Source organism: Pinus tabuliformis, chromosome 5_1 (assembly GCF_031772625.1).
Source record: "Pinus tabuliformis cultivar Carrire ecotype Pingquan chromosome 5_1, CPIR1, whole genome shotgun sequence".
Classification (NCBI taxonomy): Eukaryota; Viridiplantae; Streptophyta; class Pinopsida; order Pinales; family Pinaceae; genus Pinus; species Pinus tabuliformis.
The window spans coordinates 427,336,953-427,409,041 of NC_142305.1; positions in this window are offsets into that span (position 1 = coordinate 427,336,953).

Below are 72,089 nucleotides of genomic sequence, written 5' to 3' on the forward strand. Positions count from 1 at the left end.
AATGCTTCTTGGTATCCCAAAGTACACCCATACCTATCCAAAGAACAAGTTTGTTGCTTCTTTCCCATTGATGGTCTTTTTACAGGGCATTAGGACACTCATCTTGCTAAACTTGTCGACTACCATGAAAAAGTAGTAATGTCCCTTCCAGGTTGTCAGTAATCTTCCCAAACATTCCATGGAAATGTTTTCCCAAGGACGAGTGGATAGAGGAAAGGGACAATATAGGCCCTATTTCTTGTTAGTAGGTTTGGCGGTACAACGAACCATGCATCATCTTATGAACCTAGATACCTCTTATTGCATCATGATCTAGTACACATACCTCTGTAGGTTGGTCATTGTCTTCCCTACACCAAAATTCCTTGCAACCTTGGATGTGTGAGCCTCTCTTATCAACTACAATCACTCACCTTTAGGAACACATGACTTATCTAAGTTGGACAATAACCAATCCTTGAGATGGTAGTTAATTGTGTTATCACCATCATGCACATTATTTTGGTTTTACAACAGACGAAACACCTAAGTCCTTCAAGAACTCATTCTCAATGTATGCACCTTTGCATGTAGGTGAAAGTCTCCATGTGCATAAGACTAGGTGAAGGTGGGTGGCCTTGAAACCATGCTGGCCAACCTATTTATGTTGCCCTTCTTGTACTTGATCACTAAATGAAACTATTGTAGAAGCCTTATCCACTTGTATTACATGGTCTATTGTAGCTAACAGTAGGCTTGTAGGTAATGTAATGCCTGGTGAGTTGTGTGGATTACTATCTCCTTTCCCATTAGATAATGTTTCCACTTCCTCACAACTTGCACCAATGAATAGATCTCCTTTTCTCGGGTAGGGTAGTTGAGAATTGCCTCATAAACAATCAAGAATGGTAGTATATAGGCCTTCCTCCTTGCATCAAGTCTACTCCCATGGCATCCACTCACATCTATCTCCATTTCGATCCGTCTCCATTTCGAAGGGATCCTACAAGTTTGGTAATGTCAAAACTAATGTTTGACTGATATTCTTCTTTACCTCATCATTAGACGTCTGTTGACCTTTTCCCCATTATAAATCCTTGCCATTCATTATTATGGTGTAGTGTGGTGCTACTATTACTGAAAACAAGGCTATGAATTTCCTCAGGTACTATTCTACCCCAATGAAACTCCTAATCTAAAAAACATTAGTAGGAACTGGTCACTTCATCATGGCCTCCATCTTGGCAAGATATATTTTCAACTTCTCCCCACCTATCTCATATCTCAAATACACCAAAGATTACTATGCAAACTCACACTTCTTGAGATTTTCTAGAAATTAGTGCTTCTTTAATGTCTCTAGAACCTTCATCAAATGTGATATGTGCTCCTCCCATGTAGCACTATGTACCAGTATATCACCCAAATAAACAATAGAAAATGAATCTATAAAAGAGCACAATATATCATTTATAAACCTTGTGAATGTTGTTGCTGCATTGGGTAGGCCAAAAAACATAACCAACAACTCATACAAACCTTATATGGTTTGAAGTAAATTTTCTAGGTATCTTATTCCTTGACTCAAACTTGGTGATACCCTCAATTTAAATCCAACTTGTTGAAGTATTTATCTTGCTGCAACTAATGTAGTAGATCATCTATCCTAGGTGAGGGGGGACATATTCTTGAACATAGTTTTATTTAACACCTTGTAAACTATATGCATGTGCCAAGTCACATCCTTCCTTGGAACAATAATAATAGGTGACCAACATGGTGAGTTACTTGGTCGAATGATACCTTATTCTAGTATTTTCCACAATTTCTTCTTCGCCTCATTTGCTACTATAATGGATTATCTATATTGCCCAATATTTGGCAATGGAGAGTTCAACAACAATTGGATCTCATGTTGCACTTCCCTCTTGGGTGGTATCCCTTTAGGATCATGGAAAACACCCATGTCCACCTATAAAAACTCCTCCAATGTTGTTTTTTTCCTTAGTACACCCATCTAAAGATGACTTAGCTTTCATGGACTCTTATAAAATCTAATTTTCTCCTAAAATAACAAAACATATTTCTTGCTATAATTAATCAACTTTTTGGCCTAGTTGGCAGTTGCCGACAAGATCTTCAATATGCCTTGGTGCATGTTGATGATGAAGGATTTAACATCCTTGATGAAGTAGTGGTTGGTTGTCCACGTTAAGATTGCAGCTCACATATACATAGAGTGACTTGCAAGCACAACATCACATACATCTAGTGAAACTATATCCAATTCTACCTGATCAATACAATCAACGTTGGTGGCAAATTTGATTCTACATTATCCGGTTATCTTTATCTCTTCCTCCTTGTTGAAAATCCTAATAGATATGGGCTAGGATGGTCACGAGTGTCAAATATGAGTTTCTCAAGTAGATTTGATACTATGAGATTCGCTTATTGAATAGAGCATCAATTTTCATCTTCTTGACTTGTACCTTTATAGGGAAGAGTCTGGTCATTTTGTTCTCTTCCTATTTCTAAAGACTACTCAGATTCACCCACCCCCACCCCCTCTACACTGGCGTATATAATTTTTCATCCACATTTTAGCTTCTTTCCATTTTATTACTCGAATCTATAGCCATCAGATTTTTCTTCTTATCATCTTTCTTTCAGTTCTTCGAGTTGAGGTTTGATACAACATTTAACACTTGTCCTTTGTATGACCATCAATGTTATATTGGTTGTTGGTATCTTTGCATTGGTGTGTTATGGCTATTTTATATTTTCCTTTTCCCCCTTTCCACTTCTTCTTCCCCTCTTTGAAAACTTCCCAATGCTCCTTTTACTTTGTCCCACTTGATTTCTCTTTTTCCGGCTTCTGTTCTCTAAGTACTATGCATGTACAGAAGCCTCATCCACTATTCTAGGTTTGAATAACATCACTTGCTTCCATAGATGCTCATGTAGGCCCCCTAGATATTTTAGGAGTATGTTTGGGTTCTTTGGAGAGATACCCAACATTATGGCTATCTTTCGAAATTTGGCAGTGTACTCTCGTACACTCTACCCCTTTCTCTGGTTGAAGTAATGTTGTTGGATCCATTGTTCCTCTACATACCTGATAGGGTAGAACTATGACATTATGATAGTTTTGAATCCGTCCCACTTAATCATTGGAGTATCTCCCTCCAACCTTCGAGTCTTTGTGAAAAATAATTGAAATGCACAACTGGAATTAATTATCCTAACTGATTATTTAGTTTATTAATTTTCTAATTAATATTGAATTAATCACAGTGTAATTTCTTCACAAATTAAAATAAACAATGTTGAAATAAAAATGTTGGAAATTAAGAAATGCTAGCACACACACAAAATTGTGACACCATTATTTTTGGACAAATGTCCCTGGGAAAACCTAATGTGGGAAAATCAATGCAGTAGCGAGGGTTTTAATTATTATGCAACAATAGAAATTATGAGTACAATAAAATATCTCCAAACTTGTGATTCTATCTAAGAGAAATACTGACAAAAATATATAAGGGAATTTTACCCTCACTCCAAGCAATCCCGGCTCAGTTTGACCTCTGGAAAGATAGTTGTCTAAACCCTTTGCACAAGCACTGTATCACCTTTGCGTAGATCCTCTCATTTTCAATCTGGAACTACTAACAATCAAGTCATCATTCCTACTACTGATTGGGAAAATGTCTCTCCAACACTCTAGAAAATATTCCAGGCCTCTAGAACTGAAAATGACCTTCCCTTTAGCCAAATTTAACTTCCTATATTGAGGCTCTACATAGCCCCTGCTCAACCTCTTAGAGAATAATTTTGGCCTCCTCTTTCTGACTCTCTGGAACTCAAAACTCATCCAGAATACTACTATGCTACCCCTCTTCCACCTGCTACTCACCCACTAGCTCGATCTCCACTGTCGAATCACTCTTGATACTAGGAATTTGAATTTCTTAGGAATTGAGTATTTGCAGTGGTGTGTTCTCCATCTACCCATCGACCTCATCTTATAATCAGCAGTTGGGACTCCAAAGGCCAAGATAAAAACTTAATTAGTGGATGATATAATCTCCAAGTCAATCCGTGTGAGTTTCTAGAGGATTCTCACCTTTCTCAATTAATTACTATTATTTAACCAATTTTCCTAAGTTAGACATACGAAATTTTTAATTATGGTCAATTAATTTAATTGAGTTGTTTCTAGGTGGAATTTCCAGAAATGATTTTTGGGTTTTGGAGAACTCCTATGTTTTATCCTCTCCGTAAAGTCTCGATACTAGAACACCATCTGATGCTATAAAACTAACACTCCCTCATAGCAAGGAAGGTGTTCTCTCTCTCTCGTGATGCACAATATGCCACAACACCCTGTATCTGCAACATCCTCCATACATGTTGCTGATGTCTGACAACTGTAGTTTCCTGCCACCATCCACCAACCACTATGCTAACTCTGATTCATCTACCACTGACTATAGTTGAACCATGTTGCATATGTGATACTACTGACACTGCACTATACAACCTGTACTCTTTCCAACTCTACATCTCTACTACAACCCAACTAATACTCCCTCTCAAGTTGTTGTTTTTTTTGTTGTTGCAACAACTACTGCAACTAATAAGAATCCAAAATATTGAATAAATTATGTCTGTGTATTGCAACTGCCTCCTGAGTCACTGACTGATACTAGCCTCTGCTCTGTCACTGGGAACTCTACACTGCTATTGAATCTATAATGTGCCTCCTGCATTACTATCAAAACTGACATGCGCTCCTTAGCATATGATTGTAACTAGTCTGCAACTGTCACTCTGGAACTGAGCGCATCAACTGACACTGATCATCCTGCTACTAAGTTTATGGGCCCTTGGAGCAAGGGTAATGAGTCATGTGGAAACACCATTTGATGCTTGCCTCAATGAATCTTGCCAAAATATTCACAAAAATTTGTGACTAAAGCTCCATATCGCCCCACCTCACTCTTGAAGGTATAGCTGCAAACATGGCTAAATATTCCTCCAACCTGGAGGATAAATTGTCTATATTTGTGAATTTTGTCACATGATCCTGCTTCTCTTGATTGTCCTTCTTCCTTTGAGGACATTGAGTATTGTAGTGGACAAACTCGCCACACTTGAAGCACTTGATCTTAGATAGATCCTTCTTCTTCTTCTCTCTCTACGAGCCTTATCCCTGACTGGGACCTTTTTCTTTCTCCTTTGATGCAAGGGCCACATTGTCTTCCTCCTTCATACCTTTTGATCCCTTGTTGTTGTTTCTGTTGATGGAGATCTTTACTAGAATCGCCTCATATGTTCCTGCTACAGCTCTGACCACATCCTGTCCCACCCTAGTAATGTATCTCATCCCAAAATTCCTTCTACGAATATTTCCCATTCTTCTGAGACACTGTTCAGGGCCAAACACACAAGATTTATAGTTTGAGGTGCTTCTCCAATGATAAAAAGTTGATCCCAGATATCATGAATTATGGTGAGAAAGGGATCAATGCCTTCACCCTTCTGCATCCTTGTGTTCCTCATATTTTCTTTCAAGAACATCTTTCGTTGCTCGGAAGGATTCTGATATAGCCCTAAGAGAGCATCCCACATCTCTTTGGCAATGTTCTTTCCAAATATATTTGAGACTATATGGTCCCAAACTCCATCCAAGATCATCCACTTTTCCTTGGCCATTTATTTATTGTACTCTTTTAGTTGATCTACATCAGTAAGTACTATGACAACATTCTCGCATATGTTTACAGTCCATGCTCATCTAATAGGAAGAACATTCTAGCCTTCCATATGATATAGTTGGAGGCTCCCTCCAACCTATCCTGATCTCTAACCTTGGCTGCGGCCATTTCCGCAAAAACTCAAATTGGGATGGAAATCTCCCTCTTTAACTTTCTTGGCTTCTAGGTCTGCTATTCATACCCCCTTCTAGAGCGATAAAAATTTCCTGTTGCTACTAGCTGCTGCTACTACTTGCTGCAATTGGAAATATTAAATTTTTGAACTATAATCCCTCTGAGAGAAATCTTCCTTTGTGTGCACTTTTTCTTCCACCTGGTGTTGATTATACTCTAACAACTGCTACAAAACCCTTCTATGCCTAGGCAATGAATATGATCAACGAAAATACTGGATTTCTGCTTCCTTTTCCTACTGTAATCACTTTTATGGACAAATCAAATTTTCTGCCACCTTGCAACTGAAAAGCAAACCCATATATAGAAATTCGCACTACCTAGCTAAGCACTACGCAACCCTTGAAAATGTTGTCCTGTTAATCCCTCTAAACAATGAAAATTTCTCTCTTCTGCTTCTGAGCTTCTTTTTTGTCAAATATGCTCTGATACCATGTGAAAAAGCATTGAAATGAAACAACCAGAATTAATTCTCCTAATTGACTATTCACATTATTCATTTTCTTATTAATATCAAATTATTCACACTACAATTTCTTCACAAATTAAAATAAATGACGTGGAAATAAAAATGTTGTAAACTGAGAAATGCTAGCACAGACACAAATGTCTCTAGAAAAAACTAATGCGGGAAAACTCGTGCAACAATGAGGGATTTTATTATTATTATGCAGTAGAAATTCTGGGTACAATAAAATATCGCCAAACTGGCGATTTTATCTAAGATAAATATTCGAAAAAACATCTGAGGGAATTTTACCCTCTCTCCAAACAATCCTTGCTTAGGTTAACCTTTGGAAATCTAGTCATCCAAACTCTTTGTGCAGGCCCTGCATCACCTTTGCACAGACCCTCTTACACTCAACCCAAAACTATTGCCAATCAAGCCGTCATGCCTACTGCTAATTGGGAAAATGTCTCTTCGACAATTTGGAAAATATTCCCAACCTCTGGACTGAAAACATCCTTCCCTTCAACCAAATCTAACTACCTATCTTGAGGCTTTTTGCAAGCCTTATGTAACCTCTTGGAGAATAATTTTTGCCTCCTCTTTCTGACTCACCGGGACTGGAAATTCCTTCAAAATACTACTATGTTACCCCTGTGCCACCTGCTACTCACCCACTAGCTCAATCACCACTGTCGAATCACTCCTGCTATTGGGAATTTGAACTACATAGGCAATTGAACATTTGCATTGGTGTGTTCTCCATCTACCCATCAACCTCTTGTTATAATATCTAGTTGGGACCCCAACAACCAAGATTAAAACTTAATCAATGGCTGAGATCATCACCAAGTCGATCTATCTGAGTTTCTAGAGGATTCTCACCTTTCTCAATTAATTACTATTAATTAACCATTTTTCCTAAGTTAGGAAATTTTTAATTATGGTAAATTAATTTAATTGAGTTTTTTCTCGATGGAATTTCTAGAAATGATTTATGGGTTTTGGAGAACTCTTGTGTTTTATCCTCTCCACTAAGTCTCGAGACTAGAACACCATTCGGTTCTACAAAAGTTAACATTCTTTGTGTGGCTTTCCCACTAGATAATGGGATGACCCTCTAATTTCATACATGCAAATGAAATACTTTGTTCTTCCTATATGTGGTGAACATTAAAATAAACTTCTAGATACTCAAACCAATTGTTTAACTTTAAAGCATCAATATCACATTGATATGGTTTGATGTTGACCTTCACTTCCATATTGAATAGGGGTTCACATCACTTGTACTGGGTTGACCCTTTTCAGTTTCTTTCTCAGACTCCCTCTCTGGTTCTTTCCAAACCCTTGATCTCCCCTTTGATTTGAACTCTATGTTCAAACCTCCATCTTCTCAAAATATCCCAAGCTTATTGGTCAAGGCTACCATGAGGAGTCTCATATCGTGTTTTATATTGATGAATTGTGTTTCTAGATACACAAAACTCTCCTTTACAAGATCTTGATGGTTATTCACACATTCGTCAGCTATGGCTAGGGTTTTATGAATTTCAGGTTCACCAATCTAGATCCCTTGCAAATTCCCAAAATATACCCAAATAAACATTCTTTGATACCAATATGATATGTAAATTGTCATGGATATTCTACTAGATAGTTTGTCATAATATATATTATAATGTTATACTTAAATCCAAAATCTATGCTATGAAGGTTAATGTTTCCTTGGATTTTTGGAATTATTAGGTTATTGTTAATTGTGTATGCATGAAAAATATAAATACTCAGAAAATAGAGAACAAATAAAAAAATCACTCATAAACCACAATAATACAAGATATGACATGTGAAACCCTTTTGGAAGAAAATCCAACTAGAAGGTGAGTTAGCTCTGCTCTCTTTTTATCTAGATGTACATAGATGTAAGTGCAAAGGAGTGAGACCTAGGGCCCATGGGCTACTACAATACAAAAACCCTCTTTGTTTGTGCTCTCTCTATGCATTCACAAATAGTTTCTTCATCTATGGAACAAAATGCACTCGAATATAATGAAACCCCTTTTCCTCCTGGAGGCATGATTATAACACAACTCAATAGCCTACTAGTGGTTAGGTTTAATTCCTCCAACTCTTAACTAGTGTTACAATATTGACTCTTCTAGAATCTTCTTCATCATGATCAGGTCGCTGAACCATTTTCCATGAATAATGTGGGTTGATGTAGTATCCCGTTGAATCATGGTGGTCAAAATAGGAAGGTTAGCTTTTGAGTGGCATAAGTTTTTCATATGGACTCCTATTGAGGCTATTCTTGTGTTGTTAGGAAGGTATATATGTGTAAAATAGCTCTAGGGGGTGTCGCACTTTTGGGAAAAATTATACCCCCAAAAAATGTCATTTGATGCCTCAAACTTCTTCCAGAAGGTTTCAGACCCCAATTCACCTAACTGGGACTTGTTGATAAAAGTGGTCCTGAGAACATATTCCTCAACTTTGTCCACTTTCAAAGCATAAATATGCATGAAAACAATATCATTTTCCAATATGGATTAGTTCAACAAATTTCCGAGATATCTCAAATATCCAAGGGAAAAACACCAAGCTTGAAATCACTAATATAAAATATCCATGAGGAAAGCTATCTTAATTACGCATATCTATCACAAACCATATCTCATGCTATAATCCAACTTGGACCATCCAAGTGATAAACATACACCATGTACCCTGAATCTCATGAATCTCCCCCAATCATAGTGTAAATACATTCAGAGTAACATGAAAATCTAACAACTCTAGTAATCCACTTGCTTAGTTATGATTCTTGACAAGGATATTCATAAAACTTGAATATTTTAGACCTATTTAACCTTATAATGTTATGTTTGATATTATTACAAATATCATTGCTAAAATACTCAAGCTAGTGTTATCCCCTACTATCTTAATTGAGTAATCTGGATTTTTATATGGTAGGTGTTACATAAAACAACCTCCTGCATGACTTTAAGAAGATGGGGGTTCATAATTTTTTCTCCTTTTGCTCACTCAAACCTCATAATAATAATAACAATAATAATAATAATAATAATAATCTATTTTTAAGGTTATGGCCAAGAAAGACACCAAATTGATATATGAGACTCCCTTCTTCATGGGAGAAGGGACCTACATTCACCCAATGTTTGACTTCTAAAGTCTACAAAACTATACATACTCTATCCCCCTTTGGTTTATGAGGATACCATCATTTTTTTCTCATCAAGAACTTCCCAATAATATAAACTTTATATTTATTCTAGAAAACTAAATATAGCCTCCTCAAAATCTCACCTTTTTTAATTTCTTGACCTTTCATACGAAATCCATGTAACAAGTGGTGTGATTCCTAACATAACAGTGACGAGTGATGATAGCACAAGGGCTCAAATTGAACCTTCTCTTTATCCTTTTATTTCAACCCATATTCATTTTGGTACAACTATATACATAATTTATTTTATGTTATTCAATTAATAATATGTATTATATATATGTATATATTTGGAGCCTGAGTTGGCCTATGCTTATTGTGAAATCCATTCATCACACAACTTGGGATTCACACATCCATGTGAGTGGGGAGAGTTGCTCATTTTCCAAGGGTTTGAGTACCACAAACCACCATTGGAACACATGGTGTCTCCTCATTCGTCTCGAGTGAATTGAAACACTTGTGAATAACATTTAGCCAAGGCTCGAAAACCACATATTAACCCTTCCTCTCCACCCATCACATTCCTACATCAACCCACCGACCATGTTTCCAATATCTATCTGACGTGGTGTCCATATAAGATGGTAGAACAAATCTGTGCTTTCCCTCCCATTACCAAGTGAGGTCAAGGGTTTTGATTTTGGTTTATGGTGGCATACTATGACAAAGGCATGGGTATGACTCTAGTTCCCACATCCCTCCATTTCCTTGGTGTTTAAGTGTGATCCAATTAAAATATCATCAAGGCCACTTGTTCGACACCCCATGCACTATGGGTAGAGGGTAGTCACATTTTTAGAGGCTGTAAAGCCCATACTCATTGTGTCCATTATTTGGCTACACTCGTTGGAATGAAGAGTTGGGTCAATGCACACTCAGGTGTATACCCAATAGTCGATGAGATAGGGGCATACATCATCATATATTCATAAATGGTTGCATATCCTCAAGTTTTAGTTCAAATGGTCTTGATGTTATATGTGCATAATTTCCCTTTAAGTTAGGGAGGTCACAAATTTGACTTTATTGTTCCTTGGGGTTAGGCCTATATTATAAGGGCTAAGAGTTTATCTCACTTACCATCCATGGATCATAAAGAAGTATTCGATGGATTTACCGTGAAGTTTTCATTGAAAAAAAATACATTGATGTTACATGCATGTAATGCACCATGGCACAAACCCTAGCCCATGCAATGTTGTATGGCCTAACACCCACACATTCCTTGGCGCGCATGTGTGTGTGCGTGTATCTAACTATTTTCAATGCAACTACTTTGCAATTTAACTTTAAGGATGCACCCACACACAAGGCCATTTGGGCCTTTACAATGTTAGGCCAATGGTTGAATTTGGGGACTGTTTCGCCCGCCCTCCTTGATGGAATATGAAAATTACATGGTTTAAGGTTCTCTCCATGTAATAATTAATTCCATATTCATGAAGTATAGTTTGATATAGGGAATTTATGGCCTTGCCAAAATTTTGATGTCCAATTTAATAATATAGAAATGACCAATTCTATTAAATTATTGTAAGCCATTAACTACTAACAATTCCTAAGCCTGCAATCTAAAGAATTTCCAATTACACTTAGAGGCATCTTCGGAAAATTTTCAAGGGCCCTCTCCCTAATGGAGTTCCATATACATTTGAAAATTAAACCTACACAAAATTATTTTCATTATTTAAACTTCCATTCATATAAAAAGGTAATTTTAAAGTGAAGTTGATAGAACATACAAGGTAAACAATTGGAATAGAGCTTCTAGAATTTTGATTTAATTATCAACCGACCTTATCCATCTTAACTTCAAATGTACCAAGCACCGAGAGGGATCAAATCTCTTTTCACTCTAAAAGAGGATGTTTTTCATATCAAGAGATTTGATCCCTCTCATCTTTGGTAGATCCAGAGTTAATATGGATCTATGATAGTTTAATTTCCCCCTTTAAATAGGCTACATTCCACATGAATTCAATGGGTCAATACCTTGGGTTTTGACCCATGAAAACCCATTAAGGGCTACTCATTAGGCCGATATATCATGCCTTTAGGCTAACTTGTTTATGTGATAGAGCCTATATATATATATATATATATATATATATATATATATATATATATATATATATATATATATATATATATATATATATATATTGGCTCTTTTATCTTTGCTTGGAGGAGATTTTTTTATTAGCCATTTGTTCTTAAACTTGGAGGAGTTTGTCCACATGATTCTGCCCTTGATCTTGGAGTCACAAGTTATACATTTACAAGTGTAAATAAATACATCAATGACACAAAACTATCACCTAGCCTAGAGCTTGTAATGAGAGCTACTAAAACAAATTTTGAGCATGTAACCCATGACTCAAATTTACAAAATATTTTGCTAGATATAATTTACATCATTTACATTGGAATGTGTAATTATGAAGACCAAACCTAGTTACATTTTATTCAAAACCTTTATTTCATCTGCCTAATAGTAATTTAGCATTTAATTAATCAGATGAAACAAATATCTGGGGGCATGTACCTCTCCATGGGTACATTGTAATTATGTTTTGTGTGTAATAATTTTTTAGCATCTTTTTACAATTTTATGCTACTTCTCCTACTTATCTTGTGTTACGTTTGATTATTGATGCATTGGTTAATTTGTAACATCTGTAAAAAGAAAAAAAAATATTCATCCATATATTGCACAAGATAAACTGAGATAAAAGTATTATTTTTCATTAGTTAAAATGTCTGTAAAGAGTGCATCCAACACATGAGGCCCTGTGGCCTTTATTATCTGAACATGTCGATACATAATAAAAAAGTAAAATCTAGCCCTAAGACTAGTAGCTACGCATGATGATCATGGTAGCAGATGATAGCATGAGCTACTAGTTGTAGTAGGCGACTAATTGGTCCAGGAACCCCCACGATGTGCCTCTGGTAGTGGAGAGGCAAGTCATCAATCCCAACATCTGGGATGTCTAGGGTCAACCTCTCTAGGTTGTGCTCTAGCTCAAACAAAGCCTCTGCTGCATCTAGGTTCTGTACTGCAAGAGCTGCTAGCATCTGACCACATTTTTCGAATCAACGTAGTTATGTTGGTCTGACTGGGCCCACATCTGCATGATTATTTTAGACAAATAGTTTTGGATGCCAAAAAATAAAAAATTGAAAAACACAAAACAACCAAAATGTGAAATTTTTACCTAGGTCACCCCACTGCATTCCAACCGGTAGTGGTATATCTGGATCACCCGTGTAATCCAGGCCTACGTATGAAAAGCCCTCAATTATAACAATCTAACTTTCTAACCATCCAAATAAATTATGAGTATATCGAACAGTTGGGCGATCACCACCTCTATGGCTTGCCATCAACGTGACCCACTTTAGCATACGAGGATCTCATGGTCTTCCTGCATCTATGGCTACTTGTGGAGTGAGAAGGGGGATCCTCTCTAGAGCGAATGAGATAAAAATGGCGCCATACCCAAAATTTTTGAGTTTTCCAGTTTTCACTCTAGTTAGTTGCCCTTTGAGGTTGGAAACTACCCCTTCACACCAGTTGAATATCGTAGGCTACAAGCACTCTACGGAAATTTGCATCTGAGCCTTGGTCCACTGGTTTGCCCAGAATCCACCTATAAAGTTTTGGGTGAAAAATGCACTCAATCACTCTCAAATGGTAAAAAACACAAATGGTAAAAGATTTGTTTTACTTTTTGGATTTTTATAATTTTTTTAGGCCCATTAAAATATTACTTTTTGTCTATTAGCCTCTGAAATCCAATTTTTTTAATGTTTTTACTATATTTTTGAGTAGTGACCATAATTTTTGAGTTTAAATGTGCAGAACACAGGTTATTTATGAAAATGAATCATTTTGGTGATGAGTACATTTTTATCACTTTTTCGAACTCGTTAAAAACTTATGAAAAAGTGAAACCCAGGAGTTCTCTTTAAGCCCTTTTTCAGACTCCCTAAACATGAAAATATCATTGAGTACTTGACTATTCGAACTCGTAAAAGTAAGAAGAGTCGTCTGTTCATTATAAGTTTACCCCTTTGACAGACTGAACTAGAATATTTACGAAAAAGGTATACATTTACTAATCATGGTCTATAAAGTTCTCTCCTGCATCATTTTACCCTTTTCTAGGCTTGAGAGACTAAATTTATGAAAATGGACACTATGGAGCTTACTTATGTTTTTCTCCTAACTCCCTAAAAATGAAAAACAACGAGCTTTACTTTCTTTGGGTTTGTTAAAATTTTACGTTGAAAGAATTAAACGAGTTTTCTTTTCGTGTCTTTTCAAGCTCTTTAAACATGAAAACGACATCGAGTCACCCCTTCACTAGAATTGTAAAACTTAAACAGTGTAGGACTCGTTAATCATAACAAGACCGAACCATTCCTTCCTAAGGTTCGTTAAAAATAATCCAAACGACTCATCCAAAGGATGACCCTATATTAGGTGGGCAGACCTACTTATGGTTTTGTGCATGGATTTCACACATGGTTTTGGGAATGATGGTTTTCTGTCCATGGTATTTTGTAGATCCGGTCAAGGGAACTACAGTTATGTTCTAATCCAGGGTTAATGGATTGGGGTTTTTGGATGCTTCAGCATGTATATATATGTATTGTAACATTGAAAGGAATATAATGAAAAATCAATCTGGTAGTCCTGGTTTTTGGATCTAGGGGAAAATCTCTGTGTTTATATGTTTTATGTTTTATGCTCTCGCCATTGTTTATTTTCTGCTTTTAAGAATTCGTTTGCAAGTAATTTTTATATGAGGTTAAAACCTACAAGCTTAAAGGACAAACATATGTTATCCTCCTCAATCTTGCACAAAAATAAAGTGGTAATTGCTAATAATGGTGGAGGAAAATTGGGAAAGAACTTTTGTTTTTGTATTACAAAAGGCAGTATCTCTCTCTCTTTAACATGAAACTCCATCAATTTTGTGTTTGGGTTTGCAAATACATTTGTCTCTCAATTGACCATACCTCATTGAAAGTATTAAATTGGTTTTGGGTATTATTTTTGAGTCAAATGCTGCCAAGTCAGAATTTCATGTCACTAATATGTTCAAGAGAAGTCCAACCTCAGTCAAAATTAATTTGAAATTCATAGCCTTCAATCAAATCAACCATCCCTGAGTTAGTCCTAGATTGCTCAAAATTATTGTTATTCAAAACTAGACATGAGTTTTGTGTCATAGGCCCTCCTGCGACAGGTCACTTCCTATCGACTTCAACTCACTATCTGGGAAGTTAATCTAGAAACCTTATTTAGTACCTTGGAGCCTACATATCTTAATGGCAGGTTTTTCGCCTTTGATGATCGATTCTCATCATTAACCTTCGATCAAATGATTCTATGAGTGTTCGACTTCAACACATATATTGACACTTCATATATTGTACTGGAAGTACCTTGAGAACCATTGTTATTATTGGTGGTTTCTCTTGTGCTTATTAACGGTTCACATCATTGACCGTAATAAAGTGGTTTCTACCATGTTTGACTACGAGACATTCACTCACATGGTTAGACTCGTACTACGTATTGAGTATGGAGATCGAGACCCTGGATCTAGTTTCATCCATCTAGGCTGCATGGAGTTATTAAATATTCATGATTGTAAATATAGATCCATTGATGGCTGCATCCATACTATATCGTCTGTTGACATGGATCTTCAAATGTATTTCCGTACTAGTTCTTTAAGACATTTATGCTATGAGTATGGGAATGCTTACCTCAGTGATGAATATATTTTTCATTTTAATATTTGATTGATTGTTTTAGGTACTCCAACTATGGTCTCTAACTCGAACCTTGGCATGATAAAGTGCTTCAGTCATCATACATATTTTTTGACTTTTCACTTTAGGGGAAATCTATTACACGCCATTTTGTCACATTAGGAAAATCACCGTTGGTTTGGATCTTTCGCTAACCATCAAAGTGTTCCAAAGCATCCCCTTGTAATTCTAGAACTTAAACAATCCCAAAGAGAATGAAATTCCTAGATCTCAAGGCCCAAAAACCTATTTTTGACTTCCTGCATAGTAGAAGAGACCATTAGAGTCTACGCAAAAGTGTGCTCTGTCTTACACTGTGACATGTGCACACGACTCAACGCAAGTAAAAAATAAAAAGTAAAGTCTAGAAGCTTTGTTAGTCGAATCTTTCCCAACTAAAAGCTTCGAGTTGATACTTACTCAAGCTTTATTCCTCTCATCGTGGAGCCAATTCCCTCTCTTTTTGGATCCCCTATCCGACCATTTATGTACTCATACCTTAGAAGGAGGATCCCAAACCTCTTCCTCTTGGCCTATAAATAAAACATAGGCTAGAAGGTTGGGGAGGACCATTGAAGGTAGGCTTATACTGCAGAAATAGGGCTAGAAGGATTTTCATCCAAGGAGAAGGTTGGAGATTGTGGGAAGAGACTTGTAACATCAAGGCATTGGGGTTGTAAGTTTGCTATCCTTTTTATTCAATAAAAAGAAACTATTTTTTCCTAATCATATCTATTATGATATCATTTTTGAGATTTATTGATCACTCACATAGGTTATGACTGGTTATTGATTCAATTTACAATAGATGTTGAATTAAGAGTTTCATTTATCTTTCATTCTATACACTAGATGCTTTTGTCCTTTGTGTGGTTCTGTCTATCCAAATCTCCTTTGAAAAATCATGGAGAAGTTGTGGAAAGCACTAGAATGGTCTCTAAAGCATCAAGGAGAAGCCAACTGTGGAAGGAACTAAAAGGAATTTAACAAGGACTTTGTTAAATCGGTAAGTGTTCCCTCACATATTACTTGTTTCAATCAATCATAAGCTAAGGAAAGGTTGTGATTATTTTCTTGTTTGTTACTAGATTTCATTTGAGATCTAGGGAGATCCATCTTGTCTGCAAGAGGGATTAGTTCAACTAACAATATGAAGAGATCCTAATTGCTAGATGTTAACACATGGTTGTAACCATATGAGATATTTGTGGATCTATATTTATGAGTTAGTTATCTTAGTTTTTGTATAAATAGGAGTGTCTACTCCTCTCAAAAGGTGTTAAAAGTTTGGGAGCTATGCTCATGCTTCAATGTAGAGTTTTGGATGTTAAGGATTGACAATATGCTTATTATTGGTGTAATTAATACCATTGTAGTTCACTTTGATATGCTTGGAGTTTGATCAATAGTGTCCTCAAATTTCCACCTCTCATGCACTTTGGGATGACCACCCAATGAGTATGGGATGAATTCTAATTATATTTTTAGTTTCTTTATGTTTCTTTTAAGTCTTTTTATTAGATGCACTGGTTATACTCTTTCATACTCATTCCATTTATGTTCTTTTACAGGTTAAGCATTATTGCTCTCACTTCATAGATTCATTTATTTACAATTTGTTTGATAGATATTCATGAATGATTTTAATTTAACAATGCACACATTAGTAATTTCAATTGATCTCTCACAGCTTTTAGAATAGGTTGCCTTTAAATTTCATAGTTTAAGAATTCAGTGCTTTCTTAGTATAGGATTTCTGCTTTCTAGATTAAATTTACTTTCAAGTCATTATAATAGATTTACTTTCCTGTTGGTAAAATAGATTTACTTTCATGTCACTAGAATACATTTATTTTCATGTCAATAGAGTAAGTTTTCTTTCATGTCAATTGTCCTTTCAATTTCATATATTAAAATATTTCTTTCCAAGTTCCGAATTTGAGACTTTCGAAAAAGAAAGTGTTTGCGTACTCATCTTAGACATTTTTTATGAATAGGTTTCTCATTATTTCAATAGGTTAATTTACTCTTAAATTTAAATTTGATTCCTAACATATATTGTGCAAGTATACTTCGCAAGTTCACGGACCCTGAGTTTAAAAATTTAATGACAAGTAATTTAACTAACAATTAAATTACCCAACATTCCCAAAAAAGGTTAAAATTATATGTTTGAGTGTATGAAATCCCAAGGCTTTTGTAGGTTTTAACCCTATATAGAAATTATATATATATATAGATATATATATATATTGACGAGAGCATAGAACAAATATACACAGATTTTCCCCCTGGATCCCAAAACTAGGAATACCAGATTGATTTTTCATTATATTCCTTTCAATGTTACTATACATATATATACATGTCAAAGCATGCATAAACCCCAATCCACTAAACCTAGATTAGAACATAACCATAGTTCCCTTGACCGGATATACAAATACCATAAGAAGAAACCACCATGCTAAACAACCATGTGAAAAAACCATTAGCAAAGCATGGGTAGGTTCGCCCATCATCTTTGGGTCCACCCCCGAGCCTTGGGTCCACCCAACTATTATTGGGTCAACAAAATAATTTTTCTTGGACCCCATGACACGTGGAAAGAATATAACACACACCTAACATTCTCCCACTTGTTGTTATCTTTCCACACCGAGGGTCATAGGAGAGCTTAGTCATTGGTCCAGGGCTACAATGCCAATTGTTTCTCTACACCAAGAAAAATTCTTTGTTAGGTCCCTATAATACTAGTGATTCCCCCATTATTATTGTAATTGTAGCCCTTATTATTATTGTTGTGCCCCTATTGTCCCCATATTGTTATTAGTGTTCCCCATAGAAGTCCACTATTGTTATTGTTGTTCCCTTATATTGTTATTGTTATTGTAGAAATTCTCACTGTAGATCACCTGATAATGCAATATACTAAAGCGAAATACTTGATCTACTTCTATAAACAAACTTGCGGAAGCTTTATCGATTTTGAGTAAGATCAAATAGAACACATATAATAGATGAAGAAGAAATCAATCACACATGAACATAGAAGAATACTCTGGGAAAGCCTCAGCTAAAAACCCCGCTATCTGTATTATCATACAAGTGGAAATATCTCAGGATTGCACAAAGCTTTAGCTCACAAGCTATCCAGATCTCAGTACAATCCCTCACTGCTACTCATAGATAGTCAAAGGCTTCTCACAAACCTTCTCCTCTGCCCTCCAAGCCTCCTATTTCCTTGCGCAGTTTCTCCTAGGTCCTCAAGCTGCCACCTGTGTGTAATTACCTCACACACTGCTCGCTGACCTCTGAAATAACTACGCAATCCTGAAGGAGATAATTCCTTCTTCATGGATGAGTTTCCTATATAGGAAAATTCCTCCAACTGATAGTACACTCTCCCTTCCTTTACTCTCAACTGGGTCTCTGTCTGAACTGACATGCATGAGTTATTTATGAGAGAATATTCAGTTATCTGAAGTACACTAGTTGCATGCATGCATGCATTGACTAACTGAACTCACAATCAATTCCACAAACTATTGGAACTAATCAAACTGGACTTAACTCAGTTAACTGAGCTAACTAATTACAACTCAAAGTAAAAACTCATCCCGATCTCCTTAATTATGGGATAACTTCCTCAATCAAAGGGATAACTGTTGCATGTCTTCACATAGACTTCATGTTTGATTTTCTCTAACTAATTAACTCAAGATGAATTAATTAATTATTTTTCAAACAGCTAGTGAGACTAAATTCGAATTTTAATTCTCAATTTTAATTCAGGGACTAATTAAAATTGGAATCTATCCCGAAATTCTATTTATAGCATTTCTATTTTTTGCTATTTCCAACAGAGTTGGAGTATATCATGAAATGCTATTTATAGCAATGCTATTTTTAGCATTTCTTGTTGCTATTTTCAACACTCCCTCTCAACAAGAAAGGCATTCAACTCGAACCCGATCTTGAACCTTTGGAATGTTATGCATGCAACACTTCTATCAAGTGTTGTTGCTCCAACAACTCTAGAAACACAAAAAATATCCAACCTGAATCAGAATGATGCCTCTGTCATCAAAGTCTCTGACTGCTATTGCCTTTGTCGACTAAAAACTCTACACCTCTGTGCTCTTCAGTATTTGACTGCTCTAGCCTCTGTCACTTTGATCTCTGACTGCATCAATCACACTGATTCCTCCTGCTGCATCCGTGCTGTTGCTGGTTCTATCTCCCAGCACTGCATCCACACTGCACCTCCTCTCATCATGTTGCATCGTGCTGCCCAATGCTGCACTGAAACTCAGTTACTGAGAAGTAAGTAACTGATCTCCCAATTGACCTCCCTGTTGGGCTGGAAACACCCTTTGATGTTGAATCTCCCTCTCCCACTCCATCTGCATCTGTCTCTACCCACTCAACCAGTCCTGCTACTCCTTGTTGGGGCTCCCGTAGCAAGGTCTAATCAAAGAGGTTGGGTACCTCAAGGATCCTAACCCTATTTAAGCCTTCTTGGGACTATCACTTCACATCGCCCCACCTCACACCTGAAGGTATGGATGCATGTGATCCCTCGGCCCACTTGGCTCGAAATTTCCCCCTATTAAAGGTCTCTGCATGAGTGGATGCCTCCACTCGATCTCCTCTCGGCTTATCCAGTTGTGGCTGCTCCGCAACCTCCTGAAGCTGCTTCACCAATTGTGGCTCCTCCACAATTGTCTAAGACTTCTTCTGGCACTGCATGTTGAGAGGTAATGTACTCTCCCTCTCAACCACCAAGTCTCCAACAGTTTCCTTGCTCCTCAAGGCTTTGCATGCATCTTGAACCTCAAGAGCATACAGGTTCTTGACTCGTGAACCGATCTGCTTCACTTGTCTCGTGGTGATGTTTCTAAGGAAAACCTTTCCCTTACTAAAAACTACATCATAGCCTTTGTCTTCTAACATTCCGATGGATACCAGGTTCCTCTTTGGTCTAGGCACATACTTTACATCAGTCAGGGTGAGAGGAGCTCCATGCTCCCTCTGAAACACAACCATGCCTTCACCTAAAACACAATACTTTCCATCATCGCCCATCTCTATTCACATCTGGAGGTCCTTCTCCTCCAAGGTACTGAATAAAATCTTATCACTGGTCATGTGGAATGAGGCTCCATTGTCCAGGTACCAAGCACAACCCACCATCGATGAAACCATGCATGTGATGAGGGTAAAATCCAATTCGAACTGTGAGGCCAGTGCCTCACCATCTGATCCTTTCGAGGATCCCTTCTTGGATTTCTTTTGTGGACAATTTGTTGCATAATGGCCCACCTCATGAAAATTAAAGCATCACACTTTAGATTTGTCAATCTTCTTCTCACCATGGGAAGAACTCGATTTGGAATGGGAAGAATTCCCTTTCCCTTTCCTCGCCTTACTTGCTAAGGCTAGATTTTCTTTATCATCATGCTTTGATGAAGAACCATCTCTGGTGCTTCTCCTGATCTCCTCCTGCATCAGATCCGAGCACAGTCATTCCCAATCTGGCAGTTTCTCTCTTCCATTCACTGAGTCTTGGTAGCTATGCTAGCTCTTAGGAAGACTGAGGAGAACAAGACTCACCATGTCATCATCTACTGTCGTGATTCCTACACTTCCAAGCTCATCCCTGCAGGTGGTGAGCTTGTTCAGATATGTAGAGATCATGTTGCCCTTTTCACACTTGATTTTTCGAAGCTTGTCTTTCAGTGCCAACTTCCTCTGATCGCTGCTATTTTGATATAGATCCTTCAATGTTTTCCACATTGAAAACAGTGTCTCCTTCCCATGGAGACTTGAGACAATGTGGTCTCAAACTCCCTCTAGAAGAATCCTCCTCACTCTAGACACACATTTCTTCCATTCCGCCAATTCTTGGGCATTAGCTGTTGCTGGCTTGGGGACTTCTTGATCAATGAAGTCCTTCAAAACATTGTTCTCTAATACCGCTTCCATGAGATCCTTCCAGGCTATATAATTTGAGCTGCCATCCAAGGCATACTCGAGTCTCAAACCGTTGAACGCCATTGGTGAAATTTGAGATGTGATAAGAATTCAATTTCTATAATCAAGAACTTCAACCTTCAAACTTCTCCCTTCTTTATATACTGTGCTTCGCTTTGATCACCTGTTAATGCAATATACTAAAGCAAAATACTTGATCTACTTATACAAAAAAACTTGCAAAAGCTTTATCGATTTTGAGCAAGATCGAATAGAACACATATAACAGATGAAGAAGAAATCAATCACACATGAACACAGAAGAATACTCTGGGGAAAGCCTCTGCTAAAAACCCCGCTATCTGTATTATCATACAAGTGGAAATATCTTAGGATTACACAAAGCTTTAGCTCACAAGCTATCCAACTCTCAGTACAATCCCTCACTGCTGCTCATACACAGCCAAAGGCTTCTCACAAACCTTCTCCTCTGCCCTCCAAGCCTCCTATTTCCTTGCGCAGTTTCTCCCGGGTCCTCAAGTTGCCACCTGTGTGTAATTACCTCACACACTGCTCACTGACCTCTAAAATAACTGCGCAACCCTGAAGGAGATAATTCCTTCTACATGGATGAGTTTCCTATATAGGAAAATTCCTCTAACTGATAGCACACTCTCCCTTCCTTTACTCTCAACTGGGTCTCTGTCTGAACTGACATGCATGAGTTATTTATGAGAAAATATTTAGTTATCTGAAGTACACTAGTTGCATGCATGCATGCATTGACTAAATGAACTCACAATCAGTTCCAAAAACTGTTGGAACTAATCTAACTAGACTTAACTCAGTTAACTGAGCTAACTAATTACAACTCAAAGTACAACTCATCCTGATCTTCTTAATTAAGGAATAACTTTCTCAATCAAAGGGATAACTATTGCATGTCTTCACATAGACTTCATGTTTGATTTTCTCTAACTAATTAACTCAATATGAATTAGTTAATTATTTTTCAAACAACAAGTGAGACTAAATTTGAATTTTAATTCTCAATTTTAATTCAGGGACTAATTAAAATTGGAATCTATCCCGAAATGCTATTTATAGCAATGCTATTTTTAGCATTTCTATTTTTTTTCTATTTCCAACAGAGTTGGAGTATATCCTGAAATTCTATTTATAGCATTGCTATTTTTAGCATTTCTTGTTGCTATTTTCAACAGTTATGTTGGCTTTGATTATATTGTGACCTCTTAGACTCCTATATATAGAAAGGAGGTTTTGTCATTTGTATCATACAAGAATTGTTCATTTGTGTAATTTTCCCCCTTGAAGACGCTGATTTTGAAGCCGTTGATCTATCTTTTCTTCTATTTTATGAGTTGGTTGCATAACATTTTGTATTAGAGCATTGGATTCTAGGGCTTCGAAGCTCCAAACAGGTCATTGTGGAATTTTAACTATAAATTTTTTTATACGATGTTTTAGAAGTTGAAATAAAAAATTATTTGAGCCAAAATCTTGATGAACCTCGGGTCCAAATTTCAGATCTTTTCTTGTGATATTTGTGGATATATGATCCAAGGAAGTTAGGGTTTTTGCAGGCTCCCAAATTACATCCCAAACAGGAGACCTTGGGAAAATCATCATAAATTTCCCTCTGAGCATCATATTGAAATTTAAAAAGAAGTTATAGAAAGATGACAGACTGTAGTTTTCTGTGTATCATTTAAGGTCCGAAGGTTGAAACAATGGATTGTGGCACTTCAGCAAGTTAGCTCTACTGAAAACATATATAATCAGGTCATCTTGGGAGATTGGGAATAAATCTTTCTTGGAGAATCTAATTTATCTAGGTGGCTCCAAGGACACACAAGACAAAGAGGGCTTATGGAAGATCGAAAATAAAAGTGATCAGAATGCTTTCAAACTAGAACCAGAGCGTAGATCTCATCATCCCGATCACGGCGGTGTGAACGGTTCTTCAATCCGAGCTCGTATGAGGGAGAATGAGCCAGTCAAAGTTCTTGTCAAAGTTGGGCTGTGGGCCAGGTTTAAGTGTCCTACAATTTGACCGACCCTGAGGCATGAAACCTAGCTCCTGAAATCTAACGAAATTGTTGCCTCTTTAATTTGTCTAATAATCCTTATGTTAGACAAAATAAAAAATAGCCCTATTCTAATATATATATATATATATATATATATATATATATATATATATATAAATGAGGTAGCGGGCCACCACCTCCGCCACCCGAAACCACGTTAAAAATTTTGATTTATTGAAAGGTTGATGGGCCATGACCCTCGTCGGCCCAACTGCAACCACAATCAAATATGGCTCGATGGCCATTACCCTGCCGAGCCCTCCATCCATCTCCCACATATATTACAACATAATAAAGGGCTGTGGGCAGGACACCTTTGATGGACCCAACCCATGCCCCACCATACGTAACCATATGCCATGATAACATGCAAGGCCGATGGGGATCGAACCTAGCCGACCCCCACCGGGCGGCCTTATATGATGTACCAACCCTCCATTAAAGCTTGTACCAACGACCATTCCAAAAAATAGTGCAGTATGTTCCATGTGCTGCGGAGGTTATGGGGGTGGGATGCCCAATGCGGACCCGACTCCCCCCCCCAAAACAAAATGGTTACGGTTTTTAAAACAAGAAAATTTTAAACATGGAGGAGGCAGGGTTTGACCACCCGACCTCCTCCACCAAATTCAGATTTCTAACCAATCCACCAAATGACTTCTTTGATAACTCCGCCCAAAAAAAAAATTCATAACAACCCTCATTTCATCAGTGCGCCTAGGCATCGAGGAACTAGGAGTGGACATGGAAATTGAGGTGTTTTTAATTAATTTTTAATGCAGGGTGGAACTATGAACCTGAGAAAAACATAGGGAGAACCATGATTGGGCGAAATTCTCAGGAGGGTGAAATTTTTGCAGTGTCCAAATTAGATAAATTTTATGTCGATCTTCCACCTCTCAGCAACACAAACCTGATGGTGCAGTCAGAATTTCTATCTGAGCAGCAGATTTGCAAATGACCCGGAGGAGGGAATCTTTGAGGAATCTAGGGAGAATCTAAAAGATTCCTTAAGCCCCAGATTTCCACTTTATGAGCATTTAGAAATTTGATAGTCGATTTTGCACTATTCGACGCCACAAATATGATGGTGTATTCATATTTTCCATTTTCTCATTTCATTTTTCAGCCACTTTTCAAAGTGGAGTGCAGGTGTCAGCATTAATGTGCAAGCAATCATTTCCATGTGATTCCACATTGTGAGATCGATGGTACGAACAACTTCAACAGTTTGACATCTTGTTCTTCAGATGGCCTCATGATGTGAGGTATATGCAGTGTGTTCATATACTTGTTTTTGCTATGCATTGTGCTGTCAGATCCCTGTTTGATGTTTGATGTGGGATCTTGTTTTTCTTACTTGTTTTAATGATTCCTACTTGATGTGACACATAATCATTTGTGGGATGTACTTGTTGTCATGATTCATCACATCTTGTTTGAGATCCCTTTGTTGGTATGTTGATGAGATACTCATGTGTCGCGATGTATGTTTGTCTTGAGACCCATTTTATGCCATGTTGGTGGGATGCTCATTGTCATCATGCATGAGTTTATGTCATACTGATAGGAGTCCTTTTTACTGAGAGTTCCTGTAGCAGAACATCTCTTGGAGCCACTCCTGCGTGAGGGAATTTCCCTTGTATGACAACAACGTCACCACCTATGTACATCATCACTATTGATATCACTTAATGCAGCAGCCTACACCATCTTGACACCAAGGCCCGGAGATGTATTCCCTCCTGGACAAACTCTGTTATCAATGGCTTATGTTTTCATGTGTTGATGATTGTCATGTTCCTTCTTCTTTACAACATGTAGATGTATTTGTTTATGTTCTTATAAAAAATGAAATTTAACACATCACGGAAGTAAAAGGTCTTGGAAGGGTCCTTTGTCACACCTAGACCCGGATCAAGTGGTATCAGAGAGGTCTTTACGTGAATGTGAATTGCAAGCGTGAACAATGGAGCGTGCAATGATAGAGGATGAAAAAGCGATGTATGAGACCATGCTCAAAATTTCCAAAAGGGTGGAAATAATGTATTAAGCTCTACAAAAAGAGACATAGGAAAAGGAGTGATTGCAGCTTCAGTTGCGAGCAATGAAAGAGGCCCTGGAAGAACTAAAGCACAAAAACCAAAGTCTTCAAACAGATAACACTGAATTATAGATGCTTCCACATGTAGAGAAAGAGGAGAATCATAATTTTCTACGACTACTGCAAGCTAAGGATGAGGCCTTGGAAAAGCTGTAGTGTGATCCATGTGAGGTAAAAAGTAATTCTCTGAATTCATGTATGAATCCTGATGATGATTTCGTTGTTTTTTGAAAATCATACCACAGGGATTAACTCCAAACTTTGGAAGAGAATGGGGTATGAAAGAAAAGGCTTGGGCGTTAATGGCCAAGGCATTTTCAATCCCATCAGAGTAGAAGAGTTACCTCGTCAGGTGGGACTTGGGTATGTCAGAAAGGAAGTTGGGGAATGCGCTGAGACAGCTAGCGAACCACCAACAATAGATGATGAGAAGCCCTCATCATTTCTTTCCAAGTCCACAAAGGAGGTAAAATATGTTGATTTCCTTTAGGTTTCATCGTCACATAGTATGATTTATGTTGGAGATGTGGGGATCCCAATTACAGGGACAAACATGAGGCTCCTTACCAGGACGAGGCACCAGGAGGAAAAAGAACTTGGTGTTAATAACCAAGGCATAAATCAACCTTTGGAGGTTGTGCATAAACATCGATTTGTAGGCTTGGGACACACCAAAGGAGAATGCTCGAAGGTGTCAGATTCTTCTGAGAGATCGTCGAAATCATCGAGGAAAGATAATGATGGGAACACATCCCCATCATCCCATGGTAGTACCCATTGCAGGGAAGGAGCTGAGGAAAGCTCTCATCTCCATAATGACACCAGAGGTAGCAAGGAAAGGTATAACCAGTCTCGTTATTCAAATGTTCATTTATATTATAATCATGTTGTTAAAGATGAACGTGAACCATGGAATCGAAAAACATGTACCTTTTGTGGATTACATAACCATACATTTTCTAAGTGTTGGAAAAGAATGGCAGTACACAAAAGGAGGAGGCATGAACAACCCTCTCAACAGTAGGTAAAGAAACATGTTAAGCAAATCTAGAGGAAGAAGATGTATTGTAGTCATTGCGACAGAAGTGGCCTTAAAAGAGCCACATGTTGGAGGCTCCATCCAGAGCAGCGCCTTAAAGACAAAGTGTCGGTGCATGAACCAGGTGAATTAATTGTTTGACCATCGAATGTGCCACCAGGAGGCGACCCATTCACAACGATAAGTGAAAAATGGTTCCTGGATATGTTATCTTGTTATGGTCGTGCTTTTGTAAATCATTTGTTGCATTTTAAAATGTAAAAGTGATCATGTATTTTCCATCACTCGTTCAACAACAATGATGTCTAGTCTTATTTTGCAATGCATTTTAGACTGTGAAAGTGATGTTGTGTTTCCATCACTTGTCAAAACAAAAAATAGTGTTGGCCTTATTTTTGTAAATCATGTGTTGTAGTGATGATGTGTTTTCCATCACTTGTTGAAGCACCAATGATATGTTGGCATTATTTTCATAGCTGGGGTATTGTGTCCATCCTGATGTAAACTTGACCACCAAGTATGTGTTATAAAATCGTGGTGAGTGTGGGATGCTTGGGTCATTAGTTGGTCATGAAAGTCAAGCATGTAATCTGCAAAACGATGTACTACAGGTTCCAGAGGTTGCAGGTGTCGACTCGTCGCTTAAGGCTTTGAAGAACAAAGGTGAAGGAGATGGAAGCGAGGCCTTTTAGGAAACTTGTGATGTAAACCAGGTACAAAGAATATGCAGATTATTTTTCATGCTTTTGGAGGACCAAAAGCTCCTCAGTGGGGAGGATTGATCCAGGTGGCTCCAGGGACACACATAGGACAAAGTGGGCTTATGGAAGCTTGAAAATCAAAGTGATAAGAATGATTTTGAACTAGAACCTGAGCGTAGATCTCGTCGTCCTAATCGCGACAGTGCGAACAGTTTGTCAATTTGAGCTTGTATGAGCGAGAACGAGCCAGTCAAAGTTCTGGTCAAAGTTGGGTTGTGGGCCAGGTTTAAGTGTCCTACAATTTGACCGACTCTGGGGCATGAAACCTAGCTCTTGAAGCGGGAAAAATTGTTGACTCTTTAATTTGTCTAATAACCCTTATGTTAGAAAAAATTAAAGATAGCCCTATTCTAATAAAAATAATAAAAAAATATAAATGAGGTGGTGGGCCACCACCCCCGCCACCCGAAACCACATTAAAAATTTTGATTTATTAAAAGGCCGACGGACCATGACCCCCACCAGCCCATCTGCAACCACAATTAAATATGGCTCGGTGGCCATTACCCTGCCGAGCCCTCCATCCATCTCTCGCATATATTACAACATAATAAAGGGCTGTGGACGGGCCACCTCCGGTGGACCCGACCCATGCCCCACCATATGTAACCATAAGCCATGATAACGTGTGAGGCCTGTAGGGATCGAACCCACTTGGTCCACATGGGTCGGCCCCCACCGGGCGACCTCATATGATGTACCAACCCTCCATTAAAGCTTGTACCAATGACCATTCCAAAAAAATAGTGCGGTATGTTCCATGTGTAGGTTTTAACCCCGTACAGAAATTACCAGCATATGAATTCTAAAACATAGAAAATAAAAAATGCGAGAGCATAACACATAAAACACATATACATAGAGATTTTCCCATGGATCCCAAAATTAGGACTACTAGCTTGATTTTTCATTATTGTTCCTTTCAATGTTACAATAAATATTTATACATGCCGAAGCATCCAATACCATGGACGGAAACCGAAAACCATCACGTCCAAAACCATGTGCGAAAAACATGCACAAAACCATAAGTAGGTCCACCCAACCTAATATAGGGTCCAAAACCAAAATTTTCCAGGCCACTGCCCCGGACCCCATAAAGTGGGGTTACCTGCACCCCTCAAACCCCCTATGACTCCCCCCTACACAATTGGCGCAATGAAGGGGGGGCTCCGCCCCCATTCTGACCCCCCGGTTAACTATGTGGGCTAGTCGTGGAAAGAATATAACACCACCCAACATTCTCCCACTTGTTGTTTTCTTTCCACAGGGGGCCACAAGAGAGCTTAGTCATTTATCCAGATCTGCAATGCCCATTGTTTCTCTACACCAAGAGAACTTCTCAGAGCTCACAGATTTTGCCAATGCATTTGCAGTATTCTTCAAAGTGTCCACCTTTACCAACAACACCTTTTTGTCTTCTATCATATCCCTCACAAAGTGATACTGAACATCAATGTGCTTTGTCTTTGAATGATATGTAGGGTTCTTTACTAAGAAAATTGCACTTTGGCTGTCCCAGTCTATCCTTATAACTCCCTATACTAACCCCATATTTGAACATAATCTCTTCAACCGAGCTGCTTCCTTGCTTGCATGAGTGGCTACCATGTATTCTACCTCTGTAGTTGATAATGACACTACATATTGTTTCTTACTCATCCAACTGACTGCACCTCCAAATAGGCTAAATACATACCCACTTGTAGATCTTCTCTGATCTACATCTCCAGCCCAGTTTGTATCAACAAAGACATGAATATCCAACACTCTGTCCAATCCTGGTTTTCCTTGATAGCACAAAGCATAATCACTAGTGCCATGCGAATACCTGAAAACCCTCTTCACTTCTGTCTAGTGCTCCTTCCCTGGTTTTGACATAAACCTGCTCAATACCCCACTGCATGTGCAATGTCTGGCCTAGTACAGACCATCACATACATCAGGCTACCGACTGCACTTGCATATGGAACATGGGACATGTCCTCTTCCTCTTCGTGTGTCTTGGGAAACTGTTCAGTAGATAACTTTACACCTACAGGAATACGAACCTTCACCGGTTTACTATCCTGCATATTAAACCTCTACAATATTGTCTCGACATACTTCCTATGGTTTAACCAGAGCTTCCTCTTTGTTTGATCTCTTTTAATTTCCATGCCCAAAATATAGTTTGCAGCACCAAGATCTTTCATGTCGAATTTGGAGGACAAATGGGTCTTCAAATCCTGGATAATTTCTTTGTCATTTCCAACCAGCAACATATCATCCACATACAAGACCAAATAAATAACACGGTCACCAATTAATTTAAAATACACACAGTGATCTGCTTTGCTTCTGGTGAAGCCAAGTTCTCGTATAAATGTATCAAATTTTTGATACCACATACTTGGTGACTGTTTTAACCCATACATAGACTTCTTTAACTTGCATACCATTTCTTTCTTACCCTTCACCGCAAAGCCTTCAGGTTGCTTCATGTAGATCTCCTCCTCTAGATCCCCATGAAGAAATTTTGTCTTCACTTCCATCTGTTCTACCTCAAAATCAAAAGCAGCAGCAACAAATAAAACTAATCTAATAGAAGTTACCTTGGCAACCGAGAAAAAATATCACCAAAATCAATTCCCGACACCTGGGAATAACCTTTTGCTACTGACTGAGCTTTGTATTTCTCCATCTTTCCTTCTGCATTTGTCTTCTTCTTGAACACCCATTTGCTGCCAATGGGTTTCCTTCCAGCCATCAACTCCACTAGATCCCAAGCCTCATTTTTGTGCAAAGATGCCATTTCATCAACCATTGCCTCTTTCCAGAGTTTTCGATGTTCTGAATCTACTGCTTCCTTCACAGTTCTAGGATCATCATCAATAATAGATAAAGAAAAATTTGAACAGAAAGCAGATGGACTATACCTTTCTAGCTGTCTTCTTTCTCAAACTGATCTTCTCACACCCGGAGTTTGTGGCTCTTCATCTTCTAATTCATCCTTTGTTGTAGAGTCTGATTCTTCCTCCTTTAGCTCAAACTCTATCTTCTCAGGTTCCTTTGGTTGGACTTCATGTTTAATAACATCTTTCACCTATCTGAACGCCACATCTCGGTTGTACACAATCTTCCTTGTTATTGGGTTCCAAAGCTTAGAACCCTTTAAACCATCCTTATACCCAATAAAGATGCACTTTTCATATTTACTATCCAACTTGGTTCATTTCTCCTTTGGAACATGTACATATCCATCACATCCAAATACCCTCAGATGTGAAAGAGAGGGTTTCTTACCAGTCTATACCTCTTGTGGAGTCTTATCCTCCAACGCTGATGAAGGTGATCTATTGACTAGGTAACATGCTGTCTCCACCGCCTCTGCCCAGAATTCCTGTCCTAGCCCGGCACCAATGAGCATGCTTCTTGCCCTTTCCATCAATGTCTTGTTCATTCTTTCTGCAACTCCATTTTGTTAAGGTGTATATGGAATAGTCTTTTGTCGTGCTATACCACACTTCTTATAGAATTCTTCAAATTCCTTACTGCAAAACTCTCCACCGTTATCTATCCACAGCACCTTTATCTTCTTCTCTACTGGTTTTCCACCAGAGCCTTAAATTCTTTAAACCTGTCAAAGACTTCAGATTTATTCTTAAGGAAATATATCCATGTATTCCTTGAGAAGTCATCTATAAATGATACATAGTACATAGACTTACCCAGTGATGGAACCTTCACAGGTTCAAACACATCACTGTGCACAAGCTCTAATATCTGTTTCGCCCTCTTACCACCAGAGTGGAAACTCACCCGATTTTGCTTCCCATATACACAATTTTCACAGAAATCAAAATCCAGAGAGCTATTACTCATACCTTCTACCATATCTTTACCATGAAGTATTTGAAGGCCCTTCTCTCCAATATGTCCAAGCGTTTGATTCCACAGCATGGTCTTCTCTCCAGAGACCACTAGATTTTCTGCTCCACTTTCAGGAACCATAGAACTATTGCACCCATCAACAATAGTGCTACCTTGCAGCTTGTACAGAGTTCCAATCCGAACTCCCCGCATCAATACCAGTTCTCCCTGAACCATCTTGCAGGTATATTTCTCGAACACTGTTTTTACACCTGCATCATCCAACTTGCTTAAGGAAATCAGATATCTGGCCAATGAAGGAATATGAAAAACACCTGAAAGTGTTCTAACCCTTCCACCTTGCAACTTCAACTTTACTTTTTCGTGACCAACGATTCTAGCTTTCCTATCATCCCCTAAGAAGACATCGCCACCATCATATTTCTCATACTTGTAGAACCACTCTCTATGGGGAGTGAAGTGAAAGGATGCACTTGAGTCAATCAACTATGCCTCATGATCTACATGTGTACTTGAAGAATCCAAGTACACATCCCCACCTTCATCTGAAGTGGTTTTCACCTATGCAGAAGGAGCATCATTAGATCCCTTTCCTTTGTCAGGAGCTTTAGATTTACAGTCCCTTTTGTAGTGCCCTTCCTTTCCATATTTTCAGCACACCACCTTTATAGGTTTTCCTGGAAATTTAGATCTCGCTCTAGATTTAGATCTCGCACTTGATGACTTATTTTTGTTTATGTTTTGGGACCATCCTCGTACAGACAAGGCATCACCATTCCGACTCTCCATATTTTTCCGTCTCATCTCCTCCATTAGCAAGGATGAGTCTATTTCATCAAACTGCAAGGCAGTTGCATTGCTACCTATTGCAATAACTAGGCTATCCCACGAATCTGGTAGAGAACACAAAAAACTAATGCACTTATCTTCATCTGAAATTTTGATATCAACAGATGATAACTGACTTACCACAATATTAAATGCATTCAGATGCTCTGTCACCAAGTCTCCATGTTTCATCCTCAAGTTAGACAGCTTTTTCCGTAGGAACAATTTATTCACTAGAGACTTAGATTGGTGCAAAGTCCCTAACTTGTCCCACAAAGCCTTCGCCATAGCTTCCCCTGATACATTCAACAATACTAAATCTGAGACACACAATCGTATTGTGCTCTTTTCCTCCTGATCCAACTTCTTCCATTCTTAATCAGACACTCCCGTTGGTTTAGTACCCGGATCAACTGTGATCCACTAATGTTTATCCACCAACAGATCCTCCATCTTGAGTTTCCACAACTCAAAACTTTGACCATTAAATTTCTCGATCTCTATCTTTCCATTGCTCGCTATCTTCTTTCACCACCAGAATCGATCCAGTAGATCTCCCACTGAACAGGGTCTACCACAGGCCCGAGCGAAACCCTTCAGCAACAAAGGCATCCACTTGAAGCCAAAACAACTCCGATACCAAATGTAGGTTCTAACCCCATATAGAAATTACTTGCATACGAATTCTAAAACACAGAAAATAAACAATGCGAGAGCATAACACATAAAACACACATACACTGAGATTTTCCCCTGGATCCCAAAACCGGGACTACTAGCTTGATTTTTCGTTATTTTTCCTTTAAATGTTACAAAACATATTTATACATGCCAAAGCATCCAATACCATGGACCGAAAACCATTGTGTCCAAAACCATGGACCAAAAACCATCGCATCCAAAACCATGTGCGGAAAACATGCACAAAACCATAGGTAGGTCTGCCCAACCTAATATAGGGTCCAAAACCAAAATTTACTGGGGTGCTGCCCTGGACCCCATAAAGTGGGGTTACATGCACCCTTGAAACCCCCTGTGACTACCCCCACTACACAATCTTCGCAATGAAAGGGGGGCTCTGCCCTCCTTCTAACCCCCCGATTAACTACATGGGCTAGTTGTGGAAAGAATATAACACAACCCAACACCATGAGCTGCGAAGGTTATGGAGGCATGCCGCCCAATTCGGAATCGACCCCCCCCAAAACAAATTATTGCGGTTTCTAAAACAAGAAATGTTTAAACATGGAGGAGGCGGGGTTTGACCACCCGACCTCTTCCACCAAATTCGGATTTCTAACCAATCCACCAAACGACTTCTTTGATAACTACGCCCAAAAAAAATTCATAAAAACCCTCATTTCATCAGTGCTCCTAGGCATGGAGGAACCAAGAGCAGATATGAAAATTGAGGTTTTTTTAATTAATTTTTAATTCAGGGTGGAACCATGAACCTAAGAAAAACACAGGCGGAACCATCATTGGGCGAAGTTCTCAGGAGGGTGAAATTTTTGCAATGTCTAAATTGGACAAATTTTATGTCGATCTTACACCTCTCAGTGCCACAAACTTGATGGTGCAGTCAAAATTTCGATCTGAGCAACAGATTTTCATAGGACCCGGAGGAGGGAATCTTTAAGGAATCTAGGGGAATCTAAAAGATTCCTTAAGCCCCAGATTTCCACTTTCTCAGAATTTAGAAATTTGATAGTCGATTTTACACTATTCGATGCCACAAATCTGATGGTGTATTCAGATTTTCCATTTGCTCATTTTATTTTTCGGCCACTTTTCAAAGTGGAGTGTAGGTTTTAAGATTAATGTGCGAGCAATCATTTCCATGTGATTCCACGCCCTGAGATCAATGGTACAAATAGCTTCAGTAGTTTGACATCCTCTTCCTTAGATGGCCTCAGTATGTGAGGTACACGCAGTGCGTTCATATACTTCTTTTTTCTATGCATTGTGTTGCACAGATCCCTATTTGATGTTTGATGTGGGATCTTGTTTTTCTTACTTGTTTTAATGATTCCTTCTTGATGTGACGCGGAATCATTTGTGGGATGTACTTGTTGTCATGATTCGCCATGTATTATTTGAGATCCCTTTATTGATATGTTGATGGGATGCTCATGTGTCGCCATGTGTGTTTGGCTTGAGATCCTTTTTATGCCATGTTGGCGGGATGCTCATTATCATCATGCATGAGTTTATGTCATATTGATAGGAGTCTTTTTGACTAAGAGTTCCTGTAGTGGAACATCTCTTGGAGCCACTCCAGCATGAGGGCATTTTCCTTGTATGATAGTGACGTCACCACCTATGTACATCATCACTATTGAAAACACTTAATGTAGCGACCTACACCATCTTCACACCGAGGCCCGGAGATGTAGTCCGTCCTGGATGAACTCCGTTATCAACGACTTATGTTTTCATGTGTTGATGATTGTCATGTTCCTTCTTCTTTACAACATGCAGATGTATTCATTTATGTTCTTTTAAAAAATGAAATTTAAGACATCAAGGAAGTAAAAGGTCTTGGAAGGGTCCTTTTTCACACCTTGACTCAGATCACTAATTTCAAACAGACTAGTGGCGTTGGAAAGAGGATGCAGAGAGCTACCATAGATCACAATTTTAGACCTTGGAGATCCAAAATTTAAGAGATACAATAGATTCAATACGATCTCCTACAAAGAAAAATAAGGTGTGTAGTTTTTTTTGAAGTGATTCAAAGGGTATAGTGAGGCATAATTATCATTAATTGATTCTCCAAAGAAAGAAAATGGAAACACCTAGTAAGCATCCTGAAAGCTATACCATGACTCATGAAGAAGAGGAAGAAATGAAACATGATATATCAAAATTACGAGACCAAGTGCAACAATTTTCACTCTCACAAAAAGTAATAGAATCTAAGATGGATGGATTAAAGAAAGGCATGGAAGGTAAGATGAATGGCATGGAAGCTAAGATGAACGGCGTAGAAACTAAGATAAATGGTGTGGAAGCTAAGATGGATGGCATGGAAGCTAATATGGATGGTATAGAAGTAAAACTTAAAGGAAACATGGAAGATTTGAAGATATATTTGACAAAGTTGCTACAAGAAATGCTTACTATGGAGAAAGGGTAGTAAAGGAAACTCATGATGAGAATAAAAGAAGTCTTGATCGTGATTTCATAGACTCTAACGTTGGATTGAAGACCCACCATGTTCCAAAGATCGATATGAGGATATTTTATGGCAAGGATCCTGTAACATGGATACTATAGATGGAGCAATATTTCGATCTCCATAATGTGCAAAACACACCAAAGGTATGCACTGCAACTTTATATTTGGAACCAAATCAATTTGTATGGTATCAATGGCTTTTCTATCATAAACAAATTGTCACTTGGGAAATTTTTACGGAAGAAATGATAGCACATCATGAGGATACAAAAAGAAACACCTTTTTTTATCAAATTGGTAAATCTCAAACAAAAGGGTTCAATGATGGAGCACATTGAGGACTTCCGAAAATTGAATATAAGGGTAAAATATATGCCATAGGAGGATAGGATTGATGTGTTCATAGGGAATTTAAAGGATAACATCCAACATGAGTTTCGCCTTTGGGAACCTGATTCAATGGAGAAGAAATTGAGGTTGGAAAGAAAAATTGAAAGCAAAATTATGGCAAAAAGGAAGCCTACCACTCACAACTATAAAGATGGAAGTGTTTTTGCTCCTAACCTTCCAAAACCTACAAGGTTGACACCACAACAATTGGAAGAAAAAAGAGCAAAAGGGCTTTGTTACAATTTTGATATAAAATATCCTAAAAGGTCATAAGTGTGCCAAGAAGAAATTATTTTACATAGATTGTGAAGAGGAGGAAGAAAAGGAACAAGAAACATAAAAATAAGAGGATATACACCAGGAACAAACTCTAGAGAAAGAAAAAATGAATCTGACCATATCTTGTAATGCCTTGGTAGGAATAACCACTCCTCAAACTCTCAAGATAGAAGGACATATTAAGAAGAAAAAGGTAATAGTGTTGATTGATTCGGGTAGTACCCATAATTTTATTCATTATAAGATAGCCAAGGAATTTGATTGCTTCCTATATCAAACACCAAAGTGTCAAGTGATGGTTACAAATGGAGGAACCATAAATTGATCTGGAAAGTGCCATAATATCGAGCTATCCATGGGAGAATATGTATTAAATAGCCCAATGATTTCCATTCCAATGGGTGGTGCTGATGTTGTACTAGGAGTCCAATGGCTACAATCTTTGGGTACGATAACTTTTAATTTTCAAGAACTTTTCTTGAATTTGTTTCAGAAGGAAAGGAAGTTGAATTAAGGGGTATCACATGGAAATTGGGAAAGATATCAGCTCTAGTGACATGAAAAAGCTTCTAAAGAAAGAACAACAAGGCGTAATTTCACAATTATGTTCTCTAAAGTTTCCCACATCGAAATAATCTATTTCTCAAGATCTCCAAAAAATCTTGGACAATCATTCCAAGGTATTTGAGACTCCCAAAGGCCTCCCACCTATTCGTGATCATGACCATGCTATTGATTTGATTCCGGGAAGTGTTCCTCCAAACATCAGGGCTTACACATATCCCTATTCCCAAAAGAGTGAAATTGAACGTATGGTTGCATAAATGCTAGAGGCTGGTATAATTCAACCTAGTCAAAGTTATTTCTCTGCTCCAGTAGTATTGGTGCAAAAGAAGGATGGATCATGACACATGTGTCTGGATTATAGGGAGCTCAACAAGCTCACTATTAAATATGAATTTCCCATTCCTGTCATTGATAAATTATTTGATGAATTGCATCGATCAATTTATTTCACCAAGTTGGATCTTCATTCAGGATATCATCAAATCAGAATGAAGAGTGAAGAAATTCTGAAAACAACATTTAGAACTCATGAGGGTCATTATGAATTTTTGGTCATGCCTTTTGGCCTTATCAATGCACCTTCTACGTTTCAAGGTTTGATGAATTCCATTTTCAAACCCTTCCTTAGAAAATTTGTGTTAGTATTTTTTGATGATATACTAATCTACATCAAGTCTTGGAAGGATCATGTTCAACATGTTGACAGGGTGCTCAAACTATTGGAGGAGAAACAATTATATGCAAAAAGCTCCAAATGTTTCTTTGGAGTACAAGAGGTGTAATATCTGGGTCATATTGTATCTCATGAAGGTGTTAAAGTAGAACCAAGAAAAATTAAGGCCATTAAGGAATGGAAAATCCCCACATCCATAAAGCATCTGCGAGGATTTCTCCAGTTGATAGGGTATTGTCACAAGTTTGTTCAGAATTATGGGAGAATAGTAGCACCTCTAATAAAATTATTGAAGAAAGATGCATTTTCATGGACTCCAAAAGCAACGAAGGCCTTTGAACATCTTAAAGAGGCAATGTGCCAAGCACCGGTCTTAGCTACACCAGAATTCACAAAAACCTTTATTGTGGAATGTGATGCCTTATGAAATGGAATTGGTGTTGTTTTAATGCAAGAAGAAAGACTCATTGCTTTCGAAAGTCGTCTAATCAAAGGAAAGTATTTATACAAAGCTATTTATGAGAAGGAAATGTTGGAAATACTACATGCACTTAAGAAATGGCGACCCTACCTAATGGGAAGAAACTTCAAGGTAAAAACGGATCATGATAGTCTTAAATACTTTTTAGAAAAAATATTATCTTTATAAGAGCAATAAAAATGTGTCACACAGATGTTGGGTTATGACTTTGAAATCATCTACAAAAAAGGGAAGCAAAATGTTGTTGCAGATGCACTCTCAAGAAATGATGAGGATGTGGAAGCATTTCTTTGCACCATTTCTATTATCAAATCAGATTGTATAAACGAAGCAAGGGATGAATGGAAGAATGACGAAGAAGTGTGGGAACTCATTCAAAAGTTACAACAAGATCCTAGTACCTCTAATACATTTAGCTGGAAAAATGATTCATTATGGTACAAAGATCACTTACACCTCTGTAAGACTTCCCAACTCAAACAAAATATTCTTGTGGAATTGCAAACCTCTCCCTTAGGAGGGCACTTAGGATTAAGAAGGAAATTTTTTGGGATGGCCTTAAATCTGATATTCAAAATTTTGTGGCAGAATGTTTGGTTTGCCAACAAAATAAAGTTGAAACAATTAAGACCCCAGGTCTAGTACAACCTTTATCAATTCCAAGTCAATGTTGGGAGGAGGTTTCAATGGATTTTATCACAGGTTTACCCAAGTTCGAAGGAAAGAGTGTCATAATGGTGGTAGTTGACAGACTTACCAAGTATGAACACTTTTGTGCATTATCTCATCCATTTAAAGCTTGTATAGTTTCTACTTCATTTATGGAAACAATTCAAAAGCTACATGGAAACCCAAATATTATTGTAAGCGATAGAGATCCCATTTTCAATGGAAATTTTTGGACAAATTTATTTTCTTGTCTGGGTACTTAGTTAGTTAATAACTCATCTTAACAATCCTCTATCTGATGGGAAAACTGAGATAGTAAACAAATGTTTGGAAGGATATCTTTGTTGTTTTGTATATGATAAACAGAGACAATGGGTCAAATGGTTACCTTTGGCTAAATGGTGGTATAATACATCCTTCCATACTACAACAAAAATGACCCCATTTATGGAACTTTACGGATATCATCCACCGTCCATCACATCATATTTAAGAGGAAATTATAAGGTTCAAGCAGTGGAAGGTCACATCGAGCATCAACAAAAAGTTCTAAAACTCTTAAAGGATAACCTCACTTTGGCGTAGAATAGAATGAAACAACAGGAAGATCAACATTGCAGCGAAAGAAGTTTTGATGTAGGTGACTGGGTATTTCTACGGATACAACCATATAAACAAATGTCCCTCAAGCAAGCTAAGAAGGATAATAAATTATCAACAAAGTATTATGGTCCTTACAAGGTGTTGCAAAAGATTGGTACTATGGCATACAAATTGAAGCTTCCTGCAGCTTCCCAAGTGAACCTAGTTTTCCATGTTTCATGCTTAAATAAGATTACAGGTGACAAGCTCCCAATTCAAACTATATTTCCAGAACTTGACGAGGAAGGAAAAATCATATTGGAACCTAGAGTAGTCACAGAAACAAGAACTCGACATCGACTAAGTCGATTAATTTCAGAGTATCTCATCAAGTGGAAAAACTTACCCGCCAAAGATTCCACATGGGAGGATGATAATTTTACACAGAAGCATCCATAACTACTCAAGCGTTGAGGAAAAAACTTTTTTGAAGGAGAGGGGCATGTTAGGTCACTATAATACTAGTGATTCCCCAATTACTATTGTCATTATATCCATTATTATTATTGTTGTGTCGGTATTGTCCCCATATTGTTATTTTTGTGCCCCATAGAAGTCCATTATTATTATTGTTGTGCCGGTATTGTCCCCATATTGTTATTTTTGTGCCCCATAGAAGTCCACTATTGTTATTGTTGTGCCCTTATATTATTATTGTTATGTTGGATTTGATTATATTGTGACCCCTTACACTCCTATGTATAGAAAGGAAGTTTTGTCATTTGTATCATCCAAGAATTGTTCATTTGTGTAATGTAAAGGAATTTTCCCCCTCGAAGAAGCTGATTTTGAAGTCATTGGTCTATCTTTTCTTCTATTTTATGAGCTGGTTGCATACCATTATTAGTGCTCATAGTATTTGTCCATGCATCTGCAACATTATTTAGATTGTCCACCTTTACCAACAACACCTTTTTATCTTCAACCATATCCCTCACAAAGTGATACTAAACATCAATGTACTTTGTCTTTGAATGATAAGTAGGGTTCTTTGCCAAGAAAATTACACTTTGGCTATCACAGTCTATCCTTATAGCTTGTTGTACCAACCCCATAATAAAACAAAATCTCTAGAACCAAATTGATTCCTTGCTGGCATGAGTGGTTGCCATGTATTCAACCTCTTTAGTTGAAAGTTCCACTACAAACTATCTCTTGCTCATCTAACTAATTTCTCCTCCAAATAGGTTAAACACATACCCACATGTATATCTTCTCTGATCCAAATCTCTATCCAATTATACATCAACAAAGCCATGTATGGCCAAAAATATATCCAATCCTGATCTTCCTTGGTAGCATAGACCATAATCACTAGTGCCATGCAAATACTTGAAAACCAGTTTCACTATTGTCTAATGCTCCTTCCTTGGTTTGACATAAACCTGCTCAATACTCCTACTGCATGTGTAATGTTTAGTCTATTACATACCACTTCATAAATTAGGCTATCAACTGCACTCGGATATGGAAAAAAGGACATGCCCTCCTCCTCATCATGTGTCTTGGGACCTTGTTTAGAATATAAGTTTACACCTACAGGAATAGGAACCTTCACTGGTTTGCTATCTTGCATATTAAACCTCTGTAATATTGTCTCAACATACTTCCTCTAGTTTAACCAAAGCTTCCTCTTTTCCTAATCTCATTTAATTTCCATGCCCAAAATATAGTTTGCAACACCAAGATCCTTCATGCCAAATTTAGAGGACAACTGGGTCTTCAAATCCTTGATAATTTCTTTTTCATTTCCAATCAGCAACATATCATCCACATAAAAGACCAAATAAATAACATGGTCACCAATTTATTTAAAATACATACAATGATCTCAATTTCTCCTTGTGAAACCAAGTCCCGTATATAAGTATCAAAATTTTTATACCACATCTTTGGTGACTACTTTAACCCATACAAAGACATTTTTAACCTGCATACCAGTTCTTTCTTACCATTCATTGTAAAACCTTCTAGTTGCTTCATGTAGATCTCTTCTTATAGATCCATGTGAAGAAATGTTGTCTTCACAACCATATTTTCTACCTCAAAATTAAAAACAAAAACAACATATAAAAGTAATATAATAGAATATAACTTGGAAACAAGATAAAAAAATATCACCAAAATCAATTCCCGACACCTGGGAATAGACTTTTTCTACCAATCAAGCTTTGTATTTCTCCACCTTTCCTTCAATATTCACCTTCTTCTTAAAGACCCATTTGCTGCCAATGGGTTTCCTTCCAGTCGACAACTCAACCATATCCCAAGCCTCATTTTTTTTCCAAAGATTCCATTTCATCAACCATGGCCTCCTATCAACATCTTCCTACTTCTGAATCGACTTCCTCTTTGACAGTTCTAGGATCATCATAAATAATACATAAAGAAAAATTTGAACAGAAAGAAGATGGACTATACCTCTTTGGCTACCTTCTCTCTCAAACTGATCTTCTCAAAACTAGAGTGTGTGGCTCTTCCTCTTGTGATTCATGTTTTGTTGTAGAGTTTGATTCTTCTTCCTTAAGTTCAAATCCTATATTCTTAGTTTCCTTTGGTAGGACTTCATGTTTTGTAACAACCTTCTCCCATATCCACCCAAGTAACCATGCCAACTGGGGTAAACATGAGACAAGAGGCTACTATGATCAGATTCAACCTCCTAGGTGACCTTAAGGAAGTGGAATCAATGGAACATCACATACAACCGTGCAACACCATCAACATAACCCTCAAGAGACAAGTCAACCACTCACACAGCCTGTCCCTGGGTCCCACTATTGTTCTAGATAATTTAAGGCTATTTCACTCTCATGCTATGGGTAAGGGAGTGACCAGAGACCTAAAGTCTCTCTCATAGGCCTCCCTTCCAATGAATGTGGTGCAAAATTTCCAGCATTGTGCTAGCGACCCCGGGATTTGAGCCAGTTTTTCAAGCCCAGAGCCCAAACCACTGCCTAGAATTTAATGAAAGCTCAAAATTAAGTATGGTACCGGGAAAAAATGATGCAAAAGTAAATAGTTGATCAAGGCCTTAACCAGACCTCACTAGCCATGACAGGAATTTCATCAAACATATCATCGACATGTAACCTACATGGATAAATAACATAGTTAAGTGTAGGGATCTCTTACTTATCTGAGAATCACCATGAACCATTGTTTCCTCATGTCATTTGTTGCCTTATCACTTATTAGTTCATAGACACAATATCCAATCAAATACGAGTAAAAACATGCTAAGAGCCAAACATAGTTGCTGCCATAAAATGTACATATAACTAGCATAATAGGAACAACATTACAATAAACATATCAGAAATCAAAATCCATATATACACAAGTACATTTACACATCAAAATCAATGTAATAGATTTCTCATTAATCAATGCAATGAACCGACCAGAGATGGGACTACCACGTTCCATCTGACCATAGATTGTCTGAGCCAAGTCTCTCTTAAGCCAATCACACCTATACCATATTCAAAGCATGAATTTGGGATTCATAGAACATATGAAAAAAACCAATCAATGTGGATTCCATCAGAGTTCTCCACCTACCCCGTGCGCAATTTGAGTGCCTCCTAGTCTCCTAGGCTTTATTGTGCATCCGTAGTTTGATCCAAAGATCACTAAGCCCTACACCAAGACATACTCTCTAGTTTTTACCGTGCATTCCATCTCAGAATCACTAGAACCAACGGGGAGAAAATACACCTCTTGGCTTTACCGTATATCCTGCCATTCACCAACAAGGATTCCTAGGCCCACCGAGACACACAATCTAGCTTTACCACAACCCATATTCTAGTTTAAGGGTTACTAGGCCAGTGGCTTCATGCATCCTCAGTCCAGTTCAGGGACCACTACCACCATGTGTTTTTCAATTTGGAGATCCACCCCACTCATACTCGAATCCAATCTGACCATCCCACATAAACTGCATGAGAGAACCCATCTCATCAAAGCTATCAGGAAATGACAAGGTCGTGGGCTTCAGTATTGCAACAATAATGTTGCAACTCCTGGGACTCCCTTCTTTACTTTAATCAACCCGGTAGTTCGTAACAAACTTGGAAGCGACGGTGCTGTATGCACAAGTACTAGCTCTTGCCGCAGTTGTCACTTGGTCAGTTGGCACAAGTCTGCGAGGAGCTCAAGCCAACTTCTATGAGCTCTGAGAAGAATCTTTTTAACTGATGGATGAAATCTAACTCAAAGAAGGCTGATCTACTTGCAGAAAGAAACTGGAAAGCTGAAAGGAAACATAAATCCTAGCAAACCCTAATTTTACCAGCTAGCCCTACTGATGCAAGAAAGAGGATGAAAGCTACTAAAAGAGATGCCATTGACTTCTAGGGAGGTAAAGTGCATGTTTCTAAGCTACTTCTACAGTAACATCTGAAAAAAACATCTTTTTGTATTTTTGAATAAGTTGCCAGAATTATCATGCATGCGATTTAACTGTTTTTGATTGTGCAGAGGTGGATTGGCGAGAGGAAATGATTGGAGGAGGTCGGGAAGGTTCAGAGAGGGCCTAAGGGGTCCCTAACACCCTTCCAAAGAGTTTCACAGAGTTTGGCTATCAAGAAACCTCATTCGTGAGCTTCTACAGGAAGTCTGCAGGAGTTCTAAAGGATGTTATGGAATTTCTACAAGATGTCTGTAATTTTCTACAAGATGCTCAAAAATGGGATTTTGGAGGATGGATGGAGAGAGAAAGATGAAGGAGTGAGTATGGAGGTAGGACAGGGGTGTGAGGAGGTTTAGGACTTGGTGGATGGAGCTGAGGAGAGATGAAGATGGTTGGATTTGTTCAAAGAGGAGTGAAGCGATGTTGTACAAAAATTAGGGTTATGTGAGAAAATGTGGAAAATGCGAGGCAAGAATCCGGGTTAGGGGATGGAGTAGATGAGATTGATGGAGTATGGGTAGATAGAGAAGTGGTACGGGTGCTCTGCAAGTTGTTCCTTCAACTGAACCAACGAAGACTTGGAAGATCAAAGACTTAGTTACGTTAAGCTAATCTAATCTAGCTAACGGTAAAGAGAATGAACAAAAGTTTATTTGCAATGAAACCATGTATACTAACTATGTAATGAAGCAATCAAGAGTATAAAGATATAACCAACTTCTGCAAATAAAGAAATCGAATACTAATGATTGCATGGCAAAGCAAAGACGATGTTTTTTCGTTGGCAGCAAGGTCACCTTGATCCCAGCTCCTGATCCCACTGAGGGAGAGGTGAAATCGGAGGTGCTTGATGGCCTTTTTCTGAGGCTTGTCCCTGTTAATAACCTAACAACTCAATATGAACAACAAAAGTATTTCTAACCATCAACAGTGACCTAGATAAACAACAAGATTTTAAGCTACTTAACATAAATTATTTTGCAAAGACATAAAAAGAAAATAACAGTACATAAGGAAGCCTTGGCACTTGGGTTGGGCCCAACCCCAAGAGCTACAAGACCCTATAAAGAACTCAGAGCTGATGCCAAATAGAGTTGCTTTTCATTTCCCAAAAATAATCATGTCACAAGAAAGTTATACAGCAGTGGCTACACAAACGAGTTGAGATAATGATAGCACTATAGTGCAAAACCCAATAGTTCCAAAAGTAAACTACAAAGGCTGAGGCATTCCTATTTATACACTATGAGGGGTCTAGCAGCCCTCCTTAATTCAAGGGACTCGGCTATTCAAACTACCAGTAAACAATCACTCTTCCCAAAGCTGCTCGTCTGCCTTTAGGATTCGTTTTGGTGGCCTGTTGAGCTCCAAGTTGAGGGTGGAGATTTCGAGGAAGGGCCATTTAATGCAAGAGACAACCTCCCTACAAATCCTCACCCTTGCTTCCTCAAGCTTGGCTGTCACCTGGCTCATAATTGCTTGGCTTTGCTCCAAAATTTGTCCAAAAAACCTGAAATAACCACGTATTAGCCTCCTTGGTAAAGTGATCACCCTTATTCGTTCAAATAACATAAACATACTAAAAAACATGCATAATCTATGAAAATGGTGGATTGATCAAGGACAATTAGGCAAAACGAGCCCAATAAGTTACCCAATTCAGGGCTCATCATCACCCCCCTGCTAAATGGGTTGCTCATCCTCTGAGCAACTAGTCCAGCTCATCATCCTTTATAGCTTTGACCACCTCCCTCACGTCCCAGGCCTCTGCGGTGATATCTTCTTCCCGGTCGTGGAATCCTGCTTTCCTTTCCACTTCCTCCCACTGTCTGTCTTCCTCCTCCTCCTTAACTCCTTCTAGCAATCCCAAAAGCAAAGGAGGACTGAATTTCAGGTCAATCCAATTGGCCTACAGATTTTACATCAACTGTTTGTAGGGAGGTACCCTTGCCAAGGCCTCCCTCATCCTGGTGGGAGAGTGGTATTCCCTTATCTTCAAGCTGTGAGGCAGTGTGTTCCACCGCCTTGTGCAGGCATGCGGGCATTTTTCTCCCAACAGTCTCTCCATGTCCTCAAAGTGGGCAATAGATTGAGCCTGTTGCTCAATGTATTCCGATAGATCCTGAGGGCTGTTGGCCAAGTGCTGGTGGGCGCTTATCACTGCTGAGGGGTCATCCGGCTCTGCTCTGATCATTAGTGGCTCACTGAGTTCTCTGCTCATAATACTGCGGACCTCTGCTGCTCTCTTTTCCTCATGATTCATCCAAGAGGCCATGGCCATAAGTTGGACATCTCCTATCACAGTGTTGGGATCCCATGCATTCATGTTTGGAAGGGCTAAGTTTTGCAAGTAAAACTCTGATAATTTGGCCCTACCCTCTGATGAACTACTGCCACATAGAGCTGCAAACTAATGATAATTTTGAAATGGAGTGATGCCCCTTTGGGCCAAGGTATTGATCTGAAACTGCAACCACTGATCCTTAAGGTATAGGGCATATGATTTGGCAGGCTTCCTAGAATGCAGAGCTTCCATCGCCTAGTTGGCCATGCAGGCCAGTTGGGCCTCCTTTTCTTGTACCTCTTGTTTCAGAGACTGTATCTCCTAGCTTGTTTGCAAGTCCTTCTCATGTAGCTGTCTAGTTAGTGTTTCAATTTCAGCCTGCATCCCTTCCCTTCTCTGTTGTCCATCAGGGGTTTCTTTGTCTGTTGTGGGCTCCTCCTGTTGTTGTTGTTCTCCCAAGATGTGAGGCCTGTCTTCCTTCTTCTATCCTTGTAACTGTAGCTGCTGTTTAAGCAGCTCATTTTCTTCCAGTAGCTTGGCCCACTGGCTGCTCTCCACATGCCGTACCATAGCCAATTCCTTTCTTGCCTCTTTGAGTTGTTCCTCTAGGGGACCTATATCTGCCACACCCTTGGACTTAGCGATCTTCATCCAAGTGTGGGTCCTCACTCTCTATTCTTATAGTGCAAGGAAAAGTGGCACTGTGAATTTTTGGGAAATGATCTTTCCAGCCTCTAAGAAGTTATAGTAGGAGCCCAAGTTAGGCTGGGGGATAGGTTCCACAATGTTCTCCACCTTTTCTTCCTCCTGTGGTGATTTAGCTGCCTCTCCTTCCATTTCTTCGGTCTCCTTTAGCCTAGCTAGTGTTTCCTGTAGAACAGTCTCAACATCTTGTAGAGAAGCCTTTGTGTCCAACATTTTCATTCTTTCTCTCCAGGTGGATGTCTTCGGGCTTCCTCGTTCATAAGTGATGGATTCCTGGAGGGAGACCTCTCCTTTTGTGTAGCTAGGGTGTCTACAATCGTGATTGGCTCTTTTGACAGTGGCTGGGGTCTGCCAGTCTTTATCCTCATGCTCCTTCTTGCCTTAAAATACATGGAAGGCTCCCTCTTTCGCTTCCATTTTTGCTTTGGAGATGTGCTTAGGGTGGCCAGCACAGCTGCTGGAAATCTCAGGTGATTTTTCCTTTTGTTGCCATGTCTCCATGCTTCCTGTAGAAAGTCCTGTGGTGACTGTTTTTTGGCTTCTTGTAGAAACTGTTTTCTGGCTTCCTGTAGACACTATTTTCTGGCTTCCTGTAGAAGCTGTTTTCACTGTTTTGGTTTGCTTAGTTGGGGGTGCCTTCCCTTTTAATTTTGCTGTGGTTGTCTTGGTTGTTTCCTTACTTGCTTGGACTTTCTCAGTCCTCTCTGCCCTGCTCTGCAATCGTTTCTCCCTTGGTGTTTGTGCCTTTGTTCCACCCATAGTTTTTGGGCTCAATAGCTTGGCCTTTCCCTCGTTTCTCTTCTTGTTCTTTCTGCGGTGGTTTGTCCTATGTTTCCTTACCCCTGGCTTTCTCTTCTGCCTCAATGTGCTCCCTTTCTTCACTACTGGATGAAGTGAGTTCCTCGGCTAGAATTCGAATATCATCATCCTTGGACATGTTGCAGAAAATCTCCCAGGAGAGAGGGATAGTGTAGGTATGGAGGGCATCTTCCACTAGAAGCTTGATAAGCCATGATGGGCTAGCTGATCTGGTGTCCCTTGCTTCAGTTTTGTGCCACACTCAATTAATGATTGTAGGAGGAAATAGGGGATGCTTAACTTCTGTTCTGGGGGTAAATCCATCATATGTCTGAGTTCACTTAGCAACCAAAAGTGATAACCATAGACAATACTGAACCACCCCTCACAGGTAATGTATTTCATGATCTGAAGGCCGACCTCGCTCCAAAAAGGATGTAGGCTAGCTCTCCAGACCCCATTCTTATCTTCTGAAAAACTGTTCCTCTGGTAGGAAGAATTCTTTCTTGGCTTTTTGGCCCAATGCCCTCTCCTCTTTGCTCCAGGGTATCCCTAATGGCAGATCAGTAACCTGACTAATGAGTTGTGGGGTAAGCTTTAGGGTCAACCATCTGAAATTCACAGTGGCCAGTGTCTTTTATTTAGGCTGCAAGGACATTAAGAATTCTTCTGTTACCTCATCATCATGACCTTGAATGCTGTCACAAAAGGTCATCCAATTGGCATGAGTGAATAGGTTCACCACCTTGGGAGTTTCACACAATTTTCGGGAATCCGAGGGTTCCTTCCTGATAAACCCTCCTGGCATGGTGAGAGTGCCCTATTTCAATGCTCCGAGTAGAAAGGGACTGCTGTTTTATGTTTTCCTCTTTTGATCCTCAGGATAGGATTTCTCAGGTGTTTGTATTTCAACTTTGCACCAATTCCCTGGTTATAATGCTTTTGCTGCCCAAAACTCGACTGTCAAAAGAGAATTAGGCTTCCACAGACAGAGTGCAGAGATTAATTTTCATCCCCAGCATGCATACAACCACATAAAATTCACATTATTCATGCACAGGTTAGCCCTCACAGTGGTTTATTGTTTCTAGAGGAGCAACTCCCTAACAGGAACTGTGGAGGAGAATTTGAAGTAGAACCAACTGAAAAATTCCATGTATCACACAGGCAAACTACTATTCTTGACCCACAAGTAGAATTGTCTCTAATTCTCCTACTCCAAACAGTTCAATTCACCACCTTTCGAAATATCATGCATGGGAATGGTGTTTTCGAGCCTACCCCTCTTCGAAACTCCAATTTCGACACAGAAAGTCCAGGTTTCTCTGCTCCGCGAGGCTATGTCATGTTTCCTGTAGAGCTCCTTCCTATAGAATGCTTTGCCGGCTTCTGGAGGATGTCACGGTGCTTCTGAACGAGACTGGGATGCGGGAGTATTTTGAAACAGGCAAAGAAGCTCGGGCTAACAAACTGTGGAGGAGGAGGACGCGTACTTCACTGAGAACGGTTGCAAGTGTAAATGACAGTGGTTAACATGAGTTCTTAGGCTGAGCATGTTTGAATTACAACACAATTCATGGTGAGGGGGTGAGGTGGCCAGGTCGATCCATTAGCCAACGTCACGACCATCATTCCTCTGCGTGTCTCTGACCGCCGTTACCTTTCCTCTGCCATAACCGTCGTGACCCTGCCAATCCCATTGATTCTCCTCGACTGGACACTTCCCACGTGTCGGCTGCACATCTCTTTGGCGAATTCGAACGTAACTGAGCTCGTTCAGGTCCCACGAAGCCATTCGACTGACTGTGGGTGGCCAGTTGACTGGCCACCGAATTCGTTCAATCCTAACCATTTCACAGATATGCAGTTTTCGGAATATGGTCTATGCAATTTGACGAATAAGGTTAGACACTTACCTGTGTGACCGTGGATGTGTTCTGTAGGTTTCAGGACTTGGAACGACGACTTTTCTCGCTGCTGCTTCGTGCACAGGTGCTGGAACTCCTTCTTTCATTAGTTGATGTTGTATGCATGACTTTGGGACCCGATCCTTTGGTTGTAAACGCTGCATGCACAGGCTCTGTCTGATTTCAGTTGTCGAGGAGGTGTTCACGTCCAAGTGAAGTTTTTTCATGTCCCCTGTGTCGATTTCAGCTGCTACTGACTCCAGAGTATGTGCTCCAGATGGATCAGCTGCTACAGGATTCCTGTAGGACATCCTGTAGTTGCTTCTCCTCCTAGGATGCATGCTGAAAAGAGCAAGGTTGTATTCGCGGATGAAGAGTCCTGATGGAGTTTTGACAGGTAGAGTGTGTGAGCCTTTGTGTGCTTTATTTGTCACTTGGACAAAAAAATTTCAATCTGAGGAAAACATGAATCTTTGTATGACTGTGCAGGAATACATAACCAGATTGTTGCAATGGCGGTGGAAAGAGATGAAACAAGTGATGGATGGAAGAGAGGGGTTGATACAGGTGTAATCAATAGACTTCAAGCTTCAAATCCCCTTCCAAAATCGAATTTGGCCTGCCCGACGGCTCTACAGGATGTTTCCTGTAGAAAGCCCCAAAACTCCCTGTAGAAAGCCCAGAACTTCTTGTAGGAGGTGGAATCTCGACCTGAATGTGTTCAAATCCTGGGAAAAGTGAGTGGCTATGGAGGGAGTGTTTGTAAGGATGTCCTATAGCCTAGTATAGACCTCTGTCCTCATTTTGCGTGACCCTATTTATCTGCAATGTATTCCCTGCAACTTGCAATAATTTTCTAGAGATTAGACCTGTTTCTTTTTCTTTTGTACTTTTTCTCTCTCTCTTTTTTTATTTTTTTATTTTTTTTGAGAGACAGCAGGGGCGCCTCCATGAGGTTTTCACCCCCACTATCTGTCTTGGGCGCCTCAGAGAGGTTTTCACCCAAGGATCTTTTTTTATTCCATTTCATTATTTTCTGAGAGACAGCTGGGGCGCCTCCATGAGGTCTTCACCCTCACTGTCTGCCCTGGGCGCCTCAGAGAGGTTTTCACCCAGGGATCTTTTTTATTTTTTTATTTTTTATTTTTTTATGATCAAGGTGTGGGCGGAATAGAGGCAGAACCCTGTTCCACTACCAGCACTGATTTTTCCAAAGTTTCAATGAACTCCTGCCTCGAAAGGGGTTTCTTGTAGATTTTCAATCGATGCCCATTGAAGCATGGGGATGGCCTCTTCATCAATGGTCTTGATGAGGACTGAACCATTTTCATTGCATTCCTCCACTGTATATGGTCCTAACCATCTTGTCCTCAACTTCCCTTTGAAATCCTTGTATCTTGAGTCATACAGCAGCGCCCAATCTCCTGGCTAGAATTGTTTTTCATTAAGGTGCTGGTCATGCCATATCTTCCTCTAGAGTTGAACTACTTCTGAGTGGAGGAGGGCCTGCATTCGCTGTTCATCTAATCCATTCAGCTGTAGTAATCTTTCACGTTGAGCATGGCTAAGATCTAAGTCCAGCTGAGCTGCCATCCTTAATGTGTTGTATTCGAAGTCTATGGACAACAAAGCTTTCTTCCTGTAGACCAGCTCATAAGGTGTGAAACCTGTTGTAGTCTTCCAAGTGGTGTTGTAGGCGCAGGTGGCCTCAACCAGGCGATCTGCCCAATCCTTTCTGCTGCTGCTCACCACCTTAGTCAAAATCCCTTCCAATGCTCTATTAGTGACTTCCACCTGCCCATTTGCTTGAGGATGATATGGGGTGGAAGTCCCGTGCTTGATCTTGTGATGAGCCAACAAGTCTTCAATCAGGTTGGAGGTGAACTGGGTTCTTTGATCAGTGACTAACTCTCTTGGGTAGCCAAACTTGTAGAAGATATTTTCCCTTAAAAACTTAGCCACCTTTTCTTCTGTCACTGCTTTGATTTCCTTTGTTTCTGCCCACTTTGTCAGGTAGTCAGTGCACACAATGATGTAAGACCTTTTCTTTCAAGGAGGGTTAATAGGACCCACAAAATCCATGCCCCACTTCTTAAATGGCTCGAAGGTCACTTGAGGTTGGAGAGGCATTTCATCCCTTGGAGTCAGTTTCCCCATCCTCTAACATCGGTCACACTGGCTGATGCATCTTTTGACATCTTGGTGAAGAGTAGGCCAATAGTAACCCGCCTGTAGAATTTTGAAGGCAGTCCTTTTTGCTGCAAAGTGGCCTCCACAAGGTCCATCATGACAGGTTAGGAGGATGTCAAAGACTTCCTCCTCCCTAACACAATGCCTCAAGATTTGATCTGGGCCAAGTTTAAACAGGTTGCCCCCGATCCAAGTGAACGGGGCACTCTTCCTCACAATTCTACTCTTCTCCTTTGAGGATAGATGCAGAGGGAACTGTGCTAAGACCAAGTAATCTGCTATATCAGCAAACCATGGAGAGAGTACTGAGATAGCAAACAGGTGTTCATCTGGCATCTGGTCATCCACTGTCCCTTCTTCACCTGCAGGCAAATCCAATCTAGACAAGAAGTCAGCAACAACATTTTCCTTACCTGGCTTGTCGACAATAGTCAAATCAAATTGCTGCAACAAAAGTAAACATCTAATGATACGAGGATTTACATCAGGCTTATTCATTAAATATCTAATCACAGCATGATCAGTCTGTACAAATGTTTGATAACCAGTGATGTAGTGTCTCAACTTGTTTAGGGAATGGACTACAGCCAGGAACTCTTTCTCGGTTACAATATAGTTCATTTATGCCTTGGACAAGTTTTTGTTGACGAAGTATATGGCATATGGTAGTTTCTCCTTGACTTGTCCTAAGGCTGCCCCTATGGCTTTGTTCAATGCATCAGTGTGGATGTGGAAAGGTAGGGACCAGTTTCGACCTCTCAATATCGGGGCAGACACCAGCTTATCTTTCAACTCATCCAGAGCCCTTGACAGTCGTAAATCCATTTAAACTCAACATCTTTCCCTAAGAGGCTAAACAATGGTGAGGCTATCTTACTGAAATCTTTAATGAATCTTCTATAATATCCTGCTAAGCCTAGGAAACTCCGAACATCTCTCACCTTTTGAGGAGGTGGGACCTTCTGGATGATAGAAATATTGTCAAGATCCACCTGTAATCCTTGTCGAGAAATGGTATGACCTAGCACGGTCCCTTCAGTCATCAGGAATTCACATTTTTCGGGACTAAGGGACAGGTTCATCTCAATGCACTTGGTTAGAACTTTTCCCAGATTAGTCAATGCTGCTTGGGAGTTGGACCCATAAGGAGTAAAGTCATCCATATAGATTTCTACCGAATCATGGACCAACTCAGAAAATATGCTCAATACTGCTCTTTGGAAAGTGGTAGGAGCGTTGCATAGCCCAAAGGGAAGGACTCAGTGGGAAAAGGTACCCCATGTACAAGTGAAGGTGGTTTTATCTTGGTCCTCCGGGCTTATTTGGATCTGGTTATACCCGCTGAACCCATCTAGGAAAGAGAAGAACTTCTTCCATGCCAGTCCATCCAACACTTGATCTATGAAAGGCAAAGGGAAATGGTCTTTCTTGGTGGCTTTGTTAAGTTCTTGGTAATCTACACAGATTCTCCACTTCCTGTTCTTCTTGGGAACAAGCACTAGAGGTGAGACCCACTCACTATCGGAGATGGGGTAGATGAATCCTGCATCCAACAATTTTTGCAATTCTTCTTTGACAATGTCTTTAAGGGCTGGATTCATTCTCCTCTGAGGCTGCCTGACTGGTTTACAATATTCTTTAATGTAAATGTGATGGGTACAGACCGAAGGGTGATTGTTCAGTAAGCTACACAGCTCCTTCTCTTGGGAGGGAGATAGGGAGGAGCTGATCTTTAAAGTTCTTTCAGGGCCAAACTCCACATTGTTAACTTTGGGAGAGGTCGGATCAGTCACGCAGAGGTCCACTAAAGTGCTGGCTTGGATATCTTCCACCAATTCCTCTAAGGACAGTGCACTCGGAGGTGGATTTTGAATCAAATTCTCAATCACATCATCCTCGGTTTGAGCCCCTCCCCTAGTGGTTTCTACTATGCACAATGGTGCAGAGTAGACCTCATCCTCATCTCCCTCTTCCAACCAGAGGGGTAAGTCATGTTCTAGCAGAGGTTGGGCAGGAGGGTATAGGACTAGCTGCTAGGACATAGGCCCATTCTTGATGGTCATGCTTCCAGCTTGACAACTGATGTAAGCATCCACAGTGGCTAACCACGGCCTTCCCCAAAATGAGGGGGTATCCAATGAGCTTTGCCTTTGGCTGAAGACCAAGAAGTCTACAGGGTACTCCCAAGAGTCAAAAGAGACCAAGACATCTTCCACAATCCCTTCGGGAGTCATGGTGGAGTGATCTGCTAACTGTAGGACTGTCGAGGTCTTCCTTAAGAAACTCTGAAGGTTGAGTTTAAGCATGGTGTCCCTGGTAATCACATTAATGGTAGGCCCTAGATCAATCAAGGTATGGGGGATTATAGTGCCATTGATGTGGACATCAACTGCAGGACTCCCAGGGTCCAAATACTTTGGACAGATTACTTGCCCCAACATTAGATCGGACAGTTGTCCTATGAAATTGATAGTCGGGGCATCTCTCTTTCGCCTGCCTGGGTGCCTGAAACACTTCTCCTTAATCAATTTGTTGTATATTGGTACATCTTTTATGGCCTGGAGAAGTGGTATTTTCACACAACTGTTTAAGTTCTCCCAGAAGTTCAGTCTCTTCTGGGTTCGGTTGCGTGGTTACTGTTAGTCTCTCAGGAAAGGGTGGAATGGCTTTGGGTTCACTTTCCTGTTTCTCTTCCTCGTCCTCTGGGGGAGGAGGTATACCTGCTGGGCCTGTCAGTTGTTAGGGTTCAGGCTCAGTTGGGTAGGCATCTGGGGTTGTCTTGGGGGAGCAGGAGGTAATGGTTGTGGCTGAGCCGGTGGTGGAGGCAGAATGGCAGGAGGAGAGTTGTATTGGGGCCTCCACCCCGGTTGAGGTGCATTCCATTGAGGTTGTGGCTAGACATGTGAGTGAAACGAATGAGCAGTGGGTTGAGTATGGTACTGAGGTGGATAAGACCGTGGAGGAGGTGCGGACCAGGAAGGATGAGCAGGGGGGCCCCAAGAAGGTATATGAGTGGATTGGTTGGGGCTGTAATAAGCTTGGGATGTCCCTTGCATCCCCTGCTGGTAAGGTCTAGGCCCATGCAGCCTCCTTTGGTTGAGGAAGTAGAGAGGTTCAGTGGTTGCCTCAGTCCCTTGGTACATGGCTTTAAATTCGGGTAAGGTTGGGCATTGGTTTGTGGGGTGGTTTTCCTCACAACCGAAACATACTTCTACCGAGTGCAATGGACACTCATTCTTAGGGTGCTTCCTCGTACATCTAGGACAAAAAATGGCCAAAGACCTCTTAGCTTCCTCTTTTTTCTGTTGGATTCGGAAAGTATCAAGTTGCATGGCAATGGTGTGTCTCATCTCACTTTTGAGGTCTTCCATCTGATTAGCAAACTCATGCTTGGAGAAGGTGGTATTAGCTGAAAGTGGATTCCCCCTACCTCTTTTCTGGGCTGCCCTAGAGTGATTTATAAACACAGTCTTTATGTCTTCATAAGGTAGTTGGTAGATGTCTCCTCCATCTAGCATGTGAAGGGTATCTAGAAGGTCTTCAGGGACTCCTCGGAGTAGAACCAGCTTTATAGATTCAGGGTCAAGTGTGCACCTGGCCTATTTATAGCTGAGTTGGAACCTTTCCTCATAGTCTTCTAAAGACTCATCATTTCCCATGGTCATCTGAAATATTTCTCCCTTCGTTTCCTTTGACATACAGTAGTCCCGGTATTTGTTGTTAAAGGCTTGCTGCATCTGAGCCCAAGTGGTGATACTGTTTCCAGGTAACCCCATGAACCAGCGTAATGCTGCATCCTTGAGGGTAGAGGGAAAGAGTTTCAACTTTTGCTCATCTTTTGCATAGTCATAAGTTTGACAAAAGATAGCAAACTCAAACAGGAAGGTATCAGGGTCTTCAGTGGTCAATCCATGGAAATGAGGTAAGGCTGAAGGACTTATGTTTTTCATTTTCATGTCCCCGTTGGTCTCTCGGATAGGGAAGGTACCTTCAATTCTCTCATCATCTTCTCTACCATTTCTATTTTCAGCCATGGTCTCAAAAGGAATGTTTTCTTGCTCTTCTTCTGTTGTAGGATCTTCATATATCTCAAGAGGTTCACCTATAGGTTCTTCTGGGCCATTGCCACCAAACAAGAGAGAAGGGTGACTCAATCAAGTGGTGGGGGTGTTGGGTAGGAATTTTCCAGTATTATCTCTGTTCCTACGAGGCATGAGAAGATTTTTGGTTGCTTTTGCTTTTTTCTGCTTGTACCTGCAAAAATGAAACAGATGGAATTGCAACTAACTAAAATCTATCTTGCGAAAATGAAAATGCGGAATTGGAATGAAGGCAGGAAAGGACTAATTTATTTTTCTGAAATCAAATTGCAGGAATGAAATGCTATTCTACGCTTGCAGAATTGAAATTGCGGAATTGAAAGGCTAATATATGAAAGCAGGAAATGTCTAATTTAATCTTGTAGAAATGAAATTACAGAATGGAACTGAAATAAACTACTTAGCAGAAGGTTAGAGTAGGAAAATAGAAGAAAAGCAGCAATCACGAATACTCTGACGCTTCCCCGGAAATGGCGCCAAAAAGAATGGTGGGCTCCAGTATTGCAGCAATAATGCTGCAACTCCTGGGACTCCCTTCTTTGCTTTTATCAACCTGGTAGTTTGTAACAAACTTGGAAGCGACTGTGCTGTATGCACAAGTACTAGCTCTTGCCACAGCTGTCACATGGTCAGCTGGCACAAGTCCGGGAGGAGCTCAAGCCAACTTCTATGAGCTCTGAGAAGAAGCTTTTTAACTGATGGATGAAATCTAACTCAAAGAAGGCTGATCTACTTGCAGAAAGAAACTGGAAAGCTGAAAGGAAACGTAAATCCTAGCAAACCCTAATTTTACCAACTAGCCCTACTAATGCAAGAAAGAGGATGCAAGCTACTGAAAGAGATTCCATTGACTTCTAGGGAGGTAAAGTGCATGTGTCTAAGCTACTTCTATAGTAACATCTGAAAAAAACATCTTTTTGTATTTTTGAATAAGTTGCCAGAATTATCATGCATGCGATTTAACTGTTTTTGACTGTGCAGAGGTGGATTGGCGAGAGAAAATGCTTGGAGGAGGTTGGCAAGGTTCATAGAGGGCCTAAGGGGTCCCTAACACCCTTCCAGAGAGTTTCACAGAGTTTGGCTATCAAGAAACCTCATTCGTGAGCTTCTACAGGAAGTCTGCAGGGGTTCTACAGGATGTTCTGGAATTTCTACAGGATGTCTGTAATTTTCTACAGGATGCTCAGAAATGGGATTTTGGAGGATGGATGGAGAGAGAAAGATGAAGGAGTGAGTATGGAGGTAGGACAGGGGTGTGAGGAGGTCCAGGACTTGGTGGATGGAGCTAAGGAGAGATGAAGATGGCTGGATTTGTTCAAAGAGGAGTGAAGCAATGTTGCACAAAAATTAGGGTTATGTGAGAAAATGTGGCAAACGTGAGGCAAGAATCCAGGTTAGGGGATGGAGCAGATGATATTGATGGAGTATGGGCAGATAGAGAAGTGGTACGGGTGCTCTGCAAGTTGTTCCTTCAACTGAACCAATGAAGACTTGGAAGATCAGAGACCTAGTTATGTTAACCTAATCTAATCTAGCTAACAGTAAAGAGAATGAACAAAAGTTTATTTGCAATGAAACCATGTATACTAACTATGCAACGAAGCAATCAAGAGTCTAAACATATAACCAACTTCTGCAAATAAAGAAATCGAACACTAATGATTGCATGGCAAAGCAAAGGCAGTGTTTTTTTGTTGGCAGCAAGGTCACCTTGATCCCAGCTCCTGATCCCACTGAGGGAGAGGTGAAATCAGAGGTGCTTGATGGCCTTTTTCTAAGGCTTGTCCCTGTTAATAACCTAACAACTCAATCTGAACAACAAAAGTCTTTCTAACCATCAACAATGACCTAGATAAACAGCAAGATTTTAAGCTACTTAACAGAAATTATTTTGCAAAGACATAAAAAGCAAATAACAGTACATAAGGAAGCATTGGAACTTGGGTTGGGCCCAACCCCAAGAGCTACAAGCTCCTATAAAGAACTCAGAGCTGATGCCAAATAGAGTTGCTTTTCATTTCCCAAAAATAATCATGTCACAAGAAAGTTATACAACAGTAGCTACAAAAACGAGTTGAGATAATGATAGCACTATAGTGAAAAACCCAACAGTTCCAAAAGTAAACTACGAAGGCTGAGGCCTTCCTATTTATACACTACAAAGGGCCTAGCAGCCCTCCTTAATTCAAGGGACTCGGCTGTTCAAACACCTAGTAAACAGTCACTCTTCCCAAAGCTGCTCGGCAGCCTTTAGGATTCGTTTTGGTGGCCTGTTGAGCTCCGATTTGAGGGTGGAGATTTCGAGGAAGGGCCATTTAATGCAAGAGACAACCTCCCTACGAATCCTCACCCTTGCTTCCTCAAGCTTGGCTGTCACTTGGCTCATAATTGCTTGGATTTGCTCCAAAATTTGTCCAAAAAACCTGAAGTAACCACGTATTAGCCTCCTTGGTAAAGTGACCACCCTTATTCATTCAAATAACATAAACATACTCAAAAACATGCATAATCTATGAAAAATGGTGGATTGGTCAAGGACAATTAGGCAAAATGAGCCCAATAAGTTACCCAATTCGGGGCTCATCAGAAGGCTAAGCTGAAAATACTGTCACACCTAGCAAAATCCATTCCATGGTAGAAAATAAACCCATCCCATACATGCCAAATCTAGCAAGGAAAATACACATGCAAGTCCATACCTGCAATGAAGGCTCCCGTAGCTATTTGATCCCACCTTTCCTTGCTTGACCTTTTCTTCCTCTTGACTTCTTTGCCTTTCTTGCTCCAATTCCAATGTGCTCCAAGAAAAATATAAGTGTGCAAGAGTATGAGAGGTTGAGAGAGAATAATGAGAGCTCCAAAACTAAACTGAAAAGGTTAGTCTGAAAAAAAGTTATCAATTGATCCTCAAAAGCGTTTTTATGCATGAGGCCTCTATTTTCTTCATTTTCCATTATTTTCCTTCATTTTCCTCCTCACATGCAACATGTGACCTTTCACCTCCTCTTTCTCTTAATTTCCATTATTTTCATAAATAAACATGCCAAAAATACCATTTTGCCTTCCCAAAGCCTTAGCCATTGCCTTTGCCTATTTCCTTAGCCATAAAGAACCAAATGAACACACACTAGAATGTATTACCCAACATTCATCTTGGAATAAGTGTCCCATTCATCTGTGATTATTGTTTTTAACTTTTAATTACATGGAATTTTCACTGGGGTTGTTACAGAACCCTCCCCCTTGGGGGGACACCGTCCTTAGTGTTTAATCACACATATAGCTAAGCAACCTGCTGAAAAAATACATACTACTTATGGATATTTATAACACAACTCGATCCAGTATTTACAATGAAACATCCGCTCAAGAGAAGAACATCATGACAACATACTGCATAGTGGAGCTTTATAACACAACTCATTACGACATTTACAATGATCATCCTGCTGAGTGCCAATCCACATGACATCATAACATCATGATGACATAACCACATGATATCATAATAAGATAACTGTAATAAAATGATAGCCATACCTCTTAGTGGAGCATTATAACATATCTCATTACGTTATTTACATCCATACATGGGCGTACATATAGCAACATCATCAAAAATATATATACCAAAACATATGCCAAATCATATACCAGAAATATATCAAACATTTACTAACATCATATACCATATATCAAAACATATATAAAAATGTCATATAGCATGTATCAACCATCAAAAGGGATATATCAATCACCTTAAACCATATACTAAACCAACATAAAGAAAATACTAAACCAGCATGAAGCATATACCAAGTCATCATAAGCAAATACTAAACTACCATAAAGCAACTACCAAACCACCATAAGCAACTAGCAAGCCACCATAAGCAATCACCAAACCACCATAAGCAATCACCAAGCCTCCATATCAAGGCTTATTTGCCTCATCCGGAAAAAAAGGAAGGATACATAGCCCACATCTGATCCGCCATCTCCCATGTAGCTTCATCGGGCCCAAAGTGCTTACATTGCAATTTAACTTGCTCGATTTCTCGGTTCCGGAGCATGAGAATCTTTTTCTGCAATATACACTGAGGCTCTGGTTGGAATATCCATCTGGTCCCACCTACAATATAGACCAATCAATCACATGATCAACATCCTTAATATACTTCTTAATCAATGGGACATGGAAAAAATCATGGAATTTCACTGTTGGAGGCAGTGCAAGTTGATAGGTTACTGGCCCAATCATCTTAATGATACTTAAGGGTTGAAAAAATCATGGTGCTAGCTTGGCACATGATCCAATCCGGAAGGATCTCTTTTTTAGTTTGATGCACAAGTACACTCGTTCCCCAACCTGGAATTCCTTGAACAATTTGTTCCTGTCTGCGTAACTCTTCTACCTATCCTGTGTTGCCTTGAGATTCTTCTTGATCACCTACATCTCTTGTTCCATGTCTGCCAAGACATTTGGTCTAATCAATACTTTGATAACCGAATCACTCCAACTAATGGGAGTGTTACAACTCCACCCATATAATGCCTCAAATTGACTCATCCTCAATGACTCCTTATAACCGTTTTTTTATGAAAATTCTACCAAAGGGATATAATCTTCCCATTTCCTTTGCTGATTCATCACATACTGTGAAGTAGGTAAGTTCCCTCTGCGGACAGAGGCAACCCTTCTAGCCCTAGAGTGGGTCTAGTCACAACAAGAATAATATCAAAGCAAATTCCCTTAGACAGTTAATGTCATGAAAGCCTACCTTCAAATCCTCATTTGATGAAGTTCTTGTTGTGTTGCTACAGCTCTCTTCTAATCACTTTTGTACCTGAAACAACATACATAGCACAAAAACAAACATAATAGAATACAACAAAACTGATCCACTTAAAGGGTTAAGGAACTTCAAGCTATCGATATGCAATTTTGACATAAGATATAGGAAATAAACTATTGATTTGTATTAATATGAACTGAAGTAAAACTTACAACCATGCCTTGATGTTGTAGGTCTCCTTGAAGGTTCCTGTCAGCATGTCTTTGTTGGGTTGTGTTATATTCTTTCCATGACTAGCCCACGTAGTTAACCAGGGGGTTTAGAATGGGGGTGGAGCCCCCCCTTCATTGCGTCGATTGCGTAGTGAGCAGAGTCACAGGGGGTTTGAGGGGTGCAGGTAACCCCACTCTATGGGGTCCAGGGCAGCGCCTCGGAAAATTTTATTTTTGGACCCTATATTAGGTTGGGTGGACCTACCTATGGTTTTGTGCATGATTTTCGCACATGGTTTTTGACGCGATGGTTTTCGGTCCATGGTTTTGGATGCGATGGTTTTCAATCCATGGTATTGGATGCTTTTGGGATCCAGGGGAAAATCTCTGTGTATATGTGTTTTATGTGTTATTCTCTCACATTGTTTATTTTTGCGTTTTAGAATTCGTATGCAGGTAATTTCTGTACAGGGTTAAAACCTACATTTGGTATCAGAGTTGTTTTGGCTTCAAGGGGACGCCTTTGTTACTGAGGGGTTTCGCTTGGGCCTGTGGTAGAACCTGTTCAGTGGGAGATCTACAAGATCAATTCTAGTGGTAAAATAAGATGGCGAGCAGTGGAAAGATAGAGATCGAGAAATTTAATGGTCAGAGTTTTTAGTTGTGGAAACTCAAGATAGAGGATCTGTTGGTGGATAATGATTAGTGGATGGTGGTAGATCCGGGTACTAAACCAACGGGAGTGTCCGCTGAAGAATGAAAGAAGTTAGATCGGAAGGCAAAGAGCACAATACGATTGTGTGTCTCAGATTCACTATTGTTGAATGTAATAGGGGAAGCTACGACGAAGGCTTTGTGGGAAAAGTTAGGGACTTTGTACCAATCTAAGTCTCAGTGAATAAACTGTTCCTACAGAAAAAGCTGTATAACCTGAGGATGAAAGATGGAGACTCAGTGACAGGGAATATGAACGCATTTAATACTGTGGAAAGTCAGTGATTATCTGATGATATTAAAATTTTAGATGAAGATAAGTGCATCAGTTTTTTGTGTTCTCTACCAGATTCGTGGGATAGTCTAGTTATTGCAATAGGTAGCAATGCAATTGCCTTGTTGTTTGATGAAATAGTCTCATCCTTGTTGATGGAGGAGATGAGGTGGAAAAATATGGAGAGCCAAAATGGTGATGCCTTGTCTGTATGAGGACGGTCCTAGAACATAAAAGAAAATAAGCCATCGAGTGGGAGATCTAAATCTTGAGGGAGATCTAAATCTCCAGGAAAACCTGTAAAGGTGGTTTGCTGGAAATGCGAAAAGGAAGGGCACTGCAAAAGGGACTGTAAATCTAAAGTTCCTGACAAAGGAAAGGGATCTAATGATGATCCTTCTGCAGAGGCGAAAACCACCTCAGATGAAGGTGGGGATGTGTACTTGGCTTCTTCATGTACACATGTAGATCATGAAGCATGGTTGACTGAATTAGGTACATTATTTCACTTCACTCCCCATAGAGAGTGGTTCTGTGAGTATCAGAAATGCGATGGTGGTGATGTCTTATTAGGGGATGATAGGAAGGCTAGAATCGTTGGTCACAGAAAAATAAAGTTGAAGTTGCAAGGTGGAAGGGATAGAACACTTCTGGGTGTTCTGCATATTCCTGCATTGGCCATAAATCTAGTTTCTGTAAGCAAGCTAGATGATGCAGGTGTAAAAATAGTGTTCAAGAAGGATTCCTACAAGATGGTTCGGGGAGCACTGGTATTGTTGTGAGGAGTTTGGATTATAACTTTGTACAAGCTACAAGGTAGCACTGTCGTTGATGTGTACAATAGTTTTGTGGTTCCTGAAAGTGCAGTAGAAAATCTAGTGGTCTCTGGAGAGAAGATGATGTTGTGGCATCAAAGGCTTGGACATATTAGAGAGAAGGGACTTCGAATAATTCATGGCAAAAGGTATGGTAGAAGGCATGAGTAATAGCTCTCTGGATTTTGATTTCTGTGAAAATTGTGTCTATGGGAAGTAGAATCGGGTGAGTTTCCACTCTAGTGGTAAGAGGGTGAAACATATATTAGAGCTTGTGCATAGTGATGTGTTTGGACCTATGAAGGTTCCATCACTGGGTAAGTCTGTGTACTATGTATCATTTATAGATGACTTCTCAAGGAATACATGGATATATTTCCTTAAGAAGAAATCTGAATTCTTTGACAAGTTTAAAGAATTCAAGGCTCTGGTGGCAAACCAAATAGAGAAGAAGATAAAGGTGCCGAGGACAGTTAACGGTGGAGAGTTTTGCAGTAAGGAATTTGAAAATTTTTGTAATAAGTGTGGTATAGCATGACAGAAGACTATTCCATATATACCTCAGCAAAATAGAGTTGCAGGAAGAATGAAAAAGACGTGGATGGAAAGGGCAAGAAGCATGCTTTGTGGTGTCGGGTTAGGACAAGAATTCTGGGCAGAGGCAGTGGAGACTACATGCTACTTGGTCAACAGATCACCTTCATCAGCGTTGGAGGATAAGACTCCACAAGAGTTATGGATTGGTAAGAAACCCTCTCTTTCACATCTGAGGGTATTTGGATGTGATGCATATGTACATGTTCCAAAGGAGAAAAGAACAAAGTTGGATAATAAATCTGAAAAGTGCATCTTTATTGGGTATAAGGATGGTTTAAAGGGTTATAAGCTTTGGAACCCAGTAACAAGGATGGTTGTGTACAGCCGAGATGTGGTGTTCAAAGAGGTGAAAGATGTTATTAAACATGAAGTCCAACCAAAGGAACCTGGGAAGATAGAGTTTGAGCTTAAGGAGGAATATTCAGACTCTATATCAGAGGAGGAATCAGAAGATGAAGAGCCACAAACTCTGGATGTGAGAATATCAGTTCGAGAAAGAAGGCACCCAGAAAGGTATAGCCCATCTACTTTCTGTTCAAATTTTGCTTTATCTATTACTGATGATGATCCCAGAATTGTGAAGGAAGCAGTAGATTCAGAGGATGGAAAACTCTAGAAAGAGGCCATGGTTGATGAAATGGCATCTTTGCACAAAAATGAGGCATGGGATCTAGTGGAGTTGTTGGCTGGAAGGAAACCCATTGGTAGCAAATGGGTGTTCAAGAAGAAGACAAATGTAGAAGGAAAGGTGGAGAAATACAAAGCTCGGTTGGTAGCAAAAGGTTATTTCCAGGTGCCGGGAATTGATTTTGGTGATATTTTTTCTCTTGTTGCCAAGGTAACTTATATTAGAATACTTTTATCTGTTGCTGCTGCTTTTGATTTTGAGGTAGAACAGTGTTGGGTGTGGAGCCTGATTATCTTATATATTCAAAGGTATCGCCACATAGGACCCCAGTTCGAAATGGGGGTGGCAACGCCGCCTGTAAAATATTCATTGCAGGGGGGGTCCAGGGGGGGGCGGCTGCATCCTTTAGGAGCCCCCCCCTAGCGGGGGGTTTCGGGGGCAACGCCCCCAAAGCTAAAAACAACTGTAAAATTGCCTTGTAAAAGTATAGTAATTTCTAGTCAATCTGGGCCGTTCATTAGGTGGATGATCTGACGGTAAAACTTATGTTTATTTTAGGGTTTTTTGCCCTAGAAGGCAACCCCTCTCTTTGTATGAGGGTATTGTATTTGAGGCTGTGTGATAGATGTGTATTCTGTGAGCGAGAAACAGAGAGGTGAGACTGTGAGAGAAAACAGAGGATATTACAGCGGATCTGTTGTAGGTTGTGTCTCTTCATTTTGCTGGATAATAGAAAGGAAGGACTGGCTATTCGGGGTGGACGTAGCCCAAACTGGGTGAACCACGTATATCTGTGTCTCTCTTGTTTTATGCGCTTTCTGTGTTTATATTTCTGCAATATTTTATGTGTTCAATTGCTCCATAATATATAATTTTCTAACAACTGGTATCAGAGCTGAAGGTCTATTTGGCTGATAAACTTGCAGGAAAGAAGGGTTCCTGGTTCGAGTGGGAGCAATGGCGGAAGATGGTAAGTTTAGGGTTGAGAAATTTAACGGCCAAAACTTCTCGCTGTGGAAGATGCAGATGGAAGATTATCTGTATCAGAAAGATCTATACCTACCATTAGGCGGAAAATCAAAGATGCCGACGGGTATGACAGACGAAGAATGGAACCTTCTCGATAGAAAGGCACTCGGAACAATACGGTTGTGCCTTGCTGCGTCAGTCGCCTTCAACATTTCGAAGGAAACCACGACAGAGAGTTTGATTCAGACGCCATCGAAACTATATGAAAAGCCATCGGCCTAAAACAAGGTATTTCTTATGAAATGGTTATTTAATATGAAGATGTCGGAAGGTGGATCTGTTGCAAACCATTTAAATGGTTTTAATACAGTTACAAGTCAGTTAAATTCTGTAGGGGTAAACTTTGATGATGAAGTTAGAGCTCTGTTATTCTTGTGCTCATTACCAGAAAGTTGGAATGGTTTGGTAATGGCCATTAGTAACTCCGTTTCTGGATCTAGTACTTTAAAGTTTGATGATGTTGTTGGTGCTATCCTTAGCGAGGAAATGCAACGACAAAGCTCTGGTGAGACATCGGGAAATGCTTTGAGTGCAGAGTCTAGAGGAAGAAAAATGGAAAGAGGAAAGAGCTCAGGATATCACAGTAAATCAAGGAAAGGCAGATCCAAGTCTAGATCGGGGATAATGTGCTGGAAATGTGGAAAGAAAGGACACCTAAGGAAAGACTGTAGATCTCGAAAGGGAAAAGAAGGAGATGCACAGCAAGAAAACAATCATGAAGCAAATGTGACAGGTGAGGTGTTACAAGATGCTTTGATTCTTTATTTCAAAAATATTACTGATTCTTGGGTGGTAGATTCAGGGGCTTCATTCCTTGCCACACCTGATAAGAAATACTTTCATGACTATGTTCAAGGAGATTTTGGACAAGTTCGTCTGGGTGATGATAAACCTTGTAAAATCGTTGGAATGGGTAAGGTTATTGTAAAACAACAGAATGGAAACCAATGGCTATTAAAGGAGGTAAGGCATGTTCCAGATCTAAAGAAAAATCTGATTTCAACAGGGCAGTTAGGCGGTGAAGGTTGTGTGACAACTTTCACAGATAAAGCTTGGAAGGTCACCAAAGGAGCCCTGGTAATAGCAAAAGGCGAAAAGGTTGGTACATTGTATTTATGCAATGGTATTTCTAACTATGTTAATGCTTTAACTTCCAAAGGAGCAGATGCAGCATTATGGCATCATAGGCTCGGACACATGAGTGAAAAGGGGATGAAGATTCTTCACTCAAGGAATTTGTTGTCGGGTTTGAAGAATGTTGATTTGGACTTCTGTGAGAATTGCATTTATGGAAAACAGAAGAGAGTCAGATTTCTCCGAGTTGGGAAAGAAAAGAAGAATGAAAAATTAGAGCTTGTGCATACAGATGTATGGGGACCTGCTCAGGTATCATCTCTCGGTGGCTCTCGTTATTATGTCACTTTTATTGATGATGCAACTAGAAAAACTTGGATTTATTGTATTAAGAATAAATCTGATGTATTTGATACTTTCAAGAAATGGAAAGCTTTGGTTGAGATTGAGATAGGAAAGAAATTGAAGTGTCTTAGATCAGACAATGGAGGTGAATATTGCAGCAAAGAGTTTGATAGGTACTGTTCAGAGCATGGAATTTGCAGAGAGAAGATAGTTCCAAGAACACCACAATAAAATGGTGTGTCAGAAAGGATGAACAGAACAATCATGGAGCGTGCAAGGTGCATGAGATTGCATGCAGGATTGCCTTTACAGTTTTGGGCAGATGCTGTAGATACTGCTGTTTATCTGATAAACAGAGGGCCTTCAAGTTCCTTGGATGGTGGTGTTCCAGAGGAAGCATGGACAGGTAAAAAGGTAAACTACTCTATTTTAAAGCCTTTTGGTTGTGAGGCCTTTGTCCATATTGATAAAGAAAATAGAACAAAGCTTGAGTCAAAGTCAAAGAAATGTACCTTTATTGGATATGGTGTTAATGATTTTGGTTATCGCTTATATGATTACGAAAATCACAAAATCATTAGGAGCAGAGACGTAATATTCAATGAAAAGGTCTTGTATAAGAATCAGTTGCAGGAAAAGAAATAGGAAAAGGAAAACAAGGAATACACAGTTCTTGATGAAATCACTGAAAAAGTAAAGGTGCCTGAAAATAATAATAATCAACAACCACAACAACAGCAACCACCACAACAACAACATGCACCCCAAACACTTGAAATTGGTGTTAGAAGATCTACCCGGATAAGTAGACCCCCTGAACGATACTCTCCTTCATTATATTATTTATTGTTGACTGATTCCGGTGAACCCGAATGTTATGAAGAAGCAATGTAGGTTGAAAGCAGGAAGAAGTGGGAGGTAGCCATGGAAGAAGAGATGGACTCCTTAATGCATAACCAGACTTGGGATTTAGTCAGGTTTCCTGTAGGAAAAACTACATTGAAGAATAAATGGGTTTGCAGGTTGAAGGAAGAAGATGGAGGAAAACAGAGGTATAAAGCTAGACTTGTGGTGAAGGGGTTTGCACAGAAGAAAGGTATTGATTTTGATGAAATATTTTCTCCTGTTGTTAAAATGACTTCAATCAGAACTATTTTAAGTCTTGTAGCAGCTGAAGATTTGCATCTTGAGCAGTTAGATGTAAAGACAACCTTTCTCCATTGGGATTTGGAGGAAGAGATATATATGCAGCAGCCACAAGGATATGAGGTGAAAGGGAAGGAGAAACTAGTGTGCAGGTTCAAGAAGAGCTTGTATGGCTTAAAACAGGCTCCAAGGCAGTGGTATCTAAAATTTGACAGGTTTATGTTTGAACAAGGTTATACTAGATGTCACTCTGATCATTGTATTTATTTGAAAAAGCAAAATGATGGAAGCTATATTATATTGTTATTGTATGTAGATGACATGCTTGTTGCAGGATCTAACATGTAGGAAATAAATGTGCTCAAAAGAAAATTGGCAAATTCATTTGCAATGAAGGATTTGGGAGCTGCAAAACAAATCCTTGGTATGAGAATAACTAGAGACAAGAAAAATCGTAAATTAACATTGTCTCAGAATGAGTACATACAAAAGGTGTTGAAAAGATTTAACATGCACAATGCAAAACCAGTTAGTACACCTTTTGCTAGCCATTTCAAACTTAGCAAGGAAATTTGCCCAAAGACCCAAGAAGACATGGATTATATGTCTAAAGTTCCATATGCATCAGCAGTTGGAAGCTTAATGTATGCAATGGTCTGCACAAGGCCTGATATTGCACATGCAGTGGGAGTTGTAAGCAGGTACATGAACAATCCAGGAAAGGAACATTGGATGGTAGTGAAATGGATTCTCAGATATTTGAAAGGTACCACAAATCAAGCATTATGCTTTGGTGGTTCAAACATCTCCCCACAAGGATATGTTGATGCATATATGGCAGGTGACAGAGATAACAGGAGGAGCACTATAGGATATGTATTTACTGTTGGAGGAACAACTGCTAGTTGGGTTTCAAAAATCCAAAGTGTTGTTGCACTTTCAACAACAGAAGCAGAGTATGTTGCTGCTATAGAGGCTAGTAAAGAAATGATTTGGTTACAAAGGTTTATGGGTGAATTGGGTAAGGAGCATGATATGGGCACGTTATACAGTGATAGCCAAAGTGCCATTCATATTGCAAAGAACTCAACATTTCATTCCAGGACTAAAGACATACAACTCAAGTACCATTTCATACGATCAATGTTGGAAGATGGAGAGTTGAAGCTGGAAAAGATACACACTAGCCAGAATCTTGCAGATATGCTAACAAAAGTTGTAACCAGGGAGAAACTGAGAATATGCTCAGTTTCAGTTGGTCTTCAAGGATGACGATGAAGATGAGAAACAGCCAGGTCCAAAGAGGAGTCATTGTCCAGCAAATGGAGTAGCGATGGAGTTGCTACAATCAGTCTCCAAGTGGGAGATTGTTGGGTGTGGAGCTTGATTATCTTATATATTCAAAGGTATTCCCACATAGGACCCCAGTTCGAAATGGGGGCGTTAACGACACCCGTAAAATATTCGCTGCAGGGGGGGTCCAGGGTGGGGCGGTTTCTAGTAATTATAGTAATTTCTAGTCAATCTGGGCTGTTCATTAGGCGGATGATCTGACGGTAGAACTTATGTTTAGTTTAGGGTTTTTTGCCCTAGAAGGCAACCCCTCTCTTTGTATGAGGGTATTGTATTTGAGGCTGTGTGATAGATGTGTATTCTGTGAGTGAGAAACAGAGAGGTGAGACTGTGAGAGAAAACAGAGGATATTACAGCGGATCTGCTATAGGTTGTGTCTCTTCATTTTGCTGGATAATAGAAAGGAAGGACTGGCTGTTCGGGGTGGATGTAGCCCAAACTGGGTGAACCACGTATATCTATGTCTCTCTTGTTTTATGCGCTTTCTGTGTTTATATTTCTGCAATATTTTATGTGTTCCATTGCTCCATAATATATAATTTTCTAACAAACAGATGGATGTGAAGATAACATTTCTTCACGGGGATCTGGAAGAGGAGATCTACATGAAGCAACCTGAAGGCATTGCGGTGAAGGGTAAGAAATAACTGGTATGCAAGTTAAATAAGTCTTTGTATGGGTTATAACAATCACCAAGGATGTGGTATAAAAAATTTGATACATTTATACGGGGACTTGGCTTCACGAGAAGCAAAGCAAATCACTGTGTATTTTAAATTAATTTGTTGACCGTGTTATTTATCTGTTCTTGTATGTGGATGATATGTTGCTAGTTGGAAATGACAAAGAAATTATCCAGGATTTGAAGATCCATTTGTCCTCCAAATTCGACATGAAAGATCTTGGTGCTGCAAACTATATTTTGGGCATGGAAATTAAAAGAGATCGGACAAAGAGGAAGCTCTGGTTAAACCAGAGGAAGTACGTCGAGACAATATTGTATAGGTTTAATATGCAAGATAGTAAACCAGTGAAGGTTCCTATTCCTATAGATGTAAAATTATCTACTGAACAGTGTCCCAAGACACAAGAAGAGGAAAAGGACATGTCCCGTGTTCCATATGCAAGTGCAATCGATAGCCTGATGTATGTGATGGTCTGTACTAGATGAGACATTGCACATGTAGTGGGAGTATTGAGCAGGTTTATGTCAAAACAAGGGAAGGAGCACTGGACAAAAATGAAGCGGGTTTTCAGGTATTTACATGGCACTAGTGATTATGGTTTGTGCTACCAAGGAAGACCAGGATTGGATAGAGTGTTGGATATTCGTGGCTTTGTTGATGCAGACTGGGTTGGAGATCTATATCAGAGAAGATCTACAAGTGGGTATGTGTTTAACCTATTTGGAGGTGCAGTCAGTTGGATGAGTATGAAACAATCTGTAGTGGCACTATCAACTACAAAGCCAGAATACATGGCAGCCACTCATGTAAGTAAGGAAGCAGTTTGGTTGCAGAGATTGTGTTCAAGTATGGGGTTAGTATAGGGAGCTATAAGGATAGACTGTGACAACCAAAGTGAAATTTTCTTGCCAAAGAACCCTGCATATCATTCAAAGACAAAGAATATTGATGTTTAGTATCACTTTGTGAGGGATATGATAGAAGACAAAAAGGTGTTGTTGGTAAAGGTGGACATTTTGAAGAATACTGTAGATGCATTCACAAAATCTATGAGATCTGAGAAGTTTTCTTGGTGTAGAGAAACAATGGGCATTGTAGGGCTGGATAAATGACTAAGCACTCTTATGGCCCTCATTCCTACGACTTCTAGTGTTTGCAGCTCTCTAGTAGGTTGATAGTCCAATTTTGCTTTGCTTTATATATTCTTTATCATGTTCACTTATTGATTTGCAATATTCCTTTTTCATGCTTTCCTTTCTTACAACATTTCCCAACATTTCCTTTTATACATCATAGTTTAGGCCATTTTAATGCAAAACTCTGTTTTTCCTAGGATGTGCTCATTTCATCTGTTGCTTGATTTTCTTGGTTTACTGTCAATTTCTATGTAGTATATCTCTTCCAGTAGTAGGCCAGATTACCAGCAATAACACCCTCCATCTGATCCATGCCCTGTAGGTCTCTCAAACCTCACCTCAATTCTGCTCTAGTTTCCTTCAATTTTCATAGAACTCTTTCCTCTCTCCTTGAGCAAACCCAATCATCTTTCTCTCTCTTGGTGATTCATGGTAGACCTTAGGTGCCCTAACACCTCATTCAAACATTAATCCACCTTTTCCACCCACTCTCACACCCTCAAAAATAGTGAAAATTGCTCTTGGCCTCCTCTTGTAGGCCTCCTGTAGTTTCCCTGTTTTCCTCCTGTAGTTTTCCTGTGTCCTCCTGTAGTTTTTCCTGTAGGCTTTCTTTTGAAGGCTAAGTGTGGGAAAAGACTCTAGAAGGCCACCTGAGACCTCCTAGGACCCATCCACACCATTCTACATCCTCCCAAGCTCCAAAACCACCCTCTAACGCCACCTGTTCGATGCCACACTTACACGCAATACCTTTTTAGCCATACCAATCATGGAATCGGGAGGAGAATTCACTGTCTTAATATGTGCTTGCACCGGTACAAATTTCAGCCCAATCCTTCTCGCAACATCTTCACTCATGAAGTTGTGAGAAGCCCCACTATCCACCATAGTGAGTATATCCTCACTCCCAATCTTCATCTGAACATATTACCAACTGTTCCTTTTCGGATCTCTTTGTGAGACCGCTTCCATAGCAGCTGCAGCTCCAAGAATCTGCATCACCCCCACAGAAGTTTCTTCTTTCTTCGTATTAGACTGTGCCAACACAACCACTTTCGGTCTTGAAGGACAATTCTTAACTGTATGTGATTCTGCACATATCCAACACTTCAATGGCTTCTTCGTCTTCAACTTGTCATTCGATTTCAAAGCATCATCTTTCATACTTTTCTCCTTCAGCTTATCGAACTTCTTCTTTTTCTCATCAGAAGCTTTGTCATAATGCTCCACCAAACAATCTATAGCCGCAAAAGCTTCCTCAAGTGTCTTTATTTTCTGCCTCTTCACTTCATTGTGTGCCTAAGGTTTCAGCCCTATAATAAAGTTGAACACCTTGTCCCTTTCCGCCATGACCGGAAGCTCCAAAACCGCACTTGCAAACTCTCGCTGATATGCCTGCAAACTTACTATTTGCTTCATATATTTTATCTTCATCATTTCTTTCCAAGTTTCATCCTGAGGACTGAAGTGGGATTGCAAAGCCTTCTTCATGTCTTCCCACGAAGTTATGTCATCAACATTGCCATTGGAAATTTGATCCATCCTTCTTCACCACCACATCTTATCATCTTTCGTCAGGAACTGAGCAGCTACTTTCACCTTAGTCTCCTCATCAGGCAATCACAAGCATTCCAAGTATTGCTCCATGTCCCATAGAAAGTTACCAAGAGTCTTCGCATTCCTTGTACCATCATAAGGTTCTGGTTCCTTGACTTTCACATGAGACACTCCTCCACCTGATTAAGGTCCTTTGCTTCGTCATTAGATTGCTACAATTCCAATATTTTTGCCAAACCTTGATCTCTGGCCTTCCTAATCTCTTTGAATTGTTCTTCTA